The 68,088-nt window shown below is 42.9% G+C and overlaps 1 protein-coding gene across 1 annotated transcript; it reads left to right on the top strand.

Annotated features, from left to right (window-relative positions):
- Positions 1 to 8,200: 8,200 nt before the first annotated feature.
- Positions 8,201 to 65,363, top strand: EVI5L (ecotropic viral integration site 5 like). The gene is made up of 22 exons (XM_044672929.1): positions 8,201 to 9,153; positions 10,892 to 11,145; positions 11,700 to 11,889; positions 25,868 to 26,092; positions 26,424 to 26,498; positions 27,286 to 27,411; positions 29,180 to 29,323; positions 29,651 to 29,740; positions 31,354 to 31,451; positions 31,604 to 31,664; positions 37,553 to 37,606; positions 39,116 to 39,148; positions 41,747 to 41,887; positions 44,420 to 44,427; positions 51,098 to 51,101; positions 53,198 to 53,326; positions 57,901 to 58,041; positions 60,034 to 60,189; positions 60,454 to 60,600; positions 60,804 to 60,899; positions 61,026 to 61,121; positions 62,900 to 65,363. Exons 2-22 carry the CDS (start codon positions 10,976 to 10,978, stop codon positions 63,182 to 63,184), a joined length of 2,469 nt encoding a protein of 822 aa, XP_044528864.1. The 5' UTR covers positions 8,201 to 9,153; positions 10,892 to 10,975; the 3' UTR covers positions 63,185 to 65,363.
- The last annotated feature ends 2,725 nt before the right edge of the window (positions 65,364 to 68,088 follow it).

Raw genomic sequence — 68,088 nt, 5'->3', positions numbered from 1 at the left:
AGTCCTCAGATCATGGGGGAAAGGAGAAAGATGGTCCCTTTCTGCACCAGAATCTCTGAATTTTCTCTGCCAGCCTCTCTCTGCTAGTGAATCATTTCCTTGGAGCCCAAAGAAGGCGGTGGGGATGGGGGGGGGGGAGGGTTGGGAGGGAATGAAAAGCAATAAAAAGTCAAAGCAGATTCTCTTGGGATACAAAGTTTTTTCTTACCTACTTCAGCTTTGCAACTTCCACCCATGATTCTAATGCTATCTTGTAATTAGAGTTATCTCTTTTTATGTCTTATAGACAATGTCTTCTTAAACCAAATGGTCTGTGAGGGCTGTCTTCTATAAAGAAGAAGAAAAAGAACTGCATTTCAATTCTAATTGGTTTTCTTTGTCATCTGATGTATTGAAAAAGATAATATTGAAAAGGGGTCTATGAGCTTGATCAGTTTGCCAAAGGGAATCAGGACCCAAAGAGGGTTAAGAACATCTGAACTCCTGACTTTATAGATGAGATATAGCTGAAACTCATAAAAGTGACTTGAAACACAGGTAGGAGCAGGGCTAGGATTTGGACCCAGGTCCTCTTGCTCTACCTAAATCCTTTGTTCTTCCTAATACACTACACTGCTTCCCTTTCTGGGCTCAAGCCTGGAGAACTCAGGCGTTTTGCTTCCTCTCAAGCCACTGTATTGCTCCAGCAGAAGATGCTTCCTGGGAGGAAATCTCCTTATCCAGGGGGCAGGTCCTTCAGCACTTTGCGAAAACAAGTCATCTTCCTGACTGTGGCTCATGACTTCTGCCAAAATGCTTTGAGCAGCACCAGTGCTCATGGAACTGTGGTGGGTAAACAAGGAAAAGGTCTTTCTCTCTGTGGGATTCTATTCCCCGGGTTCCAGGGAGCTTGCTGTCAATCAGTCAGTAGGACAATAAGCATTTATTAAGCACCTACTACATGCCAGATCCTGGGGCTACAAAGAAAAGCAAAAGGCTGGTCCTTGCTCTCAAGGCTGATGATTCTGTACAAAGAAGATGCATACAGGGTAAATTCGACATAATCAACAGAAGGAAACTAGGAGACTGGGGAGCTGAAGGAGGTCAGGGGCTAAGCCAGATGTCTCAAGTAAATGAGGCAATTGCCATCATGCAAAGGTTTAGATCATGGGATTAGGACAGCTGGGTGGTTCAGTGGATAGAGACCCAGCCAGACCAATTGGAGGTCCTGGTTTCAAATGTGATTTCAGACACTTCCTATCTGTGTGACCCTGGGCAAGTCACTTCACCCCCATTGCCTAGCCCTTGCCACTCTTCTGTCTTGGAACCCATGCTTAGTATTGATTCTAAGACAGAAAGTTAAGGTTTAATTTTTTAAAAAGAACTGGAAGGGATCTTGGAGATAATTTCTTTCATACTATTATTTTACTGATGGAGAAACTAAGGCCAAGCGAGGTTAAGTGTCCATAGTTACATCGCTAGGAAGTGGAAAAGTCAGAACTTTAACTCATTACTGACTCCAAATCAGTCCTATGTGTGGGAGGTTTTCGGCCAGGAATTGTCTCCAAGGAATAGAAGGCATTTCTAGTGGTCGAGCTAAAAGGTCAATCAATTAGCTCTTATTAAGAACCTACAATGTGCCAGATCCTCTTTCCCTCTTTCAATGGAAGAGACCACAGGGTTACAGGATTGGAAGTAGAACAATTTGTATAACGCGACGTCCTCATTCTACAGATGAGAAATCTGAGGCTCAGAGTTCAGTGGCTGGCCAAGGGCCACAGAGTAAACTAATAACGAGGAGGATTAGAATTTGAATCCAGGTCCTGGGATTCCAAATCCCAAAGCTTTCATTTGCTGTGAGACTCGGGCAGTTGGGTATCACGTCGCCCCTCCTTCTTGACATTACATTGGCTAATTTGGCTGGCTGTCTTCACTGGTTCTACCTATCAGACTCCGGAGGTGGGGTTCAGGGTTGTAGATTGATGGTTATTTCAGGTGCCCCAGTCACCGGACTAAATGACAGCTCGCAGGCGGAGCCGCCTCCGCCTCTCCCTAGGGACACACCCCTCTCCTCTGTTCTTTCCTAACTACTGGTTATTCTAAATGTCGTTCATTGCACTCTCCAAATCTTCATAGGCGAAAATACCTATCCTTTATAGCCTCCCTTCTTCCCATTCGCTCCTTTTTGAAGGGGCGGTAATATTCCTACGTAAACATAGACTATCCTTTGATTGGCTAGCCTCTCGGTCAATCTTGTCAGTAGGCCTGGTAACGGGGGTATCAGGCACCCGGATTGGGTCCGCCGTCGGTCGTGGGGCGGGGCAGAGGCTCCTGTCAGTGAGGTGAAATGGCAGCGGCAGAGCCGGCGGCGGCTGCGGTCCCGGGGGGCGGCTGAGGGGGCCGGGACGAGACGGGGGGCGGGTGGGAGGGAGGAAGGGGGCGGCGGCCCGAGCTGGAGCCGGAGAACAGAAGGCGGCAGCGGCGGTGGAGGAGGAGACCATGGCGGCGGCAGCGGCGGCGCAGGTAGGGCCCGGGCTGTCCCTGCTCCTGGGAACCGGCAAGCAGGCGGGCGTCTCCTCAGGGAGCCTCCGCGGAGCGAGCATCCCCACCCCGGACCCGGGCCTGGGCCCCAGCCCCGTGTCGAGGATGCACCTGCCGGTCTGGACCCTCGCCCCTGGCCCAGCCCCTCTCCCCGCCGGGGTGGTTGAGGGGCCAGGACCCCTCCCCCTCTCTTCCTCCCTCCCTCCCCAGCTTTTCTACCCTCCGCCTCTACCAGGCCCCCTCCCATCCAGGGCCTCGGAGACCGCGGGGTTCATCTGACAGGTGGGGGCAACTGAGGTCCAGAAAGAGAAAGGGTCTGGCCCAAGGTCACACAGTGAACCAGGGACAGAGATGGGATTCGAACTCAGGTCCTCTGGCCCCCAAACCCAGGCATCTTTTCTCTTCCCCCCCTCCCCCTCCCTCCAGCAAAATGCGGAAGGGAAAGGGGGAGGCCCTGGGAAGTTGCCTAAAATTCCTACTCCCGTCTTCTCCTCTAGGATGAGGTTGTTGGGCACAGGACCCAGGAGTCTGGTCGCAGAGCCCATCCCTCTGAGCTGACTTGGCTTTTGGCCTGAGGGGGGGAAGGGGGAAGGAAGCAGGGGTAACCATCCAAAGGCAGGAACTGCATCCATTAGGTGCAGGTGACTGTCCTGGGCAGCTGTGAATAACTACTAGCCCATACACATACATACATATGCCTTTACCCCCTTGGCCCTTTCAAAGGGCATGGGAGCTCTCCCTTCTCTCCTAACTTCTCCCACCTGAGGTTTCAGGATGAGACAGAATGCTGTAATAAGAAAAAAACACCAGGTTTAGAGACAAAAGAGCAGGATTCAGATGCAGGCTCTGCATCTTACCACCTGTGTGTCCTTGGGCAAGTAATTTAACCCCTTTGCATCTCAGTTTTCTCATCTGTGAAAGGATGGGATTGGACTAGATGATCTCTAAGATTCTTTCTAGCACTAAATCATATGATGTCAAAATCTTCAGGTCCTTTCCAGCACTGATGTTACTCAAAACCCTTCCCTTGTCCCCACACCCATTTCTCTCTGGTCATTAGAATTTCTCTGCTCCTCGCCCCAGAATTGTAAGGAATTCTGACCTGCCTTGGAAGTCAGCCATGAAGTCCTATGCTATGGTGGAATCAGACCAGTGACCTCCCAGGCTGACCCTAGGACAAGTGAGGTACAGTACAGAGAAGGGGGTGTGACCTGATCTGTTGTACCTAAGGCCACACTGATACCTGGGGAGGTGAGGAGAGTCATTCCAGGAGCAGAGAGTATTCAGAAGAAACTTGGGAAAAAGGGGTCAAGGAGAAGCAAGGAAAGGGTGTTTCCCAACCAAAGTTGGGCAAAGAGAAGATTCTATGATGACTTGTTGGGAATGTTGTAACAGAGAGTTATATTCAGAGGTCAACTAGTCCAATCCATGCTTATACTCCCTTCCCACTCTGAGATTCTGGGAATTCAACACTTGCCTCCTTCCAATACATATCTATCCCATCCCAATTGATATCATATAATCAGCCCAGTCTGTCCAGGTGCAAGAGGTAAATGAATTGCTAGTATTTAGGGCTGATCAGACTGGTTAGGTGGTATCCTTGTTCCATTTGATGATGCTGACCTTCATATGGCATTAGTCTGTTCACCCTTTCTATAACTGTTTATTGGGGTTTCACCTTGATAGCAAGAATCTAGTCTCTCATCCTTGATTGAATTGTTTTGTCAGAATGAAATCTCTTCAATAGGTTGTGGCATTTGGGGCACAGTGGGGTTGCCAAGATCAGGCTTTTCTTTGTTAAGGCACTTTTTTTAAGAAAGGAAAAAATGTACTAAAAGTCTTGGGTAAAAAAATTAGTGAATAGGTCATTTCATTTTTCTCTTGCCTCTGGCTTGAATTGAGATTTAGCAGAAAAAAGCTTACTGTTCTGTCTAAAGCTGTTTCCCTCTTACCAGGTGGCATTAACTGTCTGTCATCTTGCCTCTATCCCAGTTTCTCCTTTCTGGCAAGAGGACACTGCCAAAGCAGTTGGTTTGACCTGTGGGCTCCCATGAGCTCCTGTGGATAGCTGTGGGGTGGTTTGGAAGGAATTCCATGTGGGTTAGCAGCTGGTATAGAAAGCTGTCTGGATAGAATAGAGTCAGCCATAGTTGAGGTCTCATGGAGAAGGATGACAGAGGCAGTTTGGGGTATTTGACAGCAGCAAGGCTCCCTTTCTTCCCATTCTTGGTGGTAATTGTGAGAAGGAAAATGATAAACTAGTAGAACCCTGATGACTGTATCATTCAGGCTAGGAGACTATTTTACATACTTTCTTTTGGAAAGAGTTAGGAAGCACAAAGGAAGGAGCCTTTAATTTTCTGTGCATCTCTGAGCAAACCCCTTCCCCTCGCAGTGCTTCAGTTTCTCAACGTGAAAAAAAAAGAAAGAAAAATGATTGAGGGGACAGCTAGGATGCTCAGTGCATAGAGAGCCAGGCCTGAAGACAGGAAGTCCTGGGTTCAAATCTGGACTCAGGCACTTCCTAGCTGTATGACCCTGGACAAGTCACTTAATCCTGACCTACCTTGAAACTGATGCCTAGTATCAACTCTAAAGCAGAAGGCAAGGGTTTAAAAAAAATTTACTGAGAATTCCCAGGGCCAAGCCTGTCCTAAATTCAATTCGATCCAACAAATATTGACTGTTCCCTTTTCTTCATGTTTTCCATGGTGTTATAGAAAGAGTGCTAGGTTTGTAGTGTGAGGACCTGGGTTCAGATCATCCCAGCTCTGCTACCAAGTAGCTATACAACCTTGGACAAGTTATTTTGACCTCTCAGCCTAGTTTCATCATTTATAAAATGAAGAACTTGGACTTGATGTCTCTAAAGTCCCTTCCAGTGCCAGCTCTATGATCCTATGATCCATTTTGGACTCTAGGGACTCCAGATAGTAGAAGTTGAGAAAACTAAGGTAAAAATATGATGTTCCCCTCCTCCCCCCAGGTTACTTATGTTCAGTGTAGAAGAAATAAGAAGGAAGACCACTTCAATTCCATCCCTGAATTTATCCCACATGGCATATGACTAAGTAGCTAAAATAGAAGCTTATGAAGCTTGGGTTGCTGTTATATTTTGTGGGGGTCTCCTTAGTTGACCTTTTGTGACTGAGCAGAAATCTGGCCTGAATTAGAACTGGGAGATTAGGTCAAGCTGCCCTATGTATGTGATAATACAAATAAATCCTGAACAAATTAATATTGGGAAAGAGTCTGTTAAGCGCTTAAGAAAGAATGAATCTCCATTTGCTCTCTTGAAAGCACAACAGCCTCCTAGAGTATATAAAGAGGCAGGCTGGTTTTTGTTTTGTTTGTTTGTTTTTTCACTATATAAATTAGGGAACTAAAATCAATAGAATCCTTGAAAGTTTCACCTCCACAGGCAGAGAAAAGAGAGAACTCCAGAGCCATTATGAGCTTAGGGCATCACAAAAATAGTAGAAATTAAAAGCATGAATGTGCCATTGAGAAAGAGAAGCATCTGGAAGTAGGATTCGAAGTTCCCTAATTAAAGTACAAGCATTCTGGACTATCTTCAGGATGATACCAATTGAAAAGCTGTCCACAGAAGAAAAAGAAACTCTTACTTTGTGAAGAGGATCTCTGTGGATTTTCTTGAGGCAAATGTATACTATGGGATAATACAAATTTAGAGCTTTGAGGGACTCCATTTATTTTTTTTACAAAACAGGAAACTGAGGCTCCAAGAAGTGATGATTTCCTCCAGTCCAAGCAGAACAGGGTTTGAACCTAGGTCATCTAACTACAAATCTCAGTGCTCTCTCCAGAACACCATATTGTCTCTCCTATTTCATTTGACTCTCATGACATGTGAGAGGGATTCTGTTTCAGTGTGGAGACTGGGTCCTAAAGACTATATTTCAAGTCAGAAAGAAGAAAAGTCAGGTGGCTAGATGTCATTTGAAGCATCTATCTCCTTTACTTTGGGAATTTCCAAAAGATGAGTTGATCTTTCCCCTATATTGTTCTCCTATCAAGGCTTTTATAGACTTTGAAGAAAGTTTCTCTTATAGTTCTACTTCTAACCAAACCATAAAAATGAAATGTTATCATCTTCCTGCTCCTTGGTTCTGGACTTTTGTGGAACCAAGACCCTTTGATGGTTATCAGTGCATCATCTCCCTGCTTCTCTTATGGCTTAACAGGTTTATTCTTTCATCTCAGAAAGAAACTGAGGCACTGTGAGGGTTAATCTGGCTAACAGCAAACTAATCACAAAGGGAGAAAACCTGTAAGGTGTGGATTGAAACCCACTTTCTGGATCAGATGGAATATTCCAGTAATGACAGCCCATCTCTTTAGGCATCATGGTCTTAGATATATTGCTTCTGTTATTACTAATACTCCTAATAGTTATAATAAATAATAATAATAACTTACCATGAACTAGCCTCTATCATCAAACAAGGAACATCCGCTGGGTAATAAAAGCCTGAAAAAGACAAGAAAGAGCAAATTGCAATGCCATCTCAAATGGATTTAAGTGCCAGCTCTACTACTTGCCTTATAACCTTGGAAAAATTCCTTCCCATGGGATGCTGTGATATATTAGGAATTGTACTGGATTTGAAGTTGGGGAGACCTTTTATCTTTGACTGTTGCTGTTTGACCATCAGAAAGTTACTTCATTTCTCTGAAGTAAATTTCATTATCTGTAAAATGGAGATTCTTTTCCCTGCCTCCCAGAGATATTCTAAGAATTAAATGAGATGATATTTGTAAAGCATTTTGTAAAACCTTAAAGCACTACATAAATGCCAGTTACTTTAATTATTATTATTTTCCTCTCTGGATACATTTCCCCATCTGTAAAATGAGGAGATCAAAATAGATGATCTGTAAGGTCCCTTCCAACTTCACTATTCTATAAGGATGAGAGAAGTCAGAAAGTGTAGACAGGGCCTAGGCTTTGGCCCTGGAAATCCAAAGGAAGTTTTTACATCTTTCTATGAGAGAGATAGGAGTTGAATAGATAAAGGATGGTAATAGCAGCACAGCTGAGGTGACTGAAATAGGAATAGGTTATGTTAATCCAGGAGAAGGTTTCCATTGTTACACTCTTCTAATGTTCTGTTAAGCAGTGACTGAGTACTGAAATGAATGTGTTTATGTCAGAGGAGAGTCTCCAAATTTGCCATCCTGAGGACAGGAAAACTTTTTTGTTGTTTCTTAAGAAAAGTAGTGTCCAGGAAAAAGAACATCACATTTTATTGGGATCATTGGATTATTCTCTCTAGATTGAAGCCAATTATCATCCAGAAGATGCCTGGTATATATTGATGTTCTAAAGGCTTATAGTTATTTTAGACAAACTAGAAAATGTGGTTCCCTTTGAGGTCTTTGAGCTGGGAAGAAATCTGTGTTCTTAAGGACCTAAGTAACTGTTACACATAGGCATAAATGGGGAGATCATGAACATGGTGTGTTGTGGGGTGGGACCAGGGAGAATTCAGGTAGATGGGGGGAGGGGTTCAAACTGGAAAGCATAAGTAAAATGTTTGCACAGGCAGGAAAATTTGGATTCCATGTTCCTTATTGACAGGGAAGATTCTCCTTGTTTTGTTAGTACACAAAGATCTGGGTGAAAAAAAGGCTATATTTATGAAAAGGAGATGCCATTTTGAAGAAAGTTGAAATCTCGTATGAAATATGTAGCCAAAAAGTCAGTAGCCCAAACTCTATTCTAAACTATGCCTGGATCAGGATGTTGTGATGTCATTCCAGGATGTGTTTAGTCATAGCATTGAGTATCGAGAAGAGATGTGTCCCATAGCCAGTAGAAGACTTTTCCAGTACCCAGGCATTGTGCCCAAGCAGAAGAGAATATTGCTAAAGTCTCAGAAGCAGTAAGGACTTTGTGGGAAGTGATGGAGAAGTGAATTTCATGCTAGTCTAATGAACATCTTGTCCTTAAGTTTGCAAATTTCAGACTGATGTTATTTAATAATTTCAACTCCCTGCAAAAACTGCTCATTCATGTGAGAAATACCTGGCTGATCTCCAATAATTTCCCACTCTAGTTTTAGTTTTAGTCCAGGCTATTCCCTCCCCTTATTTGGTATAATGAAGAAGGGGAGAAAAGTAAAGAATCAGAACTCCTAGGTTCTATTCCTGGAACTGATATTATGGATATTGGAACAATTCTTTCCTCCTTCCTACTCACTCCACCTTCTCTGTCTCAATGCCCCTCGTTTAAAAAAAAAAAAAAAAAAGGAATGGAAGAGTCCTAGTTCCATTTCCACTGGCCACATTTGGCCTATTGTATGCTTTGAGCTCCTTGGACAAATTTAGGCAATAATTATGATGATTCCATAATTCCAGCTAGTTTGGAAATTTCTCTGTGCACTTATTTTGTCCTCTTTCCTCTTCTCCCTTCCCCCGAAATTCTTGGGTGAATCCTTTAGACTCAGCATTTTCTGTTCACAATTCAATTCCCTCCAGCCCCAGCTGCAGACTTTGACTCTCTCAGGAAGCGCTTGAGTGGACTGCGTTGTCAGAATCTTAAGAATGATTAACCCCCAGTTAGGCTGAAGTCATCTTCACTGAGTCAAAACAACTCCCTTGGACTCATCGGTAGGTTGTTTCTGGGACAGGAAGATCAGTAAACTGGCAAAGATGTAGATAGAATGGGAAGGTTGGCCCTATTGCTTGGGATGGCAGCTGGAAGTGGGGCATAGAAGAGGAGTATTTCCATAAGTCACTTATTTTGCTTGAAATTTGATAAGGGAACTGTTTCATAGGTTGCTTATGACATTTGGTGACTATGGAGAGAATAAAATGAAGTTCTTTAAGTTTCCTACTAGGCAAATGTGAATTGGTGAAGCTTCTACATCTAAGTGTGATCAATTCCTTTTCTCCTCACAGAGAAAAGCCAGGTCATTTCCCTTATAATACCGCATAGGAAAAAGCAATAAGTGGTATGATAGAAAAAGTATGTAGGAGGAATCAATCAGGTATCTAGGTTCTTAGGCCAACCTCTGTAGCACTTGTCAACTCCCTTTCTGGTATATAAGTGTGGTGCTACCTGTTCATTCACGGTTAATGTGACTAAGTAAGAGTATTATATCAGTTCATCTGACCTATGGGATCTGGTCACACATTTTAAAGCTTTGATCCCAGGGCCTACCTACTGAAAAGAGACAGGGGTTATTTAGCTGAGCAGCACCAAACATGCTAAAGCTCTCTATATCTTGACTCTTGGACCTAAGCTTCTGCCTCTATGCTATGTGTATGTTATGTCTGTAGCAAGTATATCTTGACCATTCTACCTATGGCTTCCAGCTGGAAGTGAAAAGGCTATGTCTTTGAGGTATTAAGTAGGTGAGAGTCTTAATACTATGATGAATGCCAGGGCAGAGCCCCAGAAGCTCCATTGGGTATGGGAGAGGGAGAGGAGGTTGAGAAAGAATGAGATCAGGAGTTATCTGACTTTGGCCCATATAACCAAGAGGACAAATTGCCAGTGCTTTGATCAATCCTGGACTCCCTGCTAAGGAAAAACTGACTTTTTGGCCCATTAACAAACAGCCACATAATTAATGGTGAGTGGTAATTGCCTCTGTCAGTGCCAATAGCACACTCTAGTAAATGAGATGAGAACTATCAGATGCTCAGCTTGGAGGGCAGGGTGGTGGGAGAGGATTGTGAGGGGGACGGGGGTGATCAGGAAGGAATACAGAAGCAGAAACACCCATAGCATTAACGGCCCATATTCTCTAGGCACTGCGCCTGAATTCTATCAGCATTTTGGAGCACTGTGGTATATTGTGGGACTCTGGCAGGAACCTTAAGTACTATAGAATACTGTTGGTATACAGTACTATGAGTTATTGTTAAGGTTTGGGGGATATCTTTTTTTAGATGCTGTCGAATTGTATTGAGTATTTTACAACAGGAATATAAGTCTTGTTGTTTATTGTTCACTTAGAATTTATCTGTGGCTCTATGTGCCATGTGGGAAATTATCTTCCTTATTCCTTAAGGATCCATTTCTGATCTTTTCCCTTTCAGTAATGGAATTATATGCAGAAGTCAAGTTCTGAAAATGGGAAGGATGCTAGCTAACTTTGTGGGTTTGGCTGGAAGGCAAGGAGGGGCAGGGGTGGACTAGGGAAAATTGGTGATTGGTTAGTAAGTGAAAAATGATACTGACATTGGGTGAGGCTGAAAATAGGTGATTGGTAAGCTCTGACTGGTGTAGACAGAAATGAAGGAGGCAGGGTAGGACATGTATAAAAGTCAATCAAATATGTATTGAGTGTATACTATGTGGTATTTGGTATAACTAACCTGTGTTTCTCTCATGCTACAGATGGGGTTGTAAACCTCCCTCATTTGGGCCTCCTGTGAACCTCTTCTCTTCCCCTTCAAGTTCTTCCATCCCTCACCGTTTCTGATGAACATCCCTGAGACCCTGAGCCTTCCCGGCATGGCGAGCCCAGCCCTTAGCCCTGACTCCTCTTCCCATGAGGCCCTTTCAGGCCCTGCCTGTTCTCCCACCTCAGATTCTGAGAACCTCAGCCCAGATGAACTGGAGCTGTTGGCCAAGCTAGAGGAACAGAATCGGTGAGTGAATAAAGGGCTACTTGCTTCCTAAGTAAGACGTGGAAAAGGGGCTGTTATTTTTACCAACCTTAAAGCATTTCTTAAAGGATCAAATTGTACATGATACTAAATAAGGAACTACACAAAGACTTGCATAAATCCGTTTGCAAGCCTTTAAAAACTGATTTTCCAAGGCAGACATACAAAGAAAGGGGAGGATCCAAGGAATTGGGGGCAGGAGAGGTAGAAAGTCCTAGGGGGAAGTCTGGGATGAGGGAAGTTTGTGAGGAGCATGAGAACTGGGAGATTGGACAGCATTAGAACTTTACTGATTTGGGGTTGAACTGGCCTGCTCTTGCCCTAGCTACTACAACTCTCCTTTCTCATTACTCCCTAGCTGCTGAACAGGGTCCCTAAAACTTCATGTTATTAGGCTGCATATATGGTCCCATCCAGGCAAAGAATGGCAAAGTAGAAATCAAAGGCCCAAGGCCCACCTCTAAGAAAAGAAGAGTCAGCCAGCTCTTCTGTGACAGTTGTGTTTCTGTGCTCTGTTTGCCCTCCTTCCCACCCAGGCTTCTGGAGGCTGACTCCAAGTCAATGCGTTCTATGAATGGTTCCCGGCGAAACAGCGGTTCTTCCCTGGTGTCCAGCTCTTCAGCCTCTTCCAACCTCAGCCACCTGGAGGAGGACACTTGGATCCTCTGGGGCCGAATTGTTAATGAGTGGGAGGAGTGGCGTCGCAAAAAAGAAAAGCTGCTCAAGGTAGGACTGGTGAGGAGCAACACTAGCACTTTCTACAACTCCACAGTGGTAGAGTCAAGCTCTCCAGACTGGAGGCAAGGGGGTGCCCATTTTCTGCACTGATTACTACTAGTCCTTCCCTCATGATCATTGTTGGCACCAATAAACACTGCCACCCACTATTTGTAGGAAACTCAACTAAGCACTCTGAGAAATAAACAAGACATGATTCCTGTGAAATTTCATTCTTGAGGAGGAAGATAAATTAATAATTAAAGTAGCAACTAATAAACAAGCATTTATTAAGCCCTTACTTTGTGCCAGAGACTATGCTAAACACTCAGGATACAAAAGAAGGGGGCAAAAAATAGCCTCTCCCTTCAAAGACTTTAAATTCTAATGGGGCAGACTACATGTATATAAATCAGTATATACAAAATAAATTCAGAGTAAATAGAAGATAGTCTTAGAGGAGAAGGAACTGGCACCTGAGAGAATTTAGAAAGACTTCCTGCAGGGGCTGCATCTTAAAGGAAGCCAAGGATATTCTAAGAGTCAGAAGTTATGGGGGGAGGGCATTTCAGCATGGGGGACCGCTAGTGTGAAGGAAAAGCAACAAGAGTTGAAGTGTTTTATGAAGACCTACAATTACACTAGTTGTGACTAGACTACAGAATTCATGGAGGGTAGCAGTGTATTAAAAGACTAGAAAGATAGAAAGGAGCAAAGTCATAAAGAGCTTGAAATGCCAAATCAAAGATAATGAGGAACTATTGTAGCAATGCATGGGGTAGTGACATGAAGGATGACCTATGCTTTAGGAAAAATCTCTTTGGCAATACGCAGAGGATGAATCAGAGTAGGGAGAAGTGAAGCAAGGACTCTTATTAGAAGGCTGCTATACTAATAAGCCTACAAGAGGCCATGAAACATAGTAGATGAAGAGTTGGCCTCAGAGATAGAATTGATCTGGATTCAAGTTCTGACTCCTTTGATTCCTATTAGCTGTGTGACCCTGGGCAAGTCATTGAACTTCTTATTGCTCCCATAATTGTCTAAAGACTATAAGTAGGTACCAGACTTCATAGGTAAGGGTTTCTTCACTGAGTTCCCAACACTGATGAGATCACAGGACAAAGAAAAGAAAGAAAATAGCTTTTAGTAAGTGCCAAGTAAGCAGTATGCAGTCATGGAGTGCAGAGGAAGAGATTGTTTTTGGCTGAGGGGTTAGGAAAGTCTTTATGGAGGAAAAAAAAGAACTACATTTGGACCCAAAAGATTGTACAGACCTAAGATAAGAAGAAAAGTGAAGAAGGACATTCTAGGTGCAAGTCAAACACTATAAATGAAGGTCCAGAATTGGAAATGTATATGATGTGTTCTTGGGAGAGTGATGGGACCAGTTTTGCTACAGGCTTTGGTAGGGTAATAAGAGCCCAGCATTAAAGAGAACAGTCAGGAAGAATCAAGTGGTTTTGAATGTTCAAGTTAGGTCTTATGCTTGTTAACATTTACATTGGTTTAATACAAGGAATCATAACTTATGTTGTGTAATGGACCCTTTTGGTGTCTAGTGAGGCCTGTGGATTCTTTCTCAAGTCAAGTCAATAACAATTATTGGGCACTATGTGCCAGGCACTGGACTAAATGCTCAGGGTACAAAGAAAGGCAAAAACAGGCCATGCTTTCAAAGAGCTCATAATCTAATGTGTGAGACAACAGACAAACAACTATATGTAGAATAAATTAGAGATAATCTCAGAGAGAAGGCACTAAGATTAAGGAAGACTGGAAAAGGTTTCTTGTAGAAGATGAGGCTTTAGCTGAAACTTGTGAGAAGCCAGTAAACAGAAATGAGGAAGGAAAGAGATCTAAGTATGAGAAATAGCTGGTGAAACTGTAGAGTCAGAGGATGGAATGCCTTGTTCAAGACAAATGAAGGAGGCCAGTGTCACTAGATCCCAGAACATGTGGGAGGGAGTAGGGTATAAGAATCCTAGAAAAACAGGAAGAGGAAAGGTTAGGAAGGGCTTTAAATTATTTATCTTCAGAACAATGTTTTTAAATGATAAAATAATGAAGGAAACCAATTATATAAGAACACAGTTATAAAATATTCATGGACCCCTTAAGACTCCTTGGTCTAGAATATACTTAAGGAATAACAGAAGAGGTGATGACAATGTACTGGGTCATATGCTAAAACTGGAATCAGAAAACCAAAGTTTGAGCCCTACCTCAGAGACTTAACTTGCTGGGTGACCCAGAGCAAGTCATTATCTCTACCTCAGTTTTCTCATCAGTAAAATGAGAAGGTTGGACAGGGTGGCCGAGGCACTTGGGATATGAAATCAAAAATAAGCATTCATAAGGAGCTAACATTCTACTTGGGTAATATGATACATACACAGATAAGTACATACAATGTAAGATCAGTTAGGAGGAGAGAGATCCCAAATTAGGGAGATCAGAAAGACCCTTGAGGAAGAGATGATGTGTGAGCTGAGGCATAGTTGAGAATGAGAGTAGCTCCAGTATAAGGGCAGCCTCTGTAAAGGCCTAGAGAAGGGAAATGGAATCTTGTGTTCTAGAAATAGCCAATGAGACAGAATTTCACCTGTGTGTAGAGGAATAATGTGTGTAAGTCCAAAAAAGGCAAACTGGAACAAGCTGTGAAGGAAAATTTAAAGGCAGATGAAAAGAGTTTGTCTTCTAGCTTATTCAGTAATAACAAGGTAAAGTAATTCTAGAAGAGAGTATTTAGGTGGCTAACCAGGCAGTTGCCACTGTCGCATGGATAATGGTGAGGGTACAAACCTGGATGACTTGAAGGATGTCTGACTTGCCAACTTAACTTGGTGTCTTAGATACAAATGAAGAATTTCAGAAAAGAGGTGAGTTTTAGAAGAAGGATAATAAATCAAGTCAACTATGATAGAGCACTGGGCCTGGAATTAGGAAGTGCTAAGTCCAAATCCTGCCTTAGACACTTACTAGCCTGTGTACCTCTGGGCAAGTCACTTAATTTCTATTTGCCTCAGTTTCCTCATCTGTAAAATTAGGGTAATAATAGCACCTATTTCCAAAGGTTGTTATATGGATAAATATTTTTTCTAAATTCAAAAGCACTTGACAAACGTTAAAAAACTTTGTAAATGTTAGCTATTATTATTAGGTCTGGATCTGTTTCCTCATCTGAAAAAAAAAAGAGGGGATTGGACTAGATGATTTTTATTTCATCTAGCCTTATCATTCTAGGATTCCAAACAGGATTAGAGATTTAAACCAAGAGGTTGGTAAATGGAAGAATATACCACTGCGAAAGAATGGGGGGAAATGGAACTGTTGAAGCCACATGTAAGGTTCTTATGGTAGCTCATGAATCTAGAGTTCTTGAGGCAAAAGCAGTGTCTTATGTTCCTTTGGGATAATAAAGAAGATGGATGGGTGCCAGGATGTGTGAGAAAAGAATTCACTGAACACAGAAGGAAGAGATATGGTATGATGAGTAACTACTTGCTCAGTGGTATGAAAAGTGACTATGTACCCCTGACATAGCCATTTAAGAGGTATGTTATCATTTTGGAATATGTATCCAGGACCTAAGAATCCTGTGAAGTTCATCAAATTCATCAGCTAAACCCCATGATGATTTGTATAAGAATAGCTTATACTGCCACAAAACATCTGTAAAGACTGGGAAGCCCTGAGTAGTAAAATGAAGATCTTAAGGGTCACAAGTGGTATTTTAACCACTACTTTTAATTGATGAGGCTTTTAGAAAGGAAAATACTGAAAGTGAATAGCTATCTGTGTATTTAATAGTGTCAAAGAATAAGATTTGCTGATATGTTTCATAAAAACTCACGTTCACAATGATGGATTCTTGTCCAAGTATGACATGAATGTGCTTGGCAACCTGATCAAGAGGTCATTAAATTGTAATTAGAGGCAGAGAGAGAAAAATTCATAGATATGATTGCAAAACTAGACACTATAGAGTATACCTGGAAATAAGGAGGTATGTCCCTTATTCATTCTTAGGTAAAAGGGCCAAAAACAATGTTAAAATTTCACAAATCTGTATGCCACATACAGAATATGGATAATAAAAAGTGGAACTTGAAACACAAATATGGAAATTAGACTTCATAGGAACCCCCAAGACTTAGTAGGTTGAGACAGACTCATTTATTCAATGCAAATTTTATCATGCCCAATGTGTATAGTTCACAGTATTTGGGCACTGGGGGAAATCTTGTGAGAAATTAAATATAGCTCCTTATTACATTCCAGTAGATACATATCTAGAATGTAGTAGTGGAAGAACATGCCTTGTTCAGGTCAAAGAAACAGATCTTCCAGAATGGCACTCTACATTGGGAATATGGGATGGCTGCTTTGAGAATGAGCAGACACCACAAGCCAAAGCTCAATGACCTTTTGGCAGGGATGTTGTACTAGGGTTCTTCTACAGGTGTGGTTTGAACTAGATGTCCTGTGGGATCCCTTCCAGCTCTGAGATTCTAGGACTCATAACAGCAGAAGTTCAGAAACATAGTAGAGAGCTTTTGGATGAAGATAAAAGGTAATAGAAATAAGTGATTATTGATTTTCTTTGTTCTCTAATTTTTCATCAGTTTCTCACTTGCCTCCTTCCCAGCTGCCATAAACATTCCCATGTCTCCCCAATCCTTGAAAAAAACAAAAACCTTCTCAAATCATTAACCTACATCTCTTAACCCTTCTATAGTCAAAAGATAGGGCTGGGGCCTATTTGGCCTATGATCCAATTTCATTGGAAAGACCCATGTGAGGAAACTCCATCCACCAATGCAAGTTAACATCTTCTCAGAAACTTTTATCCTTAAAGGAGGTGCCCAGAGCTCTGAAAGGTTAAATAGCTTGCCCAGGATTATATAGCCATCATGTGTCAGAGTGAGGACTTGCATCCAGCTCTTTATAATGTGCCCGTCTGCTTTCATAGTAAAATCTCTAGAGGGAAAAAAAAAAGTTTTATACTTGTTGATTCAACTTCTTCTTCTCCCTTGTTTTTTCAAGTTCTTGCAAAGTAGCTTCCAACTTTACCTCTTATCTGAAACTATTTGTAAGATTATGACAGTCTCTTCATTGCAAAAACGAATGTCCTTTTAAAAAAAGTCCCCATCTTTCTAGACCTCTCTATTTTATCCACTAGAATGTAAGATTACCCTCTCTTCTTAGATGCTTTCTCTTTCTTGAGTTTTTGTGACACTCTGCACTCCTGATTTTCCTCCTACCTATCTAACCACTTCACTCAGCTTTGCTGGATCATTGTCTCTGTCTGTGTCTAATAATGGGTCTCTCCCAGGGCTCTGGCTTGGGCTTGTTTATCTTTCTTTTTACAACCTTTTGATGCTTTCATCCTTGATCCCTATGTATAACTCTAATCTTTTTTCCTGAACTTCAGTCCCATATTACCAGCCATCTATTGAACATCTCCAACTGGGGGGTTCTGAACCCACCTTTCTATTTTGTTGAGGGCTCCATCATCCTTCATTCCTTGGTCTTCTTCACTCTCTGCTCTTCCTCCCTATCCAATTGATTGCCCAACTCTTGTCAATTCTACTTTCACAATACGTCCCTTTCTCAGCATTCATACAAGCTCCATGCTCGTTCAGGCCTCTCACCCAAACTGTTATAATAGCTTCACTGGATTCTTGGCTTTCAGTTTTTTCCTTCTTTAATCCTTCCACACAATTGCCAAAATATTCTTCAAAGATCACTATCTGACACTTTTACTATCCTTCTCAAGAACCTTCAGCAGTTTTCTGTTGCCTCTAGAATAAAGTAAAAAAAATTCTCTGCCTAGTATTTACAGACCTTTACAACCTAGCACCAGCCTACCTTTCCTAGCTTATTGCCTATTACTCCCATTTACACAATATTTCAGTGAAACTGGACTACTTGCTATTCCCTAAATGAGTCATTCCATCTTCCAGTACTGAGCTTTTGCTCATACCTAGAACATTCTCCCTGCTTACTTTCACTTCTTAGATTTCTTGACTTCCTTCAAAGTTTAGCAGGATGTAAACTTCTTGAAGGTAAGGATTTTTTTGTTTTGTTTTTATATACCTACAGTATAGTGCTTTATCTTAGGTGGGTGCTTAATAAATACTTTTTATACTATGCTACAGACTGCCTTTGAGTTCACATCACTAAGTCACTAGACTTGATAAACTACATACCTGAATACTGAAAGAACTGATAGATGTGGTTGTTGAGTAACTATCAGTGATCTTTGAAAGCCTAGAGAGAATGGGAGTGGCTCAAAGAAGAGGAATTGTCTCAATTTTTTTTTAAGAAGAAAATAGAGTTTCAAAAGATCTTGACTGTGGGCCATTGAACTTGATTTTGAGTCCTGATGAGACTCTAAAATATATTATTAAAGGGATGGAAGGTGAACATCTATAAAAAGGAAGCAGTGATCACAAAGAACAAGCATGGTCTTATAAAGAATAAGGCATAAGGGGGGCAGCTGGGTAGCTCAGTGGATTGAGAGCCAGGCCTAGAGACAGGAGGTCCTAGGTTCAAATCTGGTCTCAGACACTTCCCAGCTGTGTGATCCTGGGCAAGTCACTTGACCCCCATTGCCTACCCTTACCACTCTTCTGTCCTGGAGCCAATACACAGTATTGACTCCGAGATGGAAGGTAAGGGTTAAAATAAAGAAAAGAATAGGTCATAAGATATTAGCATCAAAGATTTAAAGATGGGAAGGACCTTGGTGAGCATCTAGTTCAGTCCCTTCATTTTGCAGTTGAGAAAATTGAGGCACAGAGAGTTTAGCTTTCTGGAGATAGGTTATGTCCAAATAAGTTCCATCCACAGGATAACTATACATATATATGATAAAATGTATATTTACACATACATGTATATGCACGTAGGTACACATGTTTGTAAATATACATTATGTGTACATATGTATATACACACTGATATGACCAACTCTCACTGAACCCTTCCTCAAAACAAAGGAGAACAAATAAACAGAAGTTGTTGCCATGTATTGTATGTGGGCATATATAATATTCTTCATCCTAGAAAGAAGTGTTTCATCATCTTTTCTCTGGGACCAATATCAGTTATGAAAATTAGTCAATGTCTGGTTGCCTTTTAATGTTGTTTTCATTCATATCATTGTATCATGGTGTATATTGATCTCTTGGTCTATTTACTTCACACATCAGTTTCATACAAGTATTATTTATTTCTTTGAATTGCTCATATTCATAATTTCTTATAGCACAGTAGTATCTCACTATCTTCATATACCACAGTTCATTCATTTCCTAGTTGCTGAGTACACAATTTGTTTCCATGTTTTTGCTATCACGAAAGGTGCTACTATGACTGTTTTCTTTGTCTTTAATCTCCTTGAGTTTTCCTCAATTTTAGCAAAATATTTGTCATGTTTTTCTCATGAAGGTGAAAAGATGTGGGTAAACTGGTGGCCAGACCCAAAAAGTAGTTTTCAGTAGTTTAATGTCAACATGATGACCTCTGTCTTTACTGAAGAAGATATAGAGATTTGTGCTTAGCCAGTACTATTATAACATTCTAATCAAAAGCTTGGATAAAACCATAGTTAGCATGCTTATAAAATTTCCAGAAAACACAGTGCTATGAAGGATAGTTGGCATATTAAATTGCAGTTAGGATCCAAATAGACCTTGACAAGCTAGATCATTAAACCAGGGTATAAAGTCTTACATACGGGTTAAAAAAAATCAGCTTCATATGTAAAAGACAAGAAAGGAGATTATCTGAAAAAAGTGTGGAATTTTTAGTGAACTACAAAGTCAGTATGAGTCAAGAATGATATGGCAACCAAAAAAAATTCAAATGCTATCTAAGGCTTTATTAAAAAAGTCAAAGGGTGGAAGGTCATATAGTTTCACTAATCTTTGCCTTGAATAGACTATATATAAAGTGGTGTGTTCATTTCTGGGTACCACGTATGAAGAAGCTGAAGAGGAATCAAAGGAAGCAATTAGGATGATAAAGGACTTCATCACACAATATAAGGGTCAACTGAGAGAGAGCTGGGGATGTTTAGGCTAGGGATGACATGGTAGCAATCTTGATATTTAAGGAATGGAGATGAATTAGGCTTGTTCTGCTTAGTTCCAAAAGGGAAGGATCTAAAAGCAATGGGGAGAAGTTGCAGAGAGACCCTTAGATTGAATGCAAGGAAAAACTTCCTAACAAGTAAAACTGTCTGTAATGGAGTGACTTTTCCTCTTACTGGAGGGTTTAAAGCAAAGGCTAGGTACTTGTCCAGCAAATTGTTAGAAGATTCTTATTCAGGTAGGAGTTGGATTAGATGGCCTCTGAATCTTTTCTAACTGTGATTCTATAGGAAATTCATTACGCTAAAAACCAGAGCATCTGATTAATTTGTCTTGTTAATAGTTCTTTTCTCTGTAGGCAAGGGAAACTACTACTCTGAATCTGATTTTGACCGCCAGGGAGAAACTGCTTAGGAAGTGGAAGCATTAGAACATGGAAGAAAAGGGGGTCATGTTATTTTAAAGTTTAGAGCAAATAGGGGAATGCCAAACATAGTCAGACATCCACAGTGTTGGGAGGGCAGATTTAAAAAGGTCAGAAATAAAAAAAAACAATGTTCCCAAGACAAGAGACTCTTAAAAAGGAAGCCAGTTGTAGAATGGATAGAACGCTCTTAAGGATGAAATTCTGATAATATGATTATTAATATTTCATATAAGGAAGAAAGGGGGGCATTTAAAGAGACTCATGGGGGAAAGAATCTAATATAGCTTTCCAAATGCAAAGAGAAATGTCCATGTAACAGCTTGAGAGGGGATGGTTAACCTGGAGAAGAAATGGTGGCAGGTACCAATTGAAGGGAAAGGGGAAAGAGACTAGAGACCATGCCACTGGAAAAGATGGAATAAAGGGCAGGGAACAAAAGGACACTGAAGAATGGCAGAATGAGGTAGAGAGGCTGAGGTGAGACATGACAAAGGGCTTTTAAAAAAAAAAAAAAAGCTTTCTTCAGAGTGGGGGTAGGTAAAGAAGGGTGGTGTAATGCTAATGGATGACAAGGAAAAAGTAGAGCTACTCAGCATTTTTTAAAATTCTGGATTGTTTTCCATCCTCCATTATAGGGAATGATTATCTGATTGAAAAGAGTTAGATTAGCACAATCAGAAGGGAACTGAAGAAAAAGATGGATAAGGAGCTAGTGAGAAAGCACCTAAGTCACATGGGTAGGATGATGATAAGGGGAGGGGATTGGAAACCAGGCTGTTGGGAAGTTAGTCTGGAAAACAAAAGATGTCAGGTAAAGGGGCAGAGGAAGGGGACATGATTATGGTCCTTAATTATTTAAGGAGCTGGGTCATGTGGAAAAGTCTTGTTCTCCTAGGTCTCCGAAGATAGAACTTGAAGCATTGGGAAGGAGCAGGTTGAGTCTCAACATGAGGAAGTATTTCTTAACAATTAGATTTGTCTAAAAGTGGAATGTCCTGAGGTCCACTACTGAGGTACCCTCCAATTCTGAGAGTCTATGATTCTATCATCAAGGTCAAGCCTCTGGAGGATTTATTCTGGGTGTTTTTTGTTTTTTGTTCTCTTAAATAACTTAAATAATTATTTATTGTGATCTCTGAAGAATTGAACTTAGGGAAAATGGAAGAGACTAAATGGTTAGAGACAGGGAAAATGTTGTCTTGGGTTTTTTTAAAGGGGAAAGAATTCTACAAACTATAAACAGGTCAGCATAATATCAATCCCAGACAAATTCTGTAATGTTATTTAGTGTCAGTTTTATGAGAATTTAGGAAGAGAAATAGTAACTTTTTGGGTTAGCAAAGGATGAAATGGATTGTACCAGTGTTGTTAGAGTAACAAATGAACCAACAAACATTTATTAAATATTTGCTGTGTGCCAGGCACTGTGCTAGGCACTTGGGCAGTGGTAGCAAACCTTTTAGAGATGGAGTGCCATGCCCACCCTCCCCCAGACCATCTACCCCTCCCCCCACCAAGTGCCAGGCACTCCCAGCTTCCCCCTTACTCCACACAGGGGAGGAAGGAAGTGCCCCCATTGGACTGCTGGGCAAAGGGGTTGGTGAAGTAAGGAATGCCCTCAATGAATGTAGAGGGGGGGAGGGGAGTGACCCAAGTACTTCTCTCCCCTCCAGCTCTGCTGCCTGTGAACCACCCATCTTACACCCTATGTGCTCCCACTGGGCTGCTGGGTGGATGATGCGGAAAAAATGCCATCAGACACCATGGAGAGAGGGGGAAGGGAGCGGCTACACCTGAGTCCCTCTACCTTTCTAGAAAGGAACTCTGGGGGTAGGGGTGGGGAGAGAGCAGCCATGTGCCCATAGAGAGGGCCATAGGTTTGCCATCACTACACTAAGGATTCAGAGACCAAAAAAGGAAATTATTCTTCTTTCCAACAAATTTATATTCTATTTCACGAGATAATATGCACATATATAATAGAAGATAAATACAAAATAAATACACAGTAGTTAGGGTAGGAAGTCACTAGCAGTTGAGGGAATCAGGGATTATTTCAGTTTTATGAGGTATAGGGAAGATAGAATCATATTCCATTTCAGAAGGATAGACATGCAGTGCAAAGGCATGAAGACAGAGACAGGAAATGGAATGCCAGGATTGACAGAAGAAAGAAGATCAATTTGACTGGACCATAGGAGTAGGAATGAAGGCATATTTGATGATCCTGGAATGATAAGTTAGGGCCAACTTGTGAAAGGGTTTAAAACCCTGAAGAACTTCTTTTTAATCTTGTAGGTATTAGGGAGCCACTAGAATTTAAGAAGAAATGTAATATGGTCAGATGTGTACTTAAGGAAAATCATTTTGTCAGCTGAATGGAGGGTATATTAGAATGGGGAGATGAGAGGCAGGAACACTAGTGAGGAGGCCATTACAGCAGTTTAGGTGAATAGTAATGAAGCCCTGAATTAAGGTGGCAATTGTGAGTAGAGAGAAGGAGGTGAATTCAAAACATAGAAGCAGAAATGGCAGGATTTGGCTGCTGATTGGATATAGGAAATAAGAAAAAGTGTTGAATGTAAGATAAGCCAAGGTTTTTAACCTTAAGGACTGGAAAAAATGGTGGAAGTCCAGTAGAAGGGAAGGTTTGTGGGAAAGACAATAAATTCTGTTTTGGTCATATTGAGTCTGAAATATCTGTGAACTATGATTCTAGAGAACTGATGATGAATTATGCCACCCATCTCTTGACAAAAGAGATGATGGATTCAAGATACAGAATAAGACAAATATTTTGATACACAGCCAACATAGGAATTTGTTTTGCTGAGTATGCATATTTTTTACAATGACTTTTCTTTATCAGTGTGAGATGAGTGTGGGAGGATAAAGGAAAATAGGGATAGGGAAGGAAAAAAGAAAAGAAACCTACTGAGGCTAGGGGTTTTTTGTTTTGCTTGTTTTGTTTTTTAATTCAGAGAACAAAAAGACCATAAGGATACACAGACAGGCAGAGCAGCTTTGAAAGCTACAGGAATTACTACATACTTAAAAAGAAAAATAAATCATATATCATGGAGATCTGAAGTCTCCTGGACATTCCTTTATCTGTTCTACATTTATGGAAATACCAGTTTTGTTTGGGGTTTGTTAAGTTCAGAACAAAAAAAAAATTTTTTTTAAGGAAGAGATGTATCTCCATGATATTCAGTTTGAAATGTCCAATAGGTAGTCTGTGATATGAAACAGGATCAAGAAAGAGCCTGGGACTGAATACATAGATCTGAGAGTTATCTGCATGGAATTGATAACTAAACCTTTTAGAGCTAAAAAGTTTGTCAAGGGAGTACAAAAAGAAAGGAGAGGTCCTAGGACAAAGCATTGGGATACACCCACTATTAAGAGGTATTACGTGGATTTAGAACTAGCAAAAAGAGACTGAAAAGGAGTAGTGAGGCAAGTCAGAGAACTAGAAGAAGAGTAGCAACCTAAAAACCCATCTAAGAGGAGAGGATGGTCAACAGTGTATGAAGATGTAGAGAAGTCAAGAAGGACAGGTCAAAGATCATTGACTGGTCCAATATAGCTGAAGAATATTCATTCAGTATCATCTTGGAGGGAGGTGTCTCTAGTGGTATGCTTTTTGAGGCTCTCCTCTGTTCCTGGTTCTGTTCTATATTTTTATCAGCAACTTAGTTGAAAGCATAGATAGCATGCTTACCAGATTTGTAGATGATGTGAAAATGGAACAGAAAACCTAGTATCTAGGATAATAGAATGAGGATCCAGAAAGGACTTGCCTGACCACAACACGTTGAGCCAGATCTTAATATGATACAATTTATTAAGGATAAGTATTAAGTCTTATACTTAGATTTTTTTAATCGTCTGTTTAAGTACAAGATGGGAGATTTCCAAATGTCAGTTCATATGAGAAACACTTGGGTGTTTTTAGTTGACTGCAAGCCCCATATAATCCAGTAGTGTAGTATAAGTCAGAAATAGCTAATGCAATCTGAAACTACATTAATAGAAGTGCAGTGACTGAAACAAAGGAGACTATCATCTACATTGAGACTATTGTGTTTAGTTTTGGATGCCACAATTTAAAGGCTGACAAGATAGAATAGGTCTAAGATATTAGAATCACAGAATTGCAAAGATGGAAGGGACTTCAGTAGCCATCTAATACAACCCATACTAAAATATCTCCAAAAATAGACAAGTGGGCTTTTGCCTCTGCTTGAAGATCTCCAGTGAAAGGGAACTCACTAGCTACTGGGCAACTCATTCCACTTTTGGAAAGTTTAGGTTGTTAAGAAAGTTTTCTTGACAGTAAGCCAAGTTTGCCTCTTTGTAACGTCTACCCATCTTCCTAGTTCTGTTCTCCTGGGTCAGGCAGGTCAAATTTAATCCTTCTTCCATTTGACAGCTTTTCCAGTCAAGGAAAGTATCCAGAATGGTGAGAACACTTAAAACCATATTTACGTGACGACCTATTAAAGAACTTAGCTTTTAGAAGAGAAGATTTGGTGGGGAGTTTTACCAAAAGTAATTAGATATTTGAAGAACTCTCATGAAAGAAGAAGCAGACTTGTTCAGTGGGCAGAACTAAGACCAGTGGGGAAGAAGGTTTAAGGAGGCATATTTCAGTGTCATATGAGAATTGCCCATCAACTATAACTGCCCCAAAATAATAAGAGGAAACCTTCATTCAGTAGATACAGTTCCAGACCTGGAGCTGGGAGAACCTGGGTTCAAATTTGGCCTCAGATACTTCCTAACTATGTGACTTTGGGCAATGGATATTTAGTATCCATTCTGAGACAAAAGGTAAGGGTTTAAATTTTTTTTTTTTAAAAGAGGCCAACCTTCATATTGGAGGCAATATGAGCAGAGGCTTTATGACCTACTTGTATAGATGATTTATGTTGTGTAGATAAGGGTCCATCAGATGACCCCTGAGGTCCCCTCTAATTCTGAGATTGTATGATTCTAGTGGGAGATAAGATTAGAGTGATACATTGGTCAAATTATAGAAGGCTACGATTGATTTCTGTGAGAATTTTGATTCTACTTGGTAGACAGAAACAACTGAGTATTTGAGCAGGGAAGGGACACATGAAAAAAGCCCTGTTTTAGGAGAAGCAATATGGTTCAGTGGCTAGAGAATGAACCTCAAATTCAGGAAGATCTGAGTTCAAATCCCACCTGTACCACATGCTGGCTCTTTGACCAAGGGCAAGGTACTTATCCTTCCAGTGTCTCAGGCAACTCTGTAAGGGTTGTCAGCAAGCATTTATTAATTAACTATTATATGGTTTAGAACTACCTTTTGCTTATTGTTCCCAACCTGAACTTCTGAGCCTAACGCTTCTTTTCCTCTACTAAACTGAGAGGGGACCAGAAACTCTATGGTAGCCTGTTCTATCACTTTGGATCTTCTGCTCCCCAGGAGCTGATTCGGAAAGGCATCCCTCACCACTTCCGTGCCATTGTGTGGCAGCTTCTCTGCAGTGCTACAGATATGCCAGTGAAGAACCAGTATTCAGAACTGCTCAAAATGTCATCCCCCTGTGAGAAACTGATCCGCCGAGACATTGCAAGGACCTACCCTGAACATGAATTCTTCAAGGGGCAGGACAGTTTGGGCCAGGAGGTCCTCTTCAACGTCATGAAGGTAAATGGCATGGGGCAGGCAGTCTACATGGAGATCATTTCTTCTGCAGAAATCTCTAGTCAGCTTTCCAGCCCCTCGTTTCCTTCAGGGTTTCATCGAGAAAAGATTTTTTTTTCAGTATATGGCAATAAGTTTGGAATACTCACTTATGGGAGATAGCTGGCTTCCAGTGTCTATTTTTGATCTTTCTTTCAGGAAGACCCTGAAGCGTTTACATCTTACATCTTGATTTTCTTAGATCCTAAGCTAACCTCTACAGGGAGAATCAACTGCTCTACTGTTCCCAGAGCACCGATAGGTGCATTGTGACTATTCTTTTCTTCTCTTCCAGGCTTACTCCCTGGTGGACAGAGAGGTGGGCTACTGTCAGGGCAGTGCTTTCATCGTTGGCCTGCTTCTAATGCAGGTTAGTGGCCTGGCCCCTGATCCTATAGCAGCTGCCTGCTAAGTCTCCCCCTGTTTATGCATCATGTGTGTGGCTCTCACCCTGGGAATCCCTAGATTCTGTGGTTTTTTATTCAGTTGTTTGACTTCCCTGGGGTGGAGTGGTAGAAGTGCTTGGCTGTATTGTGTCAATGCTTATATCCTACTGATGGCAGCCCCACAGAGCTACCTTGTTTGTCTACCTCTACATTCTTTGATGGAGAAACAGGCTGAGCATCAGTAGCATGTTGAGACATGATATGGCACTGAGCTAGTCCCTGTATGAGATTTTTCTGACTCGTACAACCTAGTGGCAGGACAGAGGGCAGAAATCCCAAGTAGCAGTCATTCTTTCTCCATCCTTTTTAGAGTTTGAAGATAACTTGGGATGGACATTTTGGAGGAGTGTCGAGGGAAGGATATGAAGGAGGGTTCAGCACCATTGAGCCATGACAAACTCTTCTAGGTCATAAAGAAGGCCTAGCAATAGGACAGGGAACAAAAAGATGGGAGAAAAAAAAAAGAAGCATTCTGGAATTTGAAAGAAAGACCATAAGAAGTCATAGCCCTATGCCCGCCTTTTAGTTATTTAATACCTCACCTGACTGGCTGGTATAGGTGATGTCAAATAGAACTCTTCCCTACCCCCATGTGTTAGCAGAGGCCAAGTAAGGGATATAAGAAATTTAGAATATTACTCTGTCCTTGAGGAACTTACAATCCTGTCTGGAACCCTGTTCAATATAGAGTCTTTCTCCTTTCTGCCCCAGATGCCTGAGGAGGAGGCATTCTGTGTGTTTGTCCGGTTGATGCAAGAATACCGCTTACGGGAACTCTTTAAACCCAGCATGGCTGAGCTGGGGCTCTGTATATACCAGTTTGAATACATGTTACAGGTGAGATCTGGGAGATCAAATGTAGTGATTTGCCCTTTTTGGTGAAGGTCAGATCTCTGGTTTGGATATTTGACTGTTTTTAATTGTGTCAAGCCCTGTTAGCTGAGACACTTCATCAACCCAAAAAGAACCTACCCAGGTGTCCCATATAGAAGGATTCAGACCTGAGAGCCAGGTTGTTAAAAATCCTGGAGGAAGTATATAGCTTCAGATAACTCCTGAGCAGCCAGAGTTGTTTCCCCCTGCCTTCCTGGAGTTGTCTCTTAAGCCTTCCCATTCTTGTTTCTAGAACTGCTTTATGGATTTTAGAATTTAGAGTGAAGGAAGTATTTAAAACTTTGTCTCTTATCTATGTCAAATTGTGTGGCCTGTCTTAATCATAAAGGGAAACCTTACTTGTGGGTTAAATACACTTTCTCTGCTCTGTCCCCTTTCCCCCCCCCCCCTCTGTTCTTCCTCTTCTTGGCAACATACTGTAAAAAGCAGCTTTTATAAAGGAAGTTACTTTGAGGAGGTACCTTACTTGAAAGTGTACCCATCTTTGTATTGCTTCGCACCTTTTATTCCTCCCTTAGGAGGGAATCTGACTCTATCTGACCCTGATTTCCAATCCCTTCACTGGACTGCGTTGATTGAGAAAATGCATAAAGTGATGTTTCTTTAGGAAACAAGGTTATAAAATATAGGAGAGGAGAGAGTGAGGGCAAGAGGCAGAGAGACAGAGACAGAGAGACAGAGAAAGATAGCCAGACATTCCTCCCCACTTCCTTCCTCTCTGTCTCAGTGTGTAACAGAGAAAAATGTCTACCCGCCTCTGCTTATTAAAGGAGAGCCAGCAGACGTCTTTGTTTATAAATAGCAGCCCCCACGCTGCTCGTGGCTGCTAGATAGAGCTGTGCAAGTTGGCCCATTCAGGAAGGCAGATGCAGGTGGAAGGGGCTGCTGGCCCCCTCAGTATTGAGGAGAATAAAGTGACAAAAAGAGAGGAAGGCTTCTCTATAATCTCTCCCGCTTTACCTTCCCAAAGACATTAGATGTGGATTCCTGAGGAAATAGAAAGATTCTTCAGTTCCTGGGGTGTTCAGATACCTGGATCAATAGAATCCAATTTTACCTTAAATTTGATTTCTATTTCCTCCCCTTGATGAAAAATTACTTAATCCTTTATCCTCTCTACCAGGAATGGCATGATTCTCAAGGCAGTTACCCAAAAAGTTCTAAAATTGAATATGTAACTAAATGTTATCTTAAGAGTCAGAAAACTCCCCATTTTGGGAGAAGTCAGCAAAGGGGTCAGGGGAAGATCTGGGGGGGGGAGATGATTGGAGCACTAGACTCACTGTTTCTGGTTCCATGAAAGATAGCCTGAAGGACCCTAACAATTTCCCCATGCCCTTCTCCTTTTCTTAGTTTTCCTCCTATAGCATCTGATTTCCTGAAAATCTATGGTTAAGGGTAGGGATGTGATAAGAAGACCTACAAATGTCATGTAATGGAATTAGGGGGAAGGGCCATGGGAAAAGGAGGGAATTAGAAAGAAGTACATGGAATTGAGATGCTCAAAGAAAGAAATGAGAATTGATGTAGAAGCCAAAGAAAGGTGGGTACTAACTGGAACATGAGCTTCCCTCTGTGGTAAAGATGAACTGGCTAAAACACAATTTCACTGAGGCTGATGATTGGGGTCAAGGTGGGTTGTATTAGAGGCCTATCTTGAAGAAACCTTGTGAGGAACACTGAGAACTCTCTCTTCTTTATTTTTTGGCAGGAGCAGCTTCCAGACTTGAACATCCACTTTCGATCCCAGAGCTTCCATACCTCCATGTATGCCTCATCCTGGTTCCTCACACTCTTCCTCACAACCTTCCCCTTGCCAATTGCCACTCGAGTTTTTGACATCTTTATGTATGAGGTGAGGGCTATGATTTGGCAGGACTTGTTGAAGGGTAGAATTCACAGTGACCTAGTTTAGTGTCAACAGGCCCAAGGATAACAGTCCGGTTCTCTTCTTTGCCAACTAATTCATGATTTTCTCTTTCCTCCTTAACTTTCTCTAGCCTTGCTCTATTTGCTATATTCTGCTCCCTTTTTTGACTTCTTCCTACTTAGTAAGGTCTCTTTTCACCCCATCCTGCTTGGCATTTCAAATATAGCAGACCTAGGACTAAGAGGTGAGAAATAGATGGAGCCAGCATCTCTGGCCCTCATTGTAAAAACAGGCAACTTCTTCCCATTGCAGGGACTGGAAATTGTGTTCCGGGTAGGTCTGGCCCTACTGCAGGTGAACCAGATGGAGCTGATGCAGCTGGACATGGAGGGCATGTCACAAGTGAGTGGGGGGAGGGAGAGGCTGTGAGCCTCATATAGACAAGATTCACATCTTGCATTTAGAAAATATATTAAAATAAGGTAAGACCTGATTTGGGAGAAATAAGGAATTAGATTACCCTTAAGCCTTTTTTCAACATATCTAGGAATCTGAAGGCTATTTCAGAGGCCTTCCTGGTGGAAATAAATAGCGGACAAGGATCTGAAGGAGGGGCAAGAGAGTGAATTTGCTAGTCAGGCCATTCCTGGCATATAGGGCATGAAGGGAATGCAGAGGGCATAGAAAAGGAGGGTAGAACACATTGTTCTGTCTTCTGCCTCCAGCTTGGGTTCCCTGAAGCCACATGCTGCAGAATGTGCTTTACGGTAAATTAGAATAATCAAATAGGCATGGCATTGGGCATGGTTTCTGTCTGGGATGGCCTAGCCAATAGGTCAGACCCAGGAGAAAGAGAATAAACAATCCTGGGACAGAGCCTTACTGGGGGAAGAGGTTGATTTTCCACCTCTTCCCCGTTCCTCCCCCCCCCCCCAATGTTTCCCAGCTGGTGTTTCAGGGAAGAATACACAAAGGCAGCAGTTGTGTCCACAGACACAGGGGGATCCGTTGTATTCAACCCGAGAGGCCAGCTTGTGGTAGAAGAGCAGGAGCCAATCTCCTTGAATCCTTTTCCCTCCCCCCACCTCCTGTTGCCAGCCTACCCTAAGCTGTGCTGGGCTGTTTCTAACATTTAACCCTTTTGCTGGGGGCTGTAAAGGCCCAGGGTTTTTGTTTCCAGTGCTCTGCCATCTTAAGTTAGACGGGATGACTTTGGCTGAGGAAGGTTCCCTTTCTCAAATCCCACCTCATTTTAGCCTTCTTTAAGATAAAGTGCCTCCCTCTTTGCTTCAAGGCTCTTTCCAGGTGTATGCTATTCCAGATTTCTCCTTTGCTCAATTCACTTTCGTTCAGGTAAACCTAGTATTCTCAGAACGGTCCTTAGGTACCTCCAACACTTGCCTTGTCTCTTTCTTGCCTTCCTTGTCATTCTGAAAACCTTGTCTTTTTAAAGCATCCTTTCCTTTTCTCTTCCTCCTCACAATGTCTGCTTTTGAAAAAACCTGGCCCTGAGTCTGAAGGATGTTTAAGAGAGCTTTAGGAACCTTGAGTAATCTGGCTGGCTATATTCTCTCTCCTACATTTCTTTTCCCTGTCAAAAACAATCAATTGTTTGGGTCCTTTATAGATCTTTGTCTCTTGATTCATTCCTACTGTGTCTTAAATCAGAGCCCTGATCCAGATTCCCTGATCCAGGGAATAGCTGGATTGAGGGGTAATCCTGGTGTGGGGAACTGGAAAGGGGAAGAATTAGAATGCTGTCTACCATTAACCCTCTAGGGCACTGGCTTGTCTTTGTGGGATCCCAGCAAGTTAAGGATGGATTTTACATTTGTAATAAAGTTTTCTTGTATTAAAAAAAATGCAAAAACCATTCTTAGCTGCCCACCAGTAGATACCTTGCTCTAGGGCAAACAACTGTAAGGGTTGGGGGTAGCTGGTGACTATTACTGGTCAGGGACCCTGATGGGGTTCTGTGGTGGGAGGGGTAGCTATGACTAGGTGTGTCTCCACAGTACTTCCAAAAGGTGATACCCCATCAGTTTGATAGCTGTCCTGACAAGCTGATTCTCAAGGCCTACCAGGTCAAGTACAATCCCAAGAAGATGAAAAGGTCAGTGTGTGGGACTCTCAATCCTTGGGAAGTAGTTGGGGTGGACCAGGAACTCCTTATCAGGAGTTTCTCATAAAGAAATGAGGTGGTACAAGAGGGGCTGAAGAGGTGGTACTTGACTAGAATTGAACTGGAGTTGCTCTTCCTTATAGGTTGGAGAAGGAATATGCTGCCATCAAAAACAAAGAGATGGAGGAACAGATAGAGATAAAAGTAAGTTCTTGGCCCTAAAAATTATTCCTTCCCACTCCAAACTGAACCTAAACTGGCAGCCTCCTCTGAGGGATGGCACTAATTCTTTGATCTAGAGATTGATCAACCCCAGTCATTTAATTAACAGATCTTGGGAGGAGAGATACAAATACCAGTTTTTTGGAGCTGGAAATACTTCTAGCTCCTCAGTGATTGAGACTGCCCATCTTTTCTCTTTGCCACTCCTTAAAGTCCTATATAAACCACTGTTCTGAATTAGCTGCCTGCCCCCTGGATAAAGATTATAAGAGTACTTAGAGATTTGCATTGGCTTGATTTTCTCTTAGATTCTCCATTTCTACTAACCCAGGGGCCAGAAACCTCTGTAGCCCAGTGGGATTTAGGAAGGGCCCTAGCAGACCTGTGATAGAGACAGGGGAGAAGAGGCAAGGCAGGCAAAAGGAGATAAAGAACCATGTGATGTCCCCAAAACTAGCTTCATCTAATACTGTGCTGAGAAACATAGGATCCAAGACAACGGAGGTGATCATTCTGCTGCCTTCTGCACTTAGCCTCCATCGGAAGGCTTGAATTCATTTCTGGGCCTCAGATTTTATAAAGGATATTGACAAACTGAAGTGTCTGCAGAGGAAGATAGCTGTAGTGTTGCAGGGTCTAGAACAGTGGTTCCCAAACTTTTTTGGCCTACCGCCCCCTTTCCAGAAAAAAATATTACTTAGCCCCCTGGAAATTAATTTTTTTTTATTTTAATAGCAATTAATAGGAAAGATAAATGCACTTGTGGCCATCACCACCCCCCTGGATTGCTGCAGCACCCACCAGGGAGCGGTGGCGCCCACTTTGGGAATCACTGGTCTAGAGCCATGATGGAGAACCTATGGTACTCAGAGCCCTCTCTGTGGGCAACCAGAGTTTGTTACTAGAAAGCCAGAGGGATGTGAGGCCGGGCTGTTCCCCTCCCCTTCTCCGCATGAGCCTGAGGACATTTCTCACATCACTCACCTCTCTAAAAGGTTCATCATCACTGGTTTGAGTGTAGGTTACCTAAAAGCTATTTGAAGGAACAAGAATGAGGTTGGAGGAAAGATTAAAGGGGAACAAAACAATTATTTTCATGTGGAAGATGGATTTGGACATATTCTACTTGGGTCCAGAAGACAAGTCAAGGAACATCTGGAAGAAGTTACAAAGAGATAGTCAGATCAGAAAAAACTTCCCAAGACAGCTGTCCAAACTGATGAGTTTGCTTTGAAAGAGTGTGTACCCCATCACTGGAAGTTTTCAAACACAGACTAGATAACCATTAGTTAGGGTTACTGTTGGATCAGGCACAGTGAATAGAGGATCAGGACTGGAGTAAGGAAGTCCTTGGATTCAAACCTGACCTCAGCCACTTCCTAGTTGTGTGACGCTGGGCAAGTCACTCAGTCCCAATTGACTAGCTCTCATTGCTCTTCTGTCTTAAAACTGATACTAAGATAGAAGGTACGGGCATAAAAAAAAGTGATGGCCCCTCCCAACTGTGGGGTTCTGTGCTTGACAGTAACAGCGTACTACTCCTTGGTATCTTTACCCATCATTGGCTGCCCCTCAGCTCAGTCCCATCACTCCTATTGCAGCTGTTAGACTTTGATCATCCTTCCACTAGAGGGCGCCCATAGCCCAGCTCTGAGTGTAAGCACCCCCCTCCCCCCCAGTCTTAGTTATAGTGATGATGATTTTTGTGCGTCTCTGTAGGGGTTAACAAAATCGAATCTATGTTATGTCACTTGATCCTCACACCTATGAGTTAGGTAGGTTATGAGGTGATATTATCTCTATTTGGAAGCCAAGGAAACTGAGAACCACAGAGATAAACAACTTGCCCAAATTCGTTCTGTTACACATTAGCCCTGATTTGCAGGGACCCTGCCAAACCCAATGATTCAATGAGTTTGTGAAAAAGGAAGTGACCTGCCCAAGGTTTCACAGCCAGCAAATTTCAGAAACAGAACTTGAACCTAGCTCTTACTTTAAACCCAGTATTTTGACCATTGTATTACAGTTTTTATTCATTCAGTAAACATTTATTAAGTGCCTACTGTGTGCCAAGCACTGTGCTGGGAATATAAAAAGAGGTAAAAGATAGTCCTGGCTACCCTGGGCAGATAGCTGTGGATAGAGTATCAGGCCTGAAGTCAGTAAGACCTGAGTTCAAATAAGGCCTTAGACCCTATGAGATCCTGAACAAGTCACTTAATCCTGTTTGTCTCAATTTCCTCATCTGTAAAATAAGCTGGAGAAGGAAATGGTGGACCACTCCAGTATCTTTGCCAAGAAAACCCCAAATCTTGTCATTAGAATAGTATATGACTGAACTAGTTGGACTAGGTGGCCTCTGAAATCTTCCACCTCTGAGATTTTTTTTGAACAGACATGGGGTTAAACCGAAGCAGAAAGGTCAGTTTAATCATCGATAAGAATTGGTGACCAAGGGAGGCTTTGAAATCTCCCGAGATCATAAAAGGAATTTGTATATTATTAATTTGGAAGTGGTGAAGTGAACTCTACTTTATGACAGGTAGATGGTCTAATGAAGCAGAGTTAATTGCCTTTTCAAAGTAATATAACTCAGCCTTCATTCACACAATCTCTCATATTTGGAAAGAGTCAGAGTCAGAGAAAGGGAGATGGCAGTGGAGCCATCTCTCTGAGCCTTAAATTTCCTCATTTGTAAAATGGAGTGATACCTTACAACTTCCTAGACCAGCTAACTTCTTGGTAGAAATATATGAGAGTACTTTGTAAACCCTAGAGCAGTATATAAATGTCAACTGTTTTTCTTCATGTCCTAAGCCTTTTTTACATGATGTTTTGCTGAGTCAGACTTGACCAAACTGCCAAATTTAGCTCTCCAAACAAGCGTTTTTCTCTGAAAGAAGCAAAAGCAGAGGCTAAGAAAACATGATGGAGATGTTCTAGCATCTTTCATCTATGGGAAGGTATACAGTAATTACAAATTTTGAAGACATATAATGAAATTAGGAAAAAGGGAATGATATTTAAAGTTGGGAATCAAAACCAGGTTCTCACCAGTGGAAACACTTGTCCTAATGTGGCAAAACCTCTCAGGCTTACTCATTTATTTCTACACGGTCTGTGAAACAGTTCCTCAGCTCCACCTTCAGATGCAAACTTCCAGGCCTACTCACCCTTTCTTTCCTCAAACCACCTAATTTCTGGCAAAGTAGAGACAGGTCTTAGAGCTTACTTTCTGGGTGGATGTCCCCTCTGATACTCCAGATTTGATTCCCAGCTTTGTGGAGTCTCAGGGAGACTCCTCAGGGAGGTAGCTGCCAAGGAAGGTATGAATGATTTTTACTAACTGCTGCTATATATAAAGAGGTAGATATATCTATATATACACTACACCTATGTACATATATATTCCTGAAGTTTATACATTCATTTACACATTCATTCATCACAAAACCACCCCAACTCCATCAGCAATAGTAATAACTTAAACTTGTAATGCACTTTTTATTCTTTTGAAATTTATCTCTGAATTCTTTTGAAAATTATTATCACATGTATTATCACTTTTGATCCACATAGATACCCTTGAGGTATAGGTAGTAAAAAAAAAATCTCTGAAATGGGAATCAGAAAAACTGAGTTATAGTGTGTGCTCTGGAGCTCAAGAGCCACATGACCTTGACTGAATCATTTAATATAGCTGAGCCTTAGTTTCATCATCTATAAAATGGAGACAAGGCCTGCCGTACCTTAGACATGTCTTGAGGCTCAAATGAGAGCTTGTGTGAGTGTTTTGAAAGTATTAAGTACTAGACAGATATATTTATTATTATCTCCCTTTTACAAATGAAGAAACTGAGACACCAAAGCAAAGGGACTTGCTCAAAATCACATAACCAGTAAAGAGTTGAGCCAGGATTACTGTTCCCAGATCCACTGTCTGCACCATTACAGCACATTGCTTCTATCTCTTAAGTGGAAAGGAGGATCAGACTCCTTTCTCTTTCCCCTTCCCTCACCCCCTCAACTTCTATAGATGCCTTCTCATCTTGTGATGTTGTCTCTCATTTGGGACTGCATTGGTATGAAGATGAGGACACACAAGTATAACTTGTCCTGGATGGCAAACCTACTGAGGGAAGATGATTTAGGGGTCATTTGTGGGAACATTTTGATCCTGTCTGCAACCCTTTCCAAGTTACCCCCCTCCACCTCTATCCACACAGGTAGCTCAGTGAGCAAATTGGGAGTGGGAAAGTATTTACTAATATGTAGATGTGGACATATATTTCCATGCCAAGTAGAAATGAGATTTGGATTATTCTTAATTTGGGCTTATCAATGTCAATATAGCCTTCCATTAGGAGAATTGATAGTGATTCAGTTCTTTTCACCTTTCTTTTTGTTCCTTATCCCATCCTTCAAGTTGCTCTTGACTGGTTTTTCTCTAAGTTCTTTATGTGCCACTGAAATTATGGGAATCTGAATAGATCCCAGGTGTGTTATACAGTGTGGTCAGAAGCTAGTTCAGGAAGAAGCTGATCCTTCTTTTTTCCCTTAGCCTCATCCCCCAAACGGCTAGAAGTAGCATGAGTGAGGATTAGATTAACTAAGAACATGGAGCTGTCGACCGCTCAGGACTCCAGCCTGGTATAATGCAAAATGCATTAGAGAGGAGTTGAGACATTTGGTTTGGGGGCAGCTGGGTAGCTCAGTAGATTGAGAGCCAGGCCCAGAGATGGGAGGTCCTGGTTTCAGATCTGACCTCATACTTCCTACCTGTGTGACCTTGGGCAAATCACTTAATCCCACTTACTGCTCTTCTGCTTTGGAATGGATACTTAGTATTGATTCTTAGATAGAAGGTCAAGGTTTAAAGGGAAAAAAAGACATTTGGTTTCATGCCATGTGACCTTGCGCAAGTGCCATGGTCATGGTTTCTTGAGGCCCTTTTAGCCCTAAAATTCGTCCTGTTGTGGAGCTATCTCCTTGGCATCTGCCCCAGATGGAGCAAAAAAGAGGGAAGGGGCCAGTTTATGATCTTGGGGAAGAAATGAAAATTCAACCAATATTTAAGTGTCTGTGCAAGTTCCTGGAGACCCAAGAGAACGGGTAGAAAATCCCTTACCTTCAAAGGAGCTGCTCTTCAAGGAGCAATTCTCCTGAAAGGAATATTATATATGATCAGGTAAACATGATACAAGGAAAACTAAAGAGTAAGAGAGACTGACAACTGAGGATATTTGCAACAGTGTCACAGAGCAGGTGGCATGTGAGCTGAGCCTTGATGGAAGAGTAGAGTAGAGGAGGACATATGTCCCAAGCTTCATGCTACAGTTTATATGAATGAAGGAGATGGAGATTGTTCTTGCTAATTAACTGATCTCTATATTGAACCAAGCCTCGCTTTTTTTTAACTGAACCAAAATTTTTCAGGAAAAAAAAACAACCTTAGCCATTTGAATATGAACTAAGACTATATTTTTTAAATGTTATGCAGGATTTCTTTACCTGGAGTCTAGGAACCTGTTTGGGGGATGGGGTGGAACTTTGATAAATGTGTTTCAGTATTCCCTGTAATATTATGCATTTTATTTTATTCACTTAAAACATGCATAGAAGCAGTCCATAGATGTCACCAGACAGTCTACCAAAGGAATCCAAGATAAAAAGATTAGAATCCCTAGACCAGACCAGTATTCTGTTTCACAAAAATCACCCCTGTCTGGAAATGACCTTTAAAAGAAGATGCATCCTTTAGGAAAGGAAAATTAGGTGATGCCTTAGATTAAACCTAGGGAAACTGAGATGAGTTTGGGAGAAGAGGTCCCCTCTAATATGTTTTTTCCTATCCCTTCCCTGGCAAATAGAGGTTACGAACAGAGAACCGGCTCCTGAAACAGCGGATTGAGACACTGGAGAAGGTGAGGAGTGTCCCTGTCTACCTCAAGTGGATCTCCCTTTTCCAGAGGGACCTCAGTATCCAGAAAGCTTCACCTGGTGTCATTAGCTACCTGGATTCTCCCCCTTTGGAGCTCTCTGGAAGCTGGTCGCCCCGTTCCACGCCTTGAGCGAGGATCCCATCTCCTTTTATTGTTGCATTGCAAAGACCATCTTTATGATGGAGGGGGTCAGTCATTACCCTGTACCAAAATTGCCTTATGTCCTGCAAGACCAAGACCTAGGATCTGAGGAACCATAGCCTTTGGACAGCAATTCATGTAGACTTGTTCCCCCACTGTCTTTCACTGTCAGTGATTTTGTGATATGTATTATGATATGATATAGGACTATGATATAATGTCACTAGTGCTTGAGTAGCATTGTAATTAACCGATTGGGTTAATTATGGCAAAACTGTTGCTTTGAATACAATGATCTATATATAGACATAGATCTAGATAGCTAGCTTGATATAGATATATAAACATGTGTTTTATATGCATGTATGTATATATATGTGCATTGTGGAAGGAGAGAGAGAGAGTGAATGAGTGAGAGAGTGAATGCTTCCCTGAATGATGCTAAAACTTCTGTCTAAATTAGATTAAGGATATGATTGATATTTTAATTGAACTGCCATGTACTTAGATTACAATTTGCCCAGCACAATAACTTTGACAAGCCAATAAATGCTAATTCAAACTATACCACTGCCCCTTTGATGCTACTAGCAAAGTGACAAACCCCATAGCTTTGATGACATTAAAAGGAGAGGTGAAGGAGGAATTCTATATCTCTGACCTTCTTCCTCCTTCTCATCCAGCCTGTATTTGAGAATATTCCTGCAGAAGAGCTAAGAAGAGCAACTTGCTCTGGACACAATTGAGAGCCTTTCTCCTGTTTGGTCACTTTGTTAGGGGGCAGAGACCTTCATTAGGATTATGTCTTCTTTGCCTTTTAGCCAAGAAATATGTCATAATGTGCGAGGAATTTTTTTTGGTATATATAAGAACAAAACAACAAAAGTAAAACTCTCAATTTTTTCTTTAAAGTAAAAAACTTACATAGAAAATTTAAAAATTTCCCCTTCTACTGTAGCAACTCTATTTTGTCTGACAAGAGAATCAGTTGAATTGATGTGGGAATAAAGATAATAAAGCAAGAAAACAAGAGAGTGGGATTGGACAGGAAGCAGCATGCCCACTATTCCTATATTGTTAGACACTCCAGTATACCACTTCCTCCCTTCCCCAAATTGCTACCCCATGTATACTTTTGTGGAATTGTGGCCTTGGTTGTTTTCTGGATTCCTGCCTATGGCCTCTGGTCCTCAGCCTGTTCTTTCTACCTTGCTTCTAGCTCTAGTCTACTGTGCTAGTAACTGCTGGTTATTGTCGTGTTTTTCTTCTCTCCCCTTCCCCATATCCCATCCCTTCTGCTCTACCTCTTCCCCCCTTTCGGGATCTCCTCCTCCCTGTGGGTTTCGGTAGGAGAGTGCTGCTCTGGCTGATAGGTTAATCCAGGTACAGTACTTTTTTTATTTTTCCTCCTACCCATCTTTGATTTTCATCTGCACTCCATGCTTCTTCCCTTCTGCCAGTGCCTAACTCTTTGATGGTTGCATCTATTTCTTGGGTTTGTGTGTCTGTGGGCAGCCTTCTGGGGAGAAAATGGGAAATGTTCTCATATAAAGGTTGAGGGGAGGAGGAAGGTTTCACACAGTGCATGTAATAAACATCTCCCTAGTTCTAATTAAGTGACCATTTGTAGAGTTATTGGGTGCATGATAATGCATTTTTCAGAGTTTGCCTATAGTGATTGTATGTGTGTCTGGGGAGAAGGGATGGTTTTCCCTTCTTGAGGTATGTGCATGTGTATGGGGGCTAGGAAAGAGAAAGGCAAGAAAAGAAGGGTTTCTCTGTAGAATAAGTACTTTATGTGTGTGTGTATATTTGTGTGTGTGTGTGTGTGTGTGTGTGTGTACCTAAATCACTACTCTATTTCCTTAGTCTGTCCTCCCATCACAAATATAAATGCTTATGCCAGTGTCTGGTTTCTACTCTAACTCACCTACCTATTTCACTGGATCATCTTTTCCAAAAACTTTCCGCATGGAGCCTGGATAAGAAAAGTCCAGCGCATTTGTTTTTTGTTTTGTTTTTTTGTAAGGGGATGGTTCAGGTGGCAGCTGTGTGGTCCTATAGTAAACTTAGAGAACGATGGAGGCTTTAGAAAAGACCATTAGGTTTCATCTAGTTCAATTTCCCACCAATCCAGTGAAAGAATATCTTCAAGAAAATATCTTTGAACTGTGTTTCTGTTCTCCTTCAACAGACTACCTTGGATAAATTTGTCATTCAGAGTGAATTGCCCAAGAGCTAAGGATCCATTAGAGTGTGTGGTTCTGGTTTGCTCTTGGCTACTCTGCTACTTCATCTTCCCCACCCCGACCCCCATCTCTATTTCTAAGCCCTTAAAACATTTGTTTATTTGCTACACAAGACATAAGGGAAGAAATGATGATCCATAAGGGGGAAGAGAAATGACTGACCTCATGTCTGATCTGCATTATATTAACTATAGAATCCTGGAGACCTAGCTTCTAGTCCAGTTTCTCTGTAGCTTCACTTGTTGCTGGATTTTACTTTCCTTAAAGACTAGAACTTTTCTTCATTTCTATAACTTCTTCAGAATCCTCATACTCAGGTACATAATAAACGTCTGTTGAATGGAATGATTGATGTAATCTGGGATAATGGAAAGAGCTTTGGATCATTAGATGCTAACCTCAGGTCTTTCCATCAAATTGCTGTGTGATCTTGGATAAATCACTGAGATGCTTTCCAGTTCTTTCTTTGGAGCCTCGGTTGCCTTGGTCAACTCAGCAAACATTTAAGTATCTCCTTAGTACTTCAAAAAGATGGTAATTTCAGCACTGTAGATGCTCCTATTACTGCTGCAGATTGCCTCTCTGTGCCTCACTAGTCTTGGTTATTCATTGCTGTGGTCAAAAAAAAAAAAAATCACCACCTATCAGCCAACCTTCTAGTGACAAACCTCTTTGACTTGAGCAAGGTTGATGCCTTGACGAAAGTTTGATCTGACAGAATTTTGCTCTGCTTATATAACCTTCAAGAACCTAGTCATCCTGGATATCCAGGTGGCTCAGTGGATTGAAAACCAGGCCTAGAGATGGGAGGACCTGGGTTCAAATGTAGCCATAGATACTTCCTCACTGTGTGACCCTGAGCAAGTCACTTAATCTCTGTTGCCTAGTCCTTGCCACTCTTCTGCCTTGGCACCAACAGTCAGTATTGATTCCAGGATGTTAGGGTAGGGTTTTAATTTAAAAAAAAGAAGAAGAACCTACTCACCCAATCTGTCATCTAGGCTTTGTCATTTATAATATAAAAAGGCTAAACTAGATCATCTCCTAAGTCCCTTCCAACTCTGACATTCTATGACCTAAGCACTTTTCTATCCATTATTTCACATGATCCCCATAGCACTCCTGTGAGAGAAGTCTTGCCACAAATCAGCAATCCTGAGTTTGGTGAGCAATGGCTCTAATATGTTGCTTTAATGGCTCTGTGGCTCTCTGTATTCCCCTGAGGATCCAGGAAAACAGACTTCTTCCTGTTGGTAGAGTTGGACAGGGCAGGATTCCTATAGGCCTACAGGTGGAGTATTTGAGCCTTAGAGGGGTTTGGGTTTGTTTTGATTTTTTAATACCAGGTGTAACAGTCCCTAAGAGGACTTGGAATAAGTAGGAACAATAGAAGTACCAAGAAGATTAGGATATAGGGATTCTAGGCTCCTGGCAAACTTGACTTGTTTTCTTCCCTCCTGCTAGTTGCTGCTCCTCTTTTTCCTTTCTCACGAATCTCTTGATTACTACCCCTTCTCCCTCTCTTTTCTTACTCCTTCACCATCCCCTAGCACCTGACCATGAAGCCTAACCACTCTGCCCATGTCCAGCACACCTCTTGTCTCACATCTCCCCGTGGAGTCCAGACTCCAGCTCTGTGTGGCATGGGGTGGGGACCAAGAGTTGGGAGGGGTAGGCTGGGAGGCAGAAGCATGAAGAATCCCTGTATAACTGGTTTTCCCTTCTCCTTTAGGGGCAAGTCACCCGAGCCCAGGAGGCTGAGGAGAACTATGTCATCAAAAGGGAGTTAGCTGTGGTGAAACAACAGTGTAGCTCAGCCACTGAAAATCTCCAAAAGGCTCAGAGTACCATCCGGCAACTCCAGGAGCAGCAGGTAATCCCCCAGTGCCCACCTCACTCCTCATACTTGGCCAGGCAGGAAAAGGGGCAGAAGGGGATGCCAAGATGCCCAACAAGTCTGCCCTACTGAAGGCTATTCATGCCCTGCAAACATGAATGAATCACATATTTGGCTGCGTTCCTCTGAGCCAAATAAACCAGAAGCTGGTAGATCCAGGAAGAAAGTTAGGTCCCTGTCCCAGCTATAAAGCAATGACAGATAATCTAGACATATCAGAGTTAAGAATCCGAGTCTACAGGAAAGAACATTGAATTTGGATAGCTTGGGTTCAAGTCTCATCACTACTGCTTTCTAGGTAGCATGTCAAAATGAAGAGAGTGTGGGAGTTAGTCAGTCGGGTAGTCAAGATCATTTATTAGGCACCAACAGTGTGCCAAGTATTGGGCTAAGTGCTAGGAATACCTCCCCCCCCCCAAAAAAAAAGTAAAAGGCAGTTCCTGCTTTTAAGAAACTCTTACGAGGAGACAGTATGAAAACAACTATGTACCAATGAATTTTAGGGTCAGAAAGAACAAGATGAAAATCCTACCTTAAATACTCACTAGCTATGTGATCCTGCACTAGCTAGTTGAACTCTCAGCCTCAATTTCCTCATCCATAGGCTAGGGTTGATAATAGCACCCCTCTCGTACAAGGTTGTGAGAATCAAATAGTAATACACATATCAAGCACTTGCAAACTTTAAAACATTTAAAAACTGGGACCTCTTATTATCTGTGTGACCTTGGACTTGCCTCTGTCAACCTCAGTTTGCTCATCAGTCAAATGAGTATAATAAGATCTGTACTCTTTCCCTCACAGTTCTAAGAAAAGTTCTTTTCAAACTTCATACCATAAAATGAACTTGACTGGGCAAGTCCCTTCACCTCTTGCAAGTTCCATTTCTTCTGTAAAATAGGAGACTTGGACTTAGGTTATTGTTAAAGACTATTACAGCTGTTAGACTAGAGTACTATTAGATTGGGGTGGGGGCGAAGAAGAGAAATTGACTTTCCTAATGATATTTCTCTTTTTTTTTCAAACCCTTACCTTAGAATCTATGTATCGGTTCCAAAGCAGAAGATCGGTAAGGGATAGATAAAGGGGGTTAAATGACTTGGCTAGGGTCACACGGCTAGGATTTGTCTGAGGCCAGATCTGAACCCAGGAACTCCTGTCTCTAAGCCTGGCTCTCATTCACTGAGCCACCTAAGCTGCCCTCTTGTTATTTGTCTTAGGGTAACTGAAAAATGACTTGGCAGCCTCAGGACACACCAAACACTCTTCTGGTCCCAGATCTAGCCTGATGAACTTAGACAAATGGCTTCACCCTTTCTGAAAAATGAGTGGATTGCTCTAGATCAGTAACGAGCAAACTATGGCCCCCGGGCCAGATGCAGCCCCCTGAAATGTTCTCTTCGATCCTGCAACATTATTCCTAATCTGACGAATGCAATGAGTAGGATACAATACAATGAAACTTCAAAAGAGTTGCCTTAGAAACAGACTGACAGATGAGCATTTCCTTTCCATTGGCCCCCACTTTAAAAAAGTTTGCCCATCACTGCTCTCTAGAGATGATCAAGGGTTATTCTCACTTGAGCATCCTATGTTACAACAATCTAGGTGGCACAGTGGGTAAAGTGCTAAACCTGGAATCGGGAAGACCTGAGTTCAAGTCCTGCCTCAGATTCTTTCTAGCTAGAGACCCTGGGAAAATCATTTCATCTCTGTTTGCCTCGGTGTCCTCATCTATAAAATGGGGATTATTATAACACCTACGTCCAAGGGTGGTCATGAGGATAAAATAAGATAATATTTATAAAGTACATGGCAAACCTTAAAGCACGCTATAAATACTAGCTGTTGCTAGCCTCAGGATCAATAAGCTAGTTAATAAGGAACATAATACATGGACTAGGAGGCTATGGAAAGCTAGCCTAAGCTATCACTACATACACAATACAGATGGCCAACAATTGACTGACTTTATTTTCCTCTTCCTACCTGAAGAAAACCTCTCTGAATCTATACCAAGCAAGAATAAAATCCCCATATATTGCATGCACATGGCAGTGAGAATTTGTTTCTGTAATGAGCTGAACAGCACACACACACACAAGAACTGTCTTTTTAACCCCTGAAGTCCTGTAGCAGCATGGAGGTTAATCCTAGTTTACCTGGGTTTTTGGGGAAGTGACTCCTGTGGATAAGGGGCCAGCCATCCCCATTAGCTACTGACTAACTGCCACCCCAAGGCAGGCGAGCCAACTTAACTGAATCAGCTTGGCACCCTGGAGAAGAGGGAGGGTGGCAGCATGTTCTGGCCAAGTCAAACCACACACACACACACACACACCCCTCCCCTCAGACAGTACCCTGAACCTCAGGAAGAATAGTGTCCTCTAGACCCCCATGTTCACTTCTAGTCCAGCTCTACAGCAATCACAGTGAAAAGGGACCCTACTTCTTCCCCACTATCAATCCCATCTGCCTCTAATAAGCAGGTAAGCCCAAGAATTTCAGGAGTGGCAGCAATTTCAGACCACTGGTTCTATTTCTCCCTTCTGCCCTATCCTGCCTTAACCCCTCAACCAGCATCCTGGGAAACAGCCTTTGTGGAGATGTGGCCTGACATCTGCTTCTGCAAAAGTGCCACTGCCCCCTCCTCAGCAACCACAACTGCATATATGGGAAACAAAATTTCAACACCAAAGTCCTTGGCATTGTTAAATGGCTTAACATCAAAAATGGCCGTGGCTGTATCAGTAGAAGTGGCATGAAAGAAGACGCAGCACTACCTGCTTTGGCATCACCCCACAAGTCCTTTCCCTCAGACTTGCAACTGGAACCTTCACATGAGAATGTGAGAGAGGACTGGTTTACCTTTTCTGTTTATATCTCCAGCATTAGCATGGTGCTTTGCATCTAATAGGTACTTTAGAAATGCTTTTTTATTCATTAATTCAAAAAGTGTGTCAGCAGAGCATAAGTTCTGACAGGATCTACCCACCCTGGAAAGGAATTAAATGCTGACTGTCTAATTTCCGGGGACCAACCTAGCTAAATTCAGAGGCTTTATTGGAGTTGGTTGGCCAGTAGTTTGGCCACTTGATAATGAATCTTTTTGCTACAACAACCCATGAAACAAAGAAAAAATTTAAATGTCCCTCGGCCCCCATGTAACCACCTTTTACTTTTTTAGTGGCAGAATGGTAGAAAAGGGAGAAGAGGATGCAAAGAATCACATAGCTTTTAGACCACCTATAACCATTAACTTAAATGAATCCAGAAGACAAAGGAAGGGGGCAGCTGGGTAGCTCAGTGGATTGAGAGCCAGGCCTAAAGATGGGAGGACCTACTTTCAAATGTGGCCATAGATACTTTCTCAATGTGTGACCCTGAGCAAGTCACTTAATCCCTGTTGCCTAGTCCTTACCACTCTTCTGCCTTGACACCAACACTCAGTATTGATTCCAGAATGCTAGGGTAGGGTTTTAATTTAAAAAAGAAGAAGAAGAGGGCAGCTGGGTAGCTCAGTGGATTGAGAGCCAGACCTAGAGATAGGAGGTCCTAGGTTCAAATGTGACCTCAGACACTTCCCAGCCGTGTGACCCTGGGCAAGTCACTTGACCCCCATTGCCCACCCTTACCACTCTTCCACCTAGGAGCCAATACACAGTATTGACTCCAAGACAGAGGGTAAGGGTTTAAAAAAAAAAAGAAGACAAAGGAAGTCAATTAGGTGATAGCTCATAGCCTTTCCTTGGAGAAGCAAATAAAAAAGTTAATTATGTATACAAAAACAACAAGAAATATCATTTCATGAGATATTTGATCTTGTATTATACTCATGATAAACATTTGCAGGAAGGCGTCATTAAAATAATTATAGTTTATATATCAATATATGTTGATGAAATAGAAAAAATCTATCAACTTAATAAGAACTCCCCTCAATTAAATTTTCACATATTTTAATACTTTGTATTAAGTAGACATGGAGAAGATGGGGAAAAAAACATTTGGAAAACATGGTTTAATAGTGAGAAATGAAAACAGCCAAAGAGTTATAGATTATATAGAAGACATAATAATATATCAAAAACTTTCTTTGAGAAGACAGTCAGGAAGTATTGAACAAGCCTGTGCCAAATACATCACAAAAATGGAACTGATTATATTTTAACAGACAGAAAAACACAGGTTACCTGCGTTGAGTCATTTCCAAATCATCTGTATGAACAGCCAGACCATCAATTTGTTAGCACAAAAGTCAAAATCAGGACCATGTTAGAAGAAAGAAAAAAAATGAGAAGCCTCTAACACAGAGTCTAACCTGATTTATTTAAATAGGCCGCTGACAGAATAAAATGGGAAATTAATCAAAGAACAGAATCAACACTAGTTGTCACTATTTCCTGAAGAAGTTTAACTGATGTAAATCAGTTACTGTGACAGCAAGGGGAACAGGAGACTCCCTCAGCCTCCCTCCTAGAAACTCCCTCAATCAGCAAACCTCGATTTCTTCACCAAAGAAAGGTTTTATACCTCAGAGTAACGTCTGCTTAAAATCCAAACTCATTCATAAAATCATACAGAGGAAAATGGTGCAATAATTATGAGCAATATTGTTTCACAAAACAAGGAGAAGCAGTAAAAAGAAAAATATGTTTACAGAAAGTTTGGTGGGAAGTTAAACTGAGCCATCTTAGTGAGAACAGTTAAGAATGAAATTGAAAAGGACAATAAATGGACAAAAAATGGAAAATATCTGTTAAGATTTCTATCACTAACTCTTCTTTAATGGTAATGGAGCTACCACACTTGGATTCTTGATATCTCAGGCCCTTATTACATAAGTTACTACATAAAGAAGCAGAAATGACAGTAAAAACAAAGACAAAAGAACAGGTAGACTAGAAATTTGTACAGAGGACATCTGTGCAGGTGATACAATTCTGAAAGTACTGAAGGATTGATTTTCAAGACACTTAAAAGATTAGGTGCCAAAGGCTTAGAAAAATCCTAGACTGTATTCCCCCAAAAAAAGACATCTGAGAAAATATTAGTAACTGTATCCATATTACCAGCTCTACAAAATCTGTAGGAGAAGAATATACACAAGTATCAAGAGAATCCTTGAAGATTTGAGAAGAGAACAAGCTGACTTTCACCAATGATATTTTCTAAGCCACATCTTTATAGTTGACTAAGTAGTCATTGAGCATATGTGCACATATACTCACACACAGTGTAAATGGCCAAGAATTGACAGTCTAAAATTCAAGATCACCTTATTTATTGTTTGATATGGAGCAACAAAATGCCACCTGAAAGGTCCTATTCCAACAATGTAGCTCCCATGCATATGTCAAATTCATTCACGTTTCCTCAAAAGATGTAACAGTGAGCGAATTGTTCAAATCTCTGATGATTCATATCAAATGATGCATAAAATAACATGATCATCCTAGTGTTTGAAATCATCATGCAGGACAGCCAGCACAGAGTTCAATTGGAAGAGGGATTCATTATATTTGGTTGGAGCTTCCAAATGTCCTTGTTGCGGATGACATTGTTCCAATTTCATCAAAGTCAAAAAATTTCAGAGCCTCCTCAGTGAGAGTCATAATCACTCAAGTATTCAACTTGTTTCATATCCATATAGGAAAAACTAAGTAGATTAAGAATGCCTATTGTTTAGCTAGGATATAAAGTTAAATGGATAAAACATAGAACTAACCCATCAATACATAGTGTCTTGGACAAACTCTGTGGATGGAACATAAGCCAGGCCCAGATTTGAAAAGAGAAGGGGAGCAGTCTGAGATGCATGTCTTTGGAAAAATGTGCAGTGTTTATATAATGACTCAAAGCTTCTCCCTGAAACAATTGCCCATCATTAGAGCATCATTCTTCCTCTACTCTTGCTGTGTGGTAGTGAATCATGGAATACCACAGTCTCTAAAGATTTAAAATTGAGAGTCACCCAAAGGGCAATAGAATGATGCATAATGGGCATGAGTAGGCTATAACATATTACTAATGAAGAATTTCCCACAAGAAAAAACAGGGTAAATGGATTACAACAGAGAGATCTATGACCAGAAAAAGAATAGGGCTCGGTATATAGGAATTGGCAAAGATAATTGAGGCAGTATGGTGCAGTGGATAAAGTGCTGAATTTAGATTCAGAAGACCTGGATTCAAATCTCAGCTCTGCTACTCAGTCTCTATGTGACCTTGGACAAGTTACTTAGAGAAAGCAGGGCTTCTTTTGTCATCTGGCAAAATGAACAGGTCGGATGATTTCTAAAGTCCTCTCCAGGGGCCTTAGCATTGAAAGTTGAAACCTCTCTGACAATCTTTTCAAACTAATCTTTATGAAGTGCTTCAAAACAACAGGAGTCAAAAACCAACAGCAAGACAGAGGGAGGGAGCTCTCCCAATGAACATAACTTGAAAGGTGAGAGAGAGTGGATTTTCATGGGATAAGGGGGAACCAGAAGCAAAACTGAACACCGAGGAGGGCTGGCTAATTCCCACACCGCCCCCCATCCCCACCATGCCAGGTTCTGCAACTGGACATAGGCTAGCTTCAGGATCCCAAGACATGGACTACACCAACATAAGAACACTTCAGACCCACCCCTTGAAGACCGAGTGAGACCCAGAAGTCCATAGTGCTGGGCCCTTTCAAGCTGCTGTGGTGAAGATCTAGCCCCAGATCAAAATAATTCACAGTGCTAATCCCTGCAAGGTAGGAGCAAAGGAGACAGAGTCATTAGCTTTCAGAATTCCCAGTAAACGGGCAAAAAAAAGGCTGGGAAAATGAGTAAACAGCAAAAGGAACACTTAACCCTCAAAAATCTCTATGGGGACAAAGAACAAAGCACAGAACCAACAGAGGATGGTGAGATCCAAACAACCACATGCAAAACTTCAAAGAAAAACAGGAATTGATCTCAAGCTCTGGAAGAACTCAAAAAAGAATTCAAAAATCAAATAAGATAGGTCAAAGAAAAATGGGAATACAATGAGAGAAAGAAATTAAAATAATGCAAAAAGAAAACAGCTTAAAAAATGAAATTGATCAACTGGAAAAAGGCAAAAAAATCCAATGAAGAAAAGAGTTTTTTAAAAAACAGAATTGACCTACTGGAAAAAGAGGTAAAAAAATCCAGTGAAGAGTACATGAAAAGTAGAATGGGTCAAATGGAAAAGGAAGATCAAAAGGTCATGGAATAAATTCAGTCTTTAAAAATTAGAATTAGGCAAATAGAAGCTAATGACTTCACGAGATATCAAGAAACAATAAAACAAAATTAAAAGAGTGAAAAAATAGAAGAAAATATGAAATAACTCATTGAAGAAAAACCAACTGACCTGGAAAACAGATCCAGGACAATTTAAGAATTATTGGACTACCTGAAATTCATGACTAAAATCCCATCCAGATTGAAATTATCCTATAATGATTAGTTGTCCTGCTCCATTGAGATCCATTAAATGTCAAGAGTTCCAAAGGAGGACCACCCCACCACCCCCAAATGTTAAGAGAATCCCTTATAGAAAATATATTGGAGTGTATGGACAAGATATGCAAAGAATGGGCTAACACATATGGATCCTACAATTGGAGGCAAAGGAGACCCACCCAAGCTAAATATCAACTAAATATTTATGGTGTGTATGTGTAAGAGAGAGACATAAAGAGATTAGAGCTTTAGTTTCTGAGTTTCCTTTTCTAAGAAGCAGCTACATAACAACAGCTAATAATAGTTAACAATAACTAATAATAGAACTGTAAGGTTTATAAAGTGTTTACCTGTTATTTCATTTGATCTTTAATTTGAGTATAACCTAGTACTAGGGAGCAAATAGAAGAGCTGGGCTTCCCTGCCACGGTGCTGATGCTTTCCCTAGAAAAAGATTATATTCCCCCAAGACCTTTGACCTGGCCTTTGATTCTTTATGAACAGGAACAAATGAAGTATCCTTCTAATTGGAGACAAAATCATTTTTTCCATTTCTTCACATCAGGTTTCTTCATGGCCATTGCTTCAGATGAAGTGAGGCCTGGATAGGGAACTAGGTATTTAGTCAGTTAATATGCAAATGAGGCAAAGCTAGAGGACAGGAATATATGTGGTCCTACCCAGATGCACTTATTAAGTAGTTACTGTGTGCCAGATGCTGTGCTAAGCCCTGGGGATAAAAAGAAAGGCAAAAAACACAATCCCTTTCCTTCAGGGAGCTTACATTCTAATGGGAGAGGCAACATTAAATAACCATGCATCCACAAAGTACATACAGAGTAGATGGAAGGTAATTTTGGAGAGAAGGCACTAGTAGTTGAGGCTTGGGGTCAGGGGAAGGCACCAGGAAAGGCCTCCTGCAGGAAATGGCATCTGAAGTGAGTCTTGAAGGAAACCAGGAAAGCCAAGAGGCAAAGATGAGTCAGTAGAGCATTCTAGGCAGAAGAGACAGTCAGAATCACAACCTATAAGAAGGCCAATGCTACTGGCTTGTAGAGTACATGGAGGGGAAGGAGTAAAAGAGAAGACTATTAAGATAGGAAGAGGCAGAGCTGTAAAGAGCTTTAAATGGAGGCAGCCAGGTCAGATCTGGAGGACAAAATTAGGACTCTGGGAGATATGTGGTTGCAGAGGATTCGAGTTTTAGAATGTTAGAGTTGGAAGGGATTTCAGAGGTCATCTAGATCAACCAAGCCATACTAACCAAAATTATGACAATTAGCCAAATTATGAATCTGGTCTAACTCATCCTTGGCCTAGTATCTCCTCTGTTCTGAGTAGCAACTGAGGTTAAAAGTAGGGGCTTTTAAATCAGGATATCTGGGTTAGAATCCAGGACCTCTGGCTCTCAAGAAGGAAAATATTTCTCACCACTATAGCCTGTGTGTATGTGTGTGTTAAGTTTAGAGGACTGCTGTGGAGTCCCCCTTAGTCACAGGGAAGCATTTGTCCTGTTCCTTCCAGCTTCTGATTCTTTTCTTATCTGATAAACAGTCAACAGCTGCAGAACAAACCCCACAACGGTTCCTTCCTCCCCACTCAGACTTCTTCCCCTCAACCTCCGTTCCTCTCCATTTTGTGGTTATGTTTGCCTTCACTCTGGAGCTAACAGAACACCCTGTTGGAGGAATCTGTTAACTTTTTTCTCACAATAAAGCTTTAGCAAGGTAAAAAACGAGCTGTTGTCTTCTATTCTACAGTTCCTGGTATAAACAGGAAAGGCCTAGGGGCTGTTCTGCACACAAGCTAGTGAGACTAAACATCTGAAAAAGAAGGTTTTAGTAAAAGTTAAAAGAGCAAGGATGATTCAGCCTGGAAATAGTTTGGTAGGAGGTGAGAGGCACAAAGGTCCTCAAGCCTCAAGACAGTTCACATAAATCTCTCTGGGCTTCTTCACCTTCTTCATCCCTACATTGCAGGGATTAGATGGCCTCTAAGATCCTTTCTAGTTCTAACAGCCTCAGATGTATATGATATGGAAAGTGGAATGTAGCAAAAGACATGAGGAAATGGGTTAAATTTCTGTTATGGCAAGAGGAAACAGATTTTAGAAAGGCCCTAAGGGGGAACCCTGGAACTCATAACTGAGAGAAACTATGGGAACAAGAGAAAGGTGGAAAGGAGATATAGGGTGGAGTAGAATAGGGGAAAGAAAACATTTAAGTGATTATACTCTATTAAGTACTTAAACATCACCAACTGAGTAATAAGAGCCAATGTTTCCATAGAGCTTCCAAGTTTATAAAACACTCCACATCCATTTTTTTTATTTGATCTTCACTACAGCCCTATGGGGTAGGTACCACAGATATTAGGAAAAAATTTGAAGGAAATCAAGCTTCTCCCAATTTGATTTATCTATTTTTTCCAAGCAAGTTCAGTTGTGGAGGGAGAATTATTTCTGCTATTCCAGAATGTCCCTTGTGAATCTGATGTTTTATCAGGTTGTCTTCCTTACCACTTGAGTTCGTTCTATCTTTAAAAAAAAACAAACAAAAAAAAAAAAAAAAACAACCTTACCTTCTGTCCTAGAATCAGAACTGTGTTCTGGTTCCAAGGCAAAAGAATGGCAAGGGCTAGGCAATAGGGTTAAGTGACTTGCCCAGGGTCACACAGCTAGAAATGTCTGAGGCCAAACTTGAATCCAAGATTTCCCATCTCCAGTCCTGACTCTATCCACTGAGCCACCTAGCTTCCCTGTCCCCTGTTAATTATTTCCGTTTATCCTATGTATAGCTTGCTTTGTATAAATTTCTTTGCATAGATATAGTTATGTACATACACAAAATTATCTTCCTCCTTAGATTGTAATCTCCTTGAGGGAAAGGACTGTCTTTTGCCTCTTTTTGTACCCCCAATACTTAACACTAGCCTGGCACTATGCTAATGTAGAATATGCTAATATAGAACACATAAGCATATAGGAGGTACTTAATAAATATTGATTGATCAGCTGAGTTTTCTTAGTTCAGTTGACGAGGTGATAATTCTATACTTCCTACCACTTGCATATACTTTATTTCCCCCTTTTGGCCCCCAAACAGGTTGTGGTGAAACTGAGCACAGATGGCAGAGGCACAGGTTGAAAAGTTAGAATCGGCAATAAATGCCCAGAGTTACATTTCAAGGCCTAGCATCTGGTTCTAGAGAACGTCCAGAGGCCCCAAAAGGAGAAATGACCAAAAACTGGGATCCCGAAGGTCTCTGACATGGAAAGACTTCAGAAGTCAGCCTGTGCCTGAGCAAGCATCACCTCTACACAATTCCCAACAAGAGATCAACTAATTTCCATTTGATGTGCACTCAGAGAGAGCTCCCAAAGCAGCCCCTTGCACTTTGGGATAGCTCCCAAAGCATTAGGAAAATTTTCCCTAACCCTAAAATAGTCCTCTCTGCAGTTTCTATAAATTTCTCCTAGGTCTGCCTTCTGGGGAGAAGTGGAAGAAATCTCCCTCCTCTTTGTGATCACCCTTCATAGATTTGTAGACAGTGCTCTTACCCTCCCCTAAACCTGCTCTTTTCCAGGCTGACTCTCCCATTCTTTCAACCAGTCTTCATCAGTAACCTCATTATTTTGGCCAGCCTTCTTTCTACATGCTTAATAACCTTCCTCAAAATAATAACCTTCCTCAAAACTGATGCCTAGTCAAAAAAAAAAGCAAAAACCATCAGAACTCTTGCCTCATTTATTCTGGACTCTACACCGCTAGGAATATAGCTGAAGGTTCTTATCTTACCCTATCATATGTTTTATCCCTTGCAGGATAACCCTCGTCTGACAGAAGAGTTTGTGGCCCACCTGGAGACAGAATTGGAGCAGTCTCGAATGCGGGAGACAGAGACCCTAAGTGCCCTTCGGGAAATGCAGGACAAAGTCCTGGACATGGAGAAGGTGGGGCCCATGAGGAAGAGGGGTACCTTGGAACTAGCAAACAGAAAGGTGGATCTGGAGAGGACCAAAGGCTTTGCCAACTATTTTTTTGTAGCCTACTCATCTTCCTTACCTTAGCATAGCAGTTGATTTTGTTGGATGACATGGGATAGGATAAGACAGAAGCTACCCTCCCCAAAATAGCTATGTTTCTGTGGCTTCAGAGCAAACCTCTGGGTTTTCCTATATTACTACCCTCCAGTGCCACTACCCCGCCTCTCCTCCCCTCCACTGCCATACCACCGCCACCTTGTTTTCCTCTCTGGCTTTCCTCTCCCCTGTGGTCAGTCTCCACTCTGCAAACCTTGGTAAATGTGTTATCTGTGGTACCTTCTAAGTCATGAGCCTAAAACCCTCCTACCACCATCACCAACACCACCCTCCCAACACACACCATTTCCTTCCTGCCTCCAAGTGCTAGGAGAGAGGCCCCCAGAGAGTACTGAGAACCATTACCCCGGAACTGAAGAAGAATAGAAAAAAGAACTTGGATTTAGAGAGTTGAGGTACAAAGACAGAGAGGCCAGATATCTGGATCCTTTTCTCAGATCTGAGGCAGAACTGGCACAGAACAGAGTAAAAAGATGTCTAAATCACCCTTTCTAGCCCCAGAAATAGGGATATGGGCTCTGGGTGGAAAGCTCTAATGCGTGAATCCTATTCCCAAATCTGAGGTGGGTAGTCAGGGCCCTGGACAGAAAGACCAGATACCCAGATCTTATTTCTAGTCTTGAAATGGGAGAATTAAGGCCTGTGGCCAAGAAACCAGATGTCTGGTTTTGCCTTTAGACTGAAGGTATGATGGTTAGAGATATAGTTATAGAACCAGACTATCGCCCAGGGAAACAGTATACAAGGCTTTGGGATCATCTTCCACAAAGTTATCTGAGGATCTCCAAGTACTTGCCTGTCAGTCAGTTGGCAGGCATTAAGCACCTACTATGTGCCAGGCTCTGTGCTAAGCACTGGGCATGCAGAGAAAGGCTAAAGACAGTCCCTACCCTCCGGAAGCTGCCAGTCTAATAGGGAAGATGACAGGACAACAACTATGTGCAAACAAGATACATACAAAATAAATTAGGGATTGTCTCAGCAGAAAGACACTGAGATTAAAGAGGGCTAGGAAGGGCTTCTTGCAAAAGGAGGGGCTTTAGCAAAGACATGAAGAAAGTCTCATATCTGTACATTCATCCCCAGTCCTGTTACATACAGAATCAAGGGATTTTGCTGCTGACGATTCTGCCACTCTGACCACGTAGGTCATTTGGTCCAATCCCTTGTTTTATAGAGGTAGAAAATGTGAAGCTGAAAAGCTTAAGTGTCTTATCTCCTACACAAGCCTCCTCTCTCCAGATAGTTATGCAAACAGACTTTTCTAAAACGTTGTTTCTACATTAGCACTGGGTAAATAGCTTAGTTATCATTACCAGTATGACTTGGGAGAAAGGCAGGTGGCATACTTTTTCCTTCCCTTCCCCTCCTATACCCCAACTTTCTACATATATATGTGCATAGAGACTTGTAGACAAATGAACTACACACATATACACACAACATATAAATTATTGCATAAAAAATTTGGCTCTAAAGCAGTGAGGCCCATACTTGGAAATGCAGTCCCAAAAAAGTCAGTTCTTTGTGATCACGTTCTGTGTCCACAGCATGGAGAGAGACACACAAATCGTGTCTCTGGGCAGAAATACTCCTGTGGGCCATCTGATGAGGAGATGGGTTAGAGATACCAGTCTTCAACTAAGGAAAGGGCCATTTTCAGAAGCAGAGCCAGCTTAAACATTACTTTGTGATGTATCAGCTCAAGTGCTGGACTTGCAATTAGGCCTGCGTTCAAATAGCAATTCAAACACTAGCATGGCTATGTGTGTTACTGATCTTCTTTGAGCCTTAGTTTCTTCACCTATAAAACCTTCCTTTATAGGGTTGTGGTGAGGCTCCATGGAATAACATGCAGAAAGTGCTTTGAATACTTTAAAATGATGTATAAATATCAGTTTGATCATTGCAATTTTTATAATGATTACAAGCCAGATTTACCCCCAAGTCTAGTTTTCCTTCTGTGTTCTTCTTTCTTGGGCATTGCTTGTAGATTTGGCTTATCTTTCATTTCAAGGCTCCTATTCAGATAGAAAAGAACCTTGGGCTAAACATATTCCTAATGGTGTCTTGTGTGTTTTCAATGACGCAAGAAAATATGGGAACTGCTGTTTGGAATATGCCAGCCATTCAGAAGGCTAAAGTCATTGTGGGCCCCGGAGACCCTGCCTCCTCTGCCGAATTTGAGCAGTATATACGAAGCTAGGGCCAACCTTATGAGTTCTCCACCTCAGCCTCAACTTAGAGGGGCTTCTCTTTAAAGTAGAGAGGCAGGATGTATTTGGCTTATTTCCTGCCCTGACATAGACAGCAGAGAAGCAAGAAGAGCAGGGGCCAGAAATCATGGCTCTCACCCCAGTTAGTTTCATATTGACTTCACTCTCCAAACTGGAGCTTGCTAATGAGCAGGAATCAATTCCTCTTTAGATACCTTCTATAGTAGACCAGTCCCTTCCTCCTCAAGTTATTGATTTAGCCCTCCACCCTAGAGGAGGCCAAAAAGGCCCTGTAAGAAGTGCCCTTTCATCTAGAGCAGTGATTCCCAAAGGGGACACCACTACCCCCTGGTGGGTGCTGCAGCGATCCAAGGGAGCAGTGATGGCCACAGGTACATTTATCTTTCCTATTAATTGTTATTAAAATTTTAAAAATTTAATTTCCAGGGGCGCTAAGTAATGTTTTTTTCTGGAAAGGGAGTGGTACAGGGGCAGCTGGGTAGCCCAGTTGATTGAGAGTCAGGCCTAGAGACAGGAGGTCCTAGGTTCAAATCTGGCTTCAGACACTTCCCAGCTGTGGGACCCTGGGCAAGTCACTTGACCCCCATTGCCCACCTTTACCACTCTTCCACCTAGGAGTCAATACACAGAAGTTAAGGGTTTAAGAAAGAAAGAAAGAAAGAAAGAAAGAAAGAAAGAAAGAAAGAAAGAAAGAAAGAAAGAAAGAAAGAAAGAGGGTGGTAGACCAAAAAAGTTTGGGAACCACTGATCTAGAGAGAAGAAGATTAGAATATACCCTGCCTCTCCTTCACCTACTCCCTACCTGCATCAAAACTTGGAGCCCTTCTCCTACTGCTCTAAAATGAGTGCTTTTAGAATCCTCCCCACAGCCATTTGTATAGTGATCTGATGTCACTCATTCTCGATATCAATCAGAATGTAACTATGATTGGCTCTGCCTCCACACCTGGACCTTTCTTAGCATGATGGATATTGTGCAAGGCTATTTGGGGGTCAATAAAAAGAAATTTTATATTAATGTCTTAAGGTTTCCTCTACACAGAAATCTGAACAAGGGGAAAGGGATTGGGCTATAATTTTGCAGAGTAGGAGATTTAATGAACAGAAGGAATTTCCTATCACTGAGGGAAAACTCTTGATGACTATAGTGTATCGGGAAGAGATTTGGTCATAAAGTGAGGAGACCTTTCAAAGTCTGGCTCCAACACTTGCTTGTTTTGCAACCTTAGACATATCAGAACTTCTCTGAACCTCTATTTCCCCCACTGAAAAATTGTCAGGGGCAGCTAGGTGACTCGGTGGATTGAGAGCAGACAGAGACAGAGGTCCTAGATTTAAATCTGGCCTCAGACACTTCCTGGTTGTGGGCTAGACCCAGGACAAGTCACTTAACCCCCATTGCCAACTCTTACCACTCTTCTGCCTTAGAATCAATACACAGTATTGTTTCTAAGATGTAAGATACGGGTTTAAGGAAGGAAGGAAGGAAGACAAACTGTGATGTCCTTACTTGTACTACCTGCCTCACTGGGTTATTGGAGGGAAAGCACTTTGTAATATCAAATCACTGGCATTTATTTAGCACCTCCTAAGAACTGGGGGTACAAAGGCAAAAAACAAATCCACCCTGCAAGAAAACTCAATCTAAAGAGGGAAACAATGTGCAAACACCTTTTGTACAAACAAGATAGAGAAAGGATAGATTGGAAAGAATCCAAAGAGGGAAGGTACTGGTATTAAGGGGGATTGGGAAGGTTTCTTGTATAAGGTGGGATTTTAGCTGAAACTTCAGGGAAATCACTAGGCAAAAGAAAGAGACAGTGTCTTGTTTGAAAAACAAAAATGAAGCATGTCACATGATTGTAGAGTTCATGGAGGGAGTCGGGTATAAGAGGGCTGGAAAGGTAGGAAGGGATGAAGTTTTAAAGGGCTTATAAAGCCAAAGAGGATTTTCTATTTGATCCTGGAGGCAATGTAGAGACCCACTAGAGTGGATGGATTAGAGACAACATGGTCACCCCTGCACCATATAACTTTAAAGTGTTCCCTAAATAACAGTGGTTGCCACTTCCTGAATGGTTGCTTGTGGAACCTAGCTAGGGAGCTGGGGAGAGTTTCATTGGTTGGGGTAGTGTAGGACTGTTCCACCTGGAACTGACTGACTATTCCACCTGCTGCCCTTCCTAGAGGAACAACTCACTTCCTGATGAGAACAATGTGGCCCGACTACAGGAGGAACTTAAAGGTCTCAAACTTCGGGAAAGTGAGGCCGTGGCCTCTCTTCGAGAGCTGAAACTGCAGGTGCAGGAACTCACAGACAGCTGGCAGGTGAGAGCAGCAAGAGCCCCAGGCCTCCCTGGAAGGATTTCCCTCTTTCTTTGGTGCATTGCACTGTCCTGGACTGGCAGTCAAGAAACCCGAGTTCAGGTGATATCCCTGCCACTTCCTTGTCATGTGGGCAACACCATTTTCTCTCTTGAGCCTGGGTTTTCCTGAGGCTAACACGAGGCTAACAGTGTTCACTCCATTAGAGAGAGTCTTCTTCTAGCACTCCTCAAGAGGGTAGAGCTGTCCCCAGCCTCCAGAAGGCTGTGCCGGCTGAGCAAGCTCTAGCAGTTCCTGCCAAGCTAGAGAGAAGGTTGGAGGGGGGAATCTGGCTGCAGACTCCATGTCTGTTGAATCTCACAATCTCAGTGGCCATTTTGTCAATCCTTGTATGAACAGGAATCCCCTGTACACTGCTGCTTTTCCATGTAATTAAGTCTACAACCCAAGGCTTCCTGAGAAGGGGAACCCATTCCCCATTACAAGATGTCATTTTCTTGAGAGCAATTTGCTATGTTAAAAAGAAAATTAAGGAACATGACAAGCAGCCCTTTCCACTTTAGGCAACTTTAATTGTTGGACAGTTTTTCCTTATGTCAAGCCTAAAAGTACTCCTTTGCAGTTTCCTTCCATTGTTGCCCTCTGGGGTCAAATAAGTCTAGGGGCAGCTGGGTAGCTCAGTGGATTGAGAGCCAGGCCTAGAGACAGGAGGTCCTAGGTTCAAATCCAGCCTCAGACACTTCCCAGCTGTGTGACCCTGGGCAAGTCACTTGACCCCCATTGCCCACCTTTACCAGTCTTCCACCTAGGAGCCAATACACAGAAGTTAAGGGTTTAAAAAAAAATAAGTCTAATCCCTCTTTTCTGATGACATCTTAAATCACTGAAGATCACTAATGTCTCCCACATGTCTTCTCTTCTCCAAGTAAGAATCCCAGTTCTTTTAGCTGAACCAAGTATAGCATGGTTTCTAATCTAGTCAGCTTTCCAGGCACCCTTTTCTGGATGCATTTCAACTTTTTCAACATTTTTCCTAAAATATGGTTTCTGGGGCTGACCACAGTCCTCCAGATGGGGTCTGACCAGGGCAAGAGACAGTGAAGCAATGGGCACCTTCGTTCTGGACAAGTGCTTGTCTTATCTTGGCCCTTAGCCCCCATTCCCCCTTCTTCCTGGAAACTATTGCCTATTCAAATCTAGTTATAGCTGTGTGACCCTGGGCAAATCACTTACCCCCAGTTGCCTAGCCCTTACCACCCTTCTGCCTTGGAACCAATACTTAGTATCAATTCTAAGACAGAAGGTAAGGGAAGACAGAAAGAAAGAAATAAAGGAAGAAAGGGGGAAAAGGAGGAAGAAAGGAAAGGGGAGAAAGAGAGAGTGAGTGAGTGAGTGAGTTTAGCCAGGCCTCTTATCTCCTTACTTGTACCTGTACCAGAGAATGGTGTGAAATTCAGCTTAGCCAGTGTCCAAGAAACTCCTGGACAGGTCAGGCCCCATCGTGATTTGAGTTCATAAAGCTATCTACCAAGGGGTGGCGAATGACAGATATTCTGGAGGACTAAAGTAATAAAAGTAACTCACATTTATATAGTTCTTTAAAATGTGCAAATGCTTTACACTAACTCCCTCCCAGAGCTGTTGTGAGAAGCAGTGAGATAATGTAAATGCTTTGTAAAGCATAAAAGCGCACAGAAATGTCATCTCATATTGGTGAGGAGCTTCCACAGGGAGGACCCTCAAATACAGCCCCAGTTAGGCCAACCACATGAAGCTCCCCAGAGGACAAATCCAGGCAGAGGCCACCCCCCCACTCTCTCACCTTTATGTTTTCATCTTTCTGGTACTGCAGCCCCAGGACAGGGTCTTATTTGGAAGAAGTTTAGAAGTCATTTCATACTCTAGGAGTTGCATAGAGATTCCAGAAGGCTTATCTTTCCATCTAAGGTCTCTTCTGGCTCTAAATCCTAATGACCCTTCCTCCCTTATGGATAGGCCCACCTCTCTCGGGGAGGGAGATGGAAGGAGTCTCCCCGGAAACTGGCCATTAGTGACCTACAGGATGAACTGATGACCGTCCGGTTGCGAGAGGCCCATGCTCTGGCTGAAGGGAGGGAACTTCGGCAACGAGTGGTGGAACTGGAGACACAGGTCAGAGAACCTCCCCAGAATGAGAAATGTCCCCGTGTTCCCCGTCATCACCCTACCTTCAGCCTACTACCAAGCCCAGGCCATCCTCTTGCCCTATATGCACTTCATGAATCCCACTGGGCTGCGCCTCCGGCTCCCCTCATTTGCTTGCAGTTACAGGCTAACGGTCACCTGGTTTTGTTAGACCGTGTTTCTGGCTCTAGGCTCCCCCTTGCATTGTCTGGGGCCACTTGGTCACTTGTTGGTGACTCCCCCTCCTCCTAGGACCAGATCCACCGAAACCTGCTGAACCGGGTAGAAGCAGAGAGTGCAGGCCTTCAGGAAAAGCTCCATTACCTGGTGGCTCAGAACAAAGGCCTGCAGACTCAACTGAGTGAGAGCAAACGCAAGCATGCTGAGGCTGAGTGTAAGGTGGGCCCCGCCTCTGCCCCCCAGCCCCCAGCTGTGCTGGCTTCCCTGCATGCTCTGAGGCCTATCCCCATCTTCCTAGGGCTTACCCTGTAGCCCCGTCTGCTGGGCCTCCATCCATTCCCTTTCTACTGCCCCTCCCTCTGTCCATCCCTCCCTCCCCTGAGTCAGCTGCCTATGCTTTCCTGCTGCTTTTGCCCCTCCAGAGCAAGGAGGAGGTGATGGCAGTAAGGCTCCGGGAGGCAGACAGCATGGCTGCTGTAGCAGAGATGAGGCAGCGAATTGCAGAGCTGGAGATTCAGGTGAGGGACCAAGGCAAGGGTCAGAGGACTCAACAAAAGAGAAGAGGTTGATGTGGGGAAGCCCTCGTCTTCTTTTTCTTCTCTTCTCCATGCAGTGACTTAGGATGGGAACGCTTTGCCTTACAGAGAGAAGAAGGTATGATCCAGGGGCAGCTGAACCACTCAGACTCCTCCCAGTACATCCGTGAGCTCAAGGATCAGATTGACGAGCTCAAGGCCGAGGTGAGTCACAGGCCTGCCTCGGGGTTTGACTTCTCAAGTCACTGCTTCTCTCACCTGCCTTCCAGTCTTCCAAGAAGAGAAGCCATCCATTCCCTCTACTGGCATGCTTCCATCTTTATGCCAGGGCCCTGGTATTTCAAGAGAACAAGCTAATGTGACTAGAGGAGAGATTCCTAGGGTCTTGGACTTCCTGGCAAATTTCCATGAAGTTTCTTCCATATTCACTGTGATAAGAAAGGAGTAGAGTGCAGCAGGTGGGTGGCTCAGGATTGAGAGCCAGGCCTAGAGTCAGGGTTTGAATCTGGTCTCATATACTTCCTTGCCTTGTGACCTTAGGCAAGTCACTTAATCCCCGTTTCCTAGCCCTTCCTGCTCTGCCTTAGAACCAATACATGGTAATGATTGTAAACTGGAAGGTAAGGGTTTAAAAAAAAAGAGTATAGTACCTCTAGTCTTCTAGAGAGCAATCTGACCTTCCCTGGGATGAGTTGTAGGGCTCCTGACAAGTGCTCTAGCTACTCCTGAGCAGACCAGAGAGAGAACAGGGCATCCTTCATCCAAACCTCTGGACAGTTGATGGGCCCTGTGGCAAAATGAATGGCAGGAGTCCTGGCCTAATAAATCAGGAAATTTGGGTTGTGGTCCTCCCTCTGCCACTATCTCAGTGGGGGACCATGGGCAAATAAGTCCCTTCCTCTTTCCTAACCTTAGTTTTCCTAATGTGTAAAATAGAGTAAAAATCCCTGCTGCCCTACTACTGTGTGGACTCCTTGAGATAATGGAGGTGAAGGCTCTTGGAAGATGTCAAACCAAAGACTTGTCTTCCATTATTATCACCTATTCCTTTCTGTTGGGAGGCTCTGGTTGTCTTCAGAGCAAATACGGGATTGTGCCTATAATTGCAGAGGGAGACAGGCAAGGAAAAGACTCCACCCCCCCCAGGTGTTCTATTTCTCGGACCCTGTTCCACAAGCTGGCCCCCTCCAGAGCCCCATATTTATGATGCCTACAAGGGCAGAAGAGAAGTCCCCATGGTCAGAGTGGAAGGGAGAAAGGAAGAGAAAAGAGGAGGCAGGACTTCAAAGTGTGGGCTCCCTGGCTGGGGTCCATACACCCTATGGCTGGTGTCTCTGGCCCCCTCCTGAGCCTCACATCAGGACAGGAGCTCCCTGCCCCATAACTCTTGTCTTGATCTGAGCAGAGTCTCTCAGCTTGGGCAGGCTGGCAGCTGGACCGAGGCGACGCACTGCATGCTGGGACTTGTAGGCTCCCACAGGCCACCCCTCCGTATCAGAGCCCAGGGTAACTCCCCCTCCCCCAGAGCCTCCCCCTCAGGCTCTGGTGTCTGGGTGACTCAGGGCTGGGGTAAGGTGGAAGACCTTTTCCTAACCTTACCAGCCCTCTCCCTGAGCCCCCTCCCCCTCTCCCCAATCTGGCCCCTTTTCTTCCCCTCCAATCCAGTAACAGCCTCTTGCTGGTGGGCCTCAATGGTGTACTAAACACCCCACACTGTGTTCTCCACCAGAGAACCATCTCTCCTCTCTTTGTGCCCCCTGCTATCCAGCGGGTCTTGCTCCCTCCCTCTTTTTCCCTTTCCCTTCCTCATCCCTTAGTCATTTCCTTTGTTTCCTCCATCTCCATCCCCTTCGGTCCTCTCTAGCATCCCCTTTATCTCCCACCTCATCCTGGCCACAACTTATCTTCCCCTCTAACATGGGTTTTGATCCATCCAGTGCTCTGCCTTACTAACCTTTACCTCCCCTTTCCCCATCTCCCAGGTTCGGCTACTGAAAGGCCCACCCCCGTTTGAGGACCCCCTGGCATTCGACAGCCTCCATTTGGTGCGTCATCTGGATGAGGACTCGCTGCCCTCCTCAGATGAGGAGCTCCTGGGCGTAGGTGTAGGGGTTGGGGCAGCCCTACAGGATGCCCTATATCCTCTATCCCCGCGAGATGCCCGGTTCTTCCGACGACTGGACCGTCCAGCCAAGGACAGTGAGGGCAGCACGGACAGTGAAACCGATGAGCTGGCCCCTTCCTATGGCCAGAGCCTGGGTAACTGAAGAATGACATTGCCTCCCTGGCCCGCCCCACCTGGGGCTCCAGACCTCTCATGTTCAGGGGGGGTAGGAGGGCAGGCTCTCCCCATCCTCCATTCAGCGTTCTTCCTGGAGGGGATGTTCCCTCCCCATAGGGATGAGGGGGAGTGGGGCACATCTAGGTGTGCCTGGCCCCTCCACAGAGTGCATCAGAACATCTACCTTGAGTGTTGTCTACATTGCCCTCTCCAAGGGCGCTTGTGATTCACTGTATTTAAACTCAACTCCATTCTGTGGCTCCCTTCCCATCTCCCACCACCCTCTTTCCTTTCAGGGGTTCTCTAGGGCAGGGATTGGGAGACAGGAGGATACCATGACTCTAGGAGTCACAAGCTCCTCTCCCCCTTGGAACACTTCTGTGGTCTCTAAGTTTCTGATTGTTCCCAGTCTTATTTATTTATCTACAAGAGGGTTGTTTTGTTCTCTTCCCCCATCCCTGACTGCCCAGGACCAGAAAGCACTGCCGTTCCCTCTCAAGAGAGCAGCACAGGCATTGGGCAAGGAGGGGCATAGAGGACCAATGATCAGAACTGGCCTTCTCTGTGGCAGCTGCTCTCTTCTCAGCCTCCATTCCCAGGATTAGGCTGTCTGTCTTCCCCAGGGACTCGAGAGCTAAGGACACATAGATGGACCTGCCCCACCACAACCCTGGAGGTGCTTCAGATTCACCAAGCCCCTGCCTGCCAGCTCTGCACCTCCATATTGGGGTGGGGGGAATTCAGCCATTAGCAGATCTGGCAAGGAAGCAAGAGCCCTGAGGAAAAGAGGCCAGATCTTGAAAGATGGGTCATGACTACAGATCTTCCAGAGCTGTAGCCTGGGTCAAGGCAAGACTAGGATTCTCTCCTCTGAAGTAAAGACCACCAGCTTTCCCTGCTATGGCCTCCTCCTATGGGCCAGGCACCTGCTCACCTCAGGCTGACAGAAGAGGCTGACTCACACCCTTGAAGATGCAGGATGTATAAACCACCCAACTCCATCTGTTTGCTGGGCTTTTTGAGGTATCTTCCACACTAGAGCTCCTTGGGTCCTGGTGTATCCACGTTCTAGCTCCTTCCTTCCCAGGCTATCCCCCAGGGGCCCCTGAGGTGGAGGGACTGGCCTTGGAGTAGGAGACCTAGTGGGGCAGTCCCCAGATCAGTTTGGGCATTGTGCCTTCCATTAGCAGCTGCCTCTTCCCCCCTGTGCCAATTCCATTTTCTCACCATATTGTTTCTCCTCCACCACACCCTTCTTGCCTCAGCCAAGCCAGTCCCTGGGTCAGTGCCCCTGGAGGAAAAGGCCCTCTCTCTGCTAAAACCAAAGTCATCCCAGTCTGGGGAGCAAATATCGACGAGTCTGTCTAGGAGCAGCTGCTAATCCTGAGAGCTCATCCCCCACCCCAACCTATCACTGTTCCCAAGCAAGGTTAAGGACACTCCTGTGCCCAGAGGCCTGAGGAGGGCTTCTTTGGGCCACAGGTGGGAAGAAGGGATCCTCATTGGCCCCTGAGCTAAGAGAGGAGCTGCTTTAGCCACTGCTAGAGCTAAGAAAGAGCAGCCTCTGACCATCATAGTCCCAAGACGATCGAGCCTCTCGGCTCACCAAGAAGCAGTTCTCTTCCCCAACACTCAGTACTTTGCTTTCCAAGATTTTCCTAGTGTCTCTTTTCCTTGCCAACATTAAAGGTGCTGCCCAGCTTCCTCATAGCCAGATGGTACCAGACCCCCCGAGGGAAGGGAGTGGGGTAAGGGGAATTGCCACTTGAGTGTCTTAGCCTGTTTTTTTCCCTGCACTACAGTGTCAGTATTCAGCACCCATCTGTGTGCCCCTCTAGACTCTCCACGTTCACTCCAGTTGGTTCCACCAATCCAGCAGAAGCCACGTAGGAGGGGAAAACACTTGGGCAAAGAGGAATAGAAATGTTTCCCTGGTAGGCCCCACCCTAGGAACCTGCTTGTAGAATTTGTGCCTGTGGCCATGGAAGGAAGAAGTGCCATATTCCCTGGAGAATAAGACTTCTAGTCTTCCATTTCATCCCTGACTCCTCCCCCTCGGGCTCTGTTTGCTGAGTTTGAGAACTTAGGTGCCAAAATCCATGAAGTGTCTACTTAAGCTGCTCTGGGGGCACACTCCCCTCACACACACACACACACACACACACACACACACACACACACACACGACCCTAAGTGTTATTCTATGTCCTGCTCCCCACCTGTGCACTAGGATCTGCCCTATCTTTCATTCCTCACGCTCCTAACTCTCGTCCTCCCCCAATCACGGAGGGCTAATGGCTCCAGGGCAGCCCACCACATTGGTGCTCCCAAAGCTATCTCCTGACCCAGCACCATCGCCCCTGCCCCTTAGCTGACGTCAGAAGCAAATAGTCTGATCTCCACTTAATTCATAGGAAAGCCCCTGTGGGGCAGGTTTCCCACTCTCTACCCCATCCCTCCTCTCTCAGGCCCATACACCACCTCATCACCTCACGCTGGCTCTGTCCTCTGTGCTGAGGCCAGAAGTAGTTGAGGGCGATTGGTACTCTGCAGGTGTCTGGCCTGCTCTGCAATGTCTGTCAGTTGTAAGTGTATGGCCTCCGCCTCCCCCCCACTGCCCACGATCATCCTCACACTGCCTGTACAAACCCATGTGTCTCCACACAAGGTTGGAAAGACAAATAATAAAGCATATTTACACGGTCTTAGAATTGGTGGGCAGGATGTTGGGGGGTCGGGATTGGCTGGGAGAAACCCAGTAGAATGAGATGAAGACTGACAGGGGAGGCCTGAGCTTCCTGGATTAGGAAGCAGCTTAGGGTTCCTTCCTTCCCTTGTTCTTTTACCTAACAGCACACAGCAGGAAAGGCACAAGAGAGACTGAGGGCTGCTCTCATCACCTGCAGAACCCGGGAATCAATTCTAGTTTAGGAGAGGCTATAACTGTAGAGAGAGGGCTTATTTGAATGCCAGCAGGGATGAGAAGCAGAACAGACCCGAGAACTTGGACATAAGCAGGAGAAGGGCACATAGACTGAGACAAGCCTTTTCTCGCCTTATCCCAAGCCCTTGCGTTTCCAGGACTTGCTGGATTGCTATAGAGCTTTCAGTGGGGCTCTCTATAGAGCCCAGCTTAAAAGGCCTCGGGAGGCACACAGGGTTTGGTGAGAGGAGATCCTTTAGGGTTGGAGTCAGTGGTAACTGCAGTTGTGACGAGGTATGCTTGTGACAGGGAGGTGAGAGGCGTTTGTATGTGCTACTGTGTGTGTGTGTGAAGAAGGATGTGTGGGTGGGGTGAGGAGCATGCAAATGTGTGAGTGGGTGTCATTAAGTCACCGACTGGATGAAGAATGTTTCACTCCTGGCCTTAAGTAGCTTCCAGACAATTTCACTGAGTGGAGAAGACGTGGAAAAATAAACAAGAATCAGAGGAAGCTTGTGGGAGTTGAGACCACTGAGGGTGGAATGGACAGGGAGGATTCCAGGAGGAGGTAAGACTGAAACTGGGCTCTGAAATTCGGGGAGAATTGTAGTGAATTGGAGAGAAGGGGAGATAGAAATTGCAGAGCCAAAGCCTGGAGGTAAGAATGGGGTGGATGTACAGTGCTCAATATGACGGGTCATTGGGAGCCATGGAAGATAAGGCTAGAAAGGCACATTCAGGACAGATTAGAGAGGGCCTCATGCTGGTCCGTTGGGATGAGGTGCTGCTGAAGGCTTTTAAGAAAGGGAGTGATAGGATCAGAGCTAGACTTTAGGAAAATGAATCTAGCAGATGAAATACAGAGGGAAAAGACTAGAAGAAGATTGATCTAAAAGGTAAGAGGGCATAAGAAATCACCTCTACTCTGTACGGGAATGAATAAGCTCCCCAGATGAAATCTGAAAGATAAGCATCTCTAATAACTCTGAGGTCCTGGAAACAAGAATTTAGGAGGAGAGAGTAATTTATCTCCTGCTAGCAGACAGTTTGGACTTTGGAAAAGAAATAACAATTGATACTCCTGTAGAACTTTAAAATGTACAAATTTATATATACATTTACTATGTGGATTACACATATACATCTACTAATAATCTCCTTTGAACTGGCCAACCTTGTGAAATAGGGAGGGACTATTTGTGTCATCCAGATTTTTCAGATGGAAAACTGAGGTTCAAGTGAGTAATTTGCTGAAGTCACATAGGTAATAAATGCCAATTCGGATTTCAAATCTAGGGCTTTCCAACTCCGGGTTCAACACTAGGTGTCAGAGTATTTGGTTTTCTGGATCATGGATTTCACTGCAATAGATCTGGGATCCTTTCAGTGTAGGTACTTTCTCCATTGATGGAGATCACAACCCCTCCACACCCATCTAGTGTGATTCTAAGACTCACCCAAGTGTAATAGAAGATGAGCTTACAGTCAGGGCATCTCACAAGACTTGGAAGATCAACTATGACAAAGGAATTCAGTAGCCTGATCAACAGTTTGAAAACAGAAATGTGACAGGAAGAAAGAAAATGCCTATATGTAAACCATTAAAAAGATATGAAACATAATCATAAGTTTTAGGCCTGGAAGCAATACGAATGATCATCTCATTCAATGCCCTCATTTAACTGATAAAGAAATTGGGACCCTAAGAGGTAAAGAGGCTTGCCCTAATGTCAAAAAGAACCAGAAATAGTATTTGAACCTAGTTCCATAGGTCCATAAATCTAAATTCAGGGATGGTTTGTTTGATTTTTTTCCCCCATCATGCCACAAAGAATAGTGCTTTAAGTAAGGGAGGAAAAGTAAAAATGAAATCTACATCTTCAAGTAGCTTGACACCAGTTGCACAGTCTGAGCAAGAAACAAAGTGAGTTTTTGACACAAAGTGGTCAATATAGCCTAGTAGGTAT

This window comes from Gracilinanus agilis, chromosome 1, assembly GCF_016433145.1.
Source record: "Gracilinanus agilis isolate LMUSP501 chromosome 1, AgileGrace, whole genome shotgun sequence".
NCBI lineage: Eukaryota > Metazoa > Chordata > Mammalia > Didelphimorphia > Didelphidae > Gracilinanus > Gracilinanus agilis.
Note: the sequence above shows the minus strand (reverse complement) of the source record. Positions and strands in the feature narration are given on the sequence as shown.

What these genes read in the sequence shown, in the direction of transcription:
- EVI5L (XM_044672929.1), top strand. Translation starts at nt 10,976, where the DNA reads ATGAACATCCCTGAGACCCTGAGCCTTCCCGGCATGGCGAGCCCAGCC. An exon ending in TCCTCTTCAACGTCATGAAG is followed by an intron (nt 26,093 to 26,423) that starts GTAAATGGCATG and finishes CTTCTCTTCCAG; the next exon opens with GCTTACTCCCTGGTGGACAG. An exon ending in TGGCTGATAGGTTAATCCAG is followed by an intron (nt 39,149 to 41,746) that starts GTACAGTACTTT and finishes CTTCTCCTTTAG; the next exon opens with GGGCAAGTCACCCGAGCCCA.